This window comes from Gossypium hirsutum, chromosome A01 (assembly GCF_007990345.1).
Source record: "Gossypium hirsutum isolate 1008001.06 chromosome A01, Gossypium_hirsutum_v2.1, whole genome shotgun sequence".
Lineage (NCBI taxonomy): Eukaryota > Viridiplantae > Streptophyta > Magnoliopsida > Malvales > Malvaceae > Gossypium > Gossypium hirsutum.
The window spans coordinates 18,509,735-18,581,823 of NC_053424.1; the positions used below are offsets into that span (position 1 = coordinate 18,509,735).

Consider the following 72,089-nt stretch of genomic DNA (forward strand, 5'->3'; position numbering starts at 1 on the left):
ATCGCCACACTCCGGATATAGATGAGAAGGGGAGTGATAAGATTTAAAGGGTTGAACGCCATAAGATGAAGTCTTGATAAGTTCGTGGTGTTCGTGAGATCTTAGAGAATAAACTCTCAAAATATATTTTTGATTAAAATCAAAATTCTAACCTTTCAAAGTTACGAAATGCAAAATATTTTAATGCAAAATATTTATAGACTATCCTAGGTAGACAAATGGTCGAATTCGGCCTTAAATGTTGTACATGAATCAAGTCGTACATGAATGTAAATTCCTAGGTTCCATGTATGACCGAATTCATCTTCTCTTGCAATTCATTCCCCCTTGACAACTTCTTGGTGTTCATGAATGAATGAATGGTCAAACATCTCCCTTCGACGTGCATTGTAACACCCAATACCCGGCCTGAACACCAGGCTGAATATTGAGATGCCACACTATCGTCTCATGTCGACTTCATTGTAATTATCATAATTGAAATACATGCAGTTTCATTTTACTTTAATTATTCTAGCATTTATAAGAATATCAAGTCATGCAAACTTAGTTTAGCAATTAATCATACTAACATACGACAAACAAACATAAAATGTACATATCTTGAGCATTGGAACTACTTAGCAAATTTTCCCAAAAAATTTTACATAGGTATCAATACCACCACTATGGTACCGTTATTTCCTTTAAGTGGTATTGATACCATTGGGAAAATCGATACCAAATTAGTATTCTATTTCTTGCCAAATTTCAAAACATCAGAAAATATCGGTACCTTTCGCAAGGTATCGATAATTACAACCCGAGTACCGATACTCAGACCAAGATATCGATACCAAATTGATATTCTAACTCCCTACACTTTCAAAAATAAAGAGGTATCATTCTAAAAGCCTTAATATCGATACATCTGCTTCAAATTACAAAAATTCTGCATATAAGAGCATTTGAATCATTCAAACCTAGTCCCTAAACATCATGCTTCTTTCCTTTAGTCACATATGCATCAAAATGACTAAACAATAAACCAAACACCAAGTCCAAGTTCACAAGCTTCCCAACATATGCAATATACAAATAATCCCCAAAACATCTTAATAAACCGATATAATGTCTACCACATCGCCTTTTTATTCCCTAGAACTAGAATAAGCAAAACTCCTACTATAATGAGTAAAGAATGGCTTGGATCAATCCCTCGACAGCCACACTTCTCACACCGAGAACACATTTACTCTACAAAGGATAAAATGGAGTGGGTGAGCTTAACAAGCTCAGTGAATACCTAGAATAACCACTACGGAAACAAGTCATCACGCATCAACCAAACAACATACAGCATATTCCCAAAACATCATTAACTAAGTGCCATGATTCACATATTTAGTCATATTCCATGCATTCTTTTGCGCATTATTTATACAAACATTTAGGCATACATATATCAATTTCTGACACACATCAATCAAATATAAGCACATATAATTACATTTAGTTACAGTATATGATAATTTGGCTCTTGAGATTATGAAACATAAAGTGGACTCTATCACCACTCATCGGGTACATGGATCTCTACACACCACACATAAACTCATAGAGTCAAACATATCCCATAAGCGAAGCATATAGCTAATGTTCTGCAACACACCACACATACATATCCCAGTGAATGGAGCTCGGCTCACATTCCTTTATCTCTCCTAAACTGTCACTAGGCCTCAACGCCCCATATATCACAACACAAATAAGTGAGTACTCACAATCCTATGACATGTCAACTATATCCAACGGTTTCATCAAGTCACAAGGCCAAAATATTCATAATGTCATCAAATATTACTTACCGATTATCCGAACGTATTCACCGCATAATCATATCATTAGCACATTATACATACTGTCACATGACATGAATAACATACCATCATATTTATCGTCACAATAGTCATCCCAACATGTTTATATTTCATCATATCACAATCCTCTTCACAATTCACAACCATATTTATCACATATTTAGCATAGGTAAAAGAACACTTACACTCGAAATTTAAAGAAGGGGTTTAGGCTATCTCTAAATTCCCAAATACACAACAGATTGCTTGCGAGCAGCTATTCCAAAACACTCACCAATTAGGCTTTCGTCGAAAAGCCGAAAGCTTAAAGTAGCTTTTCCTTGTCTTTCACCTTGATCGTAGAAGGTTCCAATGATTCCGATACTCCACACATATTACCACACAATATACACAATCAAAATTTAGCCAAAGACTCACTTAAACCAACAAAAAACGCAAGCCTAAACTATATTCCTCAAGAAACTGAAATTTCGACTAACAAACTTGAAACTCAAATATTTCGGTCTATACTTAATCTTTTTGCCTAAAACGAATTCCATTCATCTAATTATTCACCTATGATTGATTCTCATTTAAACTGCTCAATTCGTGGTATCAAAATTTTTGACATGTTTATTGTAATTTTCACGAAAATTCATCAAGTCCTTAGAAATCCTTAACGAAACTTTAAAGCAAGTTTAGAAACCTTCTAATCATATTAAAATAATTGAAAAACACTTTGCAATCACGTTTTTATCCACAAACCCGAAATTCACCATTAATGACCCGATTTTTGGCTTTTATCAAGAACATGCATTTTAACAGCTAAAAACTTAGTTTTAAATACTAGATAACATTAAAAACTATAAGGAATTGAATCATTACCTTAGATGAAGAAAATCTATGCGTTTGATCGAAAATTCGAAAAATCTAAAAACTATAAGGAATTGAATCATTACCTTAGATGAAGAAAATCTATGCGTTTGATCGAAAATTCGAAAAATCCAAAAACTTGACAATGGAGGAACTATGGTATTTTTTTTGTGTTTTTCTTGGCCTTTTATAGAGGTTTAAGGTTTAAAGGTGATAAAAATAAAAAAAGATTAGGAATTTGAGTTCAAAATTGATTGAAATAGCAAGAGAGAATCAAGGGACGGCAACACTGATTTTGGGGAAGAGTTAACGTGAAAAACTGTAAGTGGGAAGAAGAAATAGGTTGGTTTTTTTTAAAATTTTGGTCTAATTCTTCTTAAAAACTCACAAATTTAACTCTTTTACAAATCACTCCTTTTTTTAAAATTAAAGGTATTTAAAACTCATTTTTAAAAATTGATTAAATTTATAAAAACCATAATTACAAACATTACCGATATGTCATGTCACAAAATTCTGAACACACGAAAGCTAAAATTCCTAAAATACCCCTAAAACTCTTAGGCCCTATTTTAGCGTGTGACATACATGCACTTGGGAAATACATGAACCAACAAATTGTATTCCCCTTACCATACATGAACTTGCATATTCAATGTTTGTTTCAAAAGTCACATTATTTCCCCTTGAAGGAACATCCATTTAAGAGCCTTGGTACATGAATTCAGCCATTCATGAATTTGGCAAGAACAATGCACTTGTGTGCAGAACTCAAATGGTCACTTAATGTTTAAAAAAATACATGAATTCTTATTGGCTAAGAAAATGAACGTGCATAAATTTGCATGGGAATACTAACAGTCATAAGCACCTCTTTGTGACTGGTCATATACCTACATACACTAAAAATAGAAACCATTAGCTCATTTGCTAAAATCACAAACAACAAATATCACTAAAACATACAATAGTTAAAACTCAAACACAATATAAATAAAAATATGCATGCTGTGAAATTAAAACATAATAAACATGACACATTAAAGACAACAATCATGTGACATGATATAAATATGATATGGACACACAAAAGTTGTGGAAACTAAATATAATGCAAAGCATAAATTGAAGACACACTTGACACCTCAAGATACAATACATTACTACATGAAGATCATAAATTAAACCAACGAAGTTTTAAACCCAAAAACTAATTGGCTAAGTGATAGGGCGCAAATATTTAATCCAAAGTAACATTTCATCTTAGTATTGGGCTTCACGCAATAGGCCCAATTATTCTTCCATAATAGTCCAAAACGAATCATGTTTGCAAATGAAAATATATCATTGGTCCACTCGTGAGCTCTTTTATTTGAATCTTCACAAGATGTGACGGAGCACATATCATCAAGCAAGCACTATAAAGATATATAAATACCAATGTTTTGACATTAACGAAGTAGCCTGCACCATTTTATATTTACTGACTTTAAGAGTACTAGTAGGTGTCCCAAAGTATAATCTCTCTACCTTGCAGACCACTTAAGACAGTAATCTAGCTCATTCCAGATCATCCTTTACAAATAGACATCAACAATTGACGCCATTAATGGGAATTCTTTGAACAAAAGCCGGACTCTCCCACCAAACAACCCAACTTAACTATCACAAATACCCAAAATCACAAGCCTAGGTCATAAATGTAGACAACTGTCTTTCAACCGCCCATGGTAACTTTCAGCACTAGCCATCCACCCAAACCAGTTAGCACTGGAACGAGTAGTCCAACCCAAACCACTAACCTCCCGATGTAGTACATTTATTACGAGATCCCTTTAGCCTATTTTACTAATTAGGTATAGTCAAGCCACGACAATAGTACTATGAAATGCAATTGCAACCAACCGAGTAATTCTTAGAATGAGCACTTTATTGGTCACATCTAGACCAGCAAATATTAAAATTCTCCATTGATGTTGCCAGTGTCATTAATTGCAAATGCCATGTCATCCATTCCACAACAACTTGATTCTCACTCTAAATGTACCTCGTAATTTAACTCCTTCCCAACACCTTTGATGCAAAACAAAAGATATTGAAGAAGACACAGAAGGAATTGGAGCAAATCCACCGACAAAAATCGTCGCACAACCTTCTAGACAGATCTTATCAGATAGAAGTTCAAACTCCTCTAGAGGGAACAACACACAACCTCTGCTAAGACAACGGACACTCTCCAACCACCATCTAAATGAAGGATAAAGTTTTGTCAACCAAATCCGGTCGATAGCGCAAAATAAGTAGCTGCATTAAAACAAAAGCTATAAAACTCAAGGCAATCCAACGATTGAGTGTTCAAATGTTGCACAGATCGCCCTGCCATTGGTCATAAGACAAATCCATGTATCAACCAAAGTGAAATTATTCCCAAAAATCTACGATGGCTCCACACACGCGACCGACAATCTAAATCATTTCAGGGCTTTCCATAACCTCAAGAATGTTCCCAATTTGATAAGTTTTCCCAACCACGCTCTATGGTCCAACCAAAACATAGTGGCATTCTCTTACCCTTGGGTAAATCGCAAATTCGATCGGTTGAATCAAGACTTTATGACCTGCTTTGGAAATTGCATGGTGACATCCAGAACTTCTGCAAGCTTAATGTCCATCGCTCAAAGTTAAAGACGGTACTTTATACGAGTACATTAGATGATTCCACATCGCAACAATGAGTCATTCAGGCATTTATATTTGGATTTAGGCATGCGATATGCATTAACAGATGCACAATTGTCTAGGCTCCATCAATTTTATAAGGACTGGAGTAGAAGTAGAACTGGCCAAGAAAAAGATTGAGCAAGCCGACAAAATCCAGTGAAAATACGAACAATCTCATCCAAAGAACGTCGAAGAAAAGAAACGGGGATGGAACTCATCAAACTCAAAAATTTGAACAGTACACTCAACATAATGTGAATCGATATAATATACGCAATAAAGGAAAAAATATTAGTTGTGGAACCACCACCTAAGAAAGAGATTGGAGTCAAAGAAATCCTAAAAAGCGTTATGAGTTCATGACAGGTACAATCAACGTTATAATCGGAGTTTATGAGTAGCGAACACAGCAGATCCAAAAGGAAAAATTGCCTGCAAACTGTGATGAAACTGGATACTTAAAACCCTAAGGAGAAAAGAGATGTAGTCTGTTAGTTCCGACCAAGACGACGAACTATTGATTGATAATGGTTGTGATCCGAATGTTGTTTCTTCAGTCTAATAAACAATGGAAGTGCATTGCTGAAGATGGGTTTTACAAAGTCCGAGCTAATCAACCAATCCTTGTGAAAAGATCGATCGTTGCATACTACTGCTGCTATTATTATTATTAAATGAAATAAAAACAAACTAGTAGAGACAAAATTCTTGACTGAGAAAAATAAGTTATCCACAATGTATTTCTTCTGCGTTTTGGAAGCTTTCGTCTTGTGTATTCTTGAAATTCAATTTATTAGCATAAGAGCTATAGACAAAAGATATTTGCCAGCCCAAGCTTGTCATTCATTCATTCCTTCATTTAGCACCCACTGCTCAATATTATGTCCGTTAAAATATATTACGTTAAAAACTTCTCATCTCCTAACTTCTTTCCCAAAAATATTTTTAATAAGATTCATAGAGAAAAAAAAAAGTACATCCTCTCATCTCATTTCATCTTCTCTATTCTTACCTCTCCAGTCTCCAGCATAACAAATATAGGTCACTGTTGATCAGAATTTTGCGGTCCCCCACCTGCTCGTCCACCACGCGCACTGCGCCCCCTAGCACCTCGAGCACGCACTGCAACCCTTCCACGACCTCTACCTGAAGTAGTAGAACCCAGTACTCCTGCCTGTCTTAACATTGCTCTTTCCCTGGCTCTCTCTTGAAGATTTACCAACGTTGAGGTTGCACTACCTCCACTCCCGCTCCCAGTCCCACTTATGGGAGACATCTGCTTCACATCCTCTGCTTCTGCTGCTGCTGCACCGCTTGAACTACCTACGTTTTTTGAGACCTCACCCTCAGGTGTACCACTTGTTGTGCCACTCTCATTAGTGCCAGCGGCAGCGGCAGCGGCAGCGGCAGCGGCTTCAGGCATTGGATCCGTCTCCACTACACTCTGCTCATTACCATCATTCGACTTTTCAGATCCTTCGGCAACAGTCTCTTCACCTATATAACCTTCCTCATTCTTCTCATCATTTACAGCATCAGGAGAGTTATCACCTTCTGCTGTGGTAACTAGAGCTTCATCATCAACCCCTGAAGGTGAAGCCAGAGGAGATGAAACTAGCTCTGCCTGACCATCGCCAAACTCAGAGGATCCCACCACATTGTGCGCATCATTACCTCCTTCAGTATCTGCTGCTACCTCAGGGACCAGCTCTCCTTCTTCTCTCTCACTCTCAGTTTCTAGCACGGGCTGTAGATTATCTTGCTCTGCTGGATTCTTTGAATCTTCATCAGCTACCACCTCGTTTCCACTTGGTTTATCCAAGATCTCATCCGATATATTGTTCTTATTTTCCTGCAATCCAACCTCATTCATGCCATCTACCTGGGGTTCTTTTGACTCTTCAAGATTTTCCTCCATTGTGTAAGCCTCTTCCTTCTCAACATCAACAAGCTCCTCATTTGAACCTTGAGTTACATCACCAACATTATCATAAGCTTCGTCTGTTACTTGTGGACAACCAACATTTTCTGAGAGTGCAGCAAATTGACCTTCAGCAGCCTCTTGTCCAGAATCTGGACCCTTTGATTTCTTAAGAGCAGGTACAACCACATCCGTGCTGGTCTCCCCGGGAACTGGCAAATTCTCACTCAACTCAGATGTAGCAGAAGCCAGACGTTTGCGAACTGATTGTTGGTTTTGTGAAGTGAGAGTTCCTTCAGCATCAACATCGTGTGATGTAGCTTCTGACATCTCCACATCACCCTGTGGCTCTTCAGGTTTGACAAAACGTGGGCGAACAAGCCTCCTCCCTGTTTTACGAGTGTCAGTATTGGTTTTAGGTAAAATAGATCTCCTCTCTTCAGATGTTTTGGCCAGTTGCTGGTGACTTGTTACAGGAACTGTTGAGGATGCAATAACGGGACCCTGATCCGAAACTACTGTGCCTGAAACTGAAATAAGGTTATCACACCAAGGGAAGAAAAAGAAAGAAGAAAAGAAGCCACAATTCTCAGAAAAGTCACCTGTTAAGACTGGTGTAGAATTGTCAACTGCAGGAACATCTCCAGATATGGAGCCAGTTCCAAGCTCATTTAGAATTGAACGTGCTACTTTCTCAAAATCTTCTGCAGCAGATAGATATGATGAAGCATGATCATCAGAGATGGTGCCAGAAAGAAGATGAAACACTGAGGTACCCTGGAAAAGTTAAATCCAGCAAGATATCAGTTACTATTTACAATATCAATGCTCAAAAGTACTTAATACAAGCAGGCCTGAAAAAGATAGTATTTGTCCCCCTTTCTTGTTCAAAACTAACTTCAATATATGTAAACACTAATCATACATAACTGCTAAAATCATAGGAAAGGCTGCTTTTGCCTTTTCATTCAAAGCAAGACTGAAGCCCCAAGTCCCTCTCAAGAATCAATTAGTGTTTCCAGTCAAGAACCTCTATCTTCTTTTAAAAGCGATTAACAAACTGACAGTCAGGAGCATATAATAATAAACAATAAATAAATCTCTAATTTGGCATTAATAAAAAAGGGAGAAAAGGGGGAAGAAGTTATCGTTCTGACAAAAGGTTTTTCACTTTGTGTTCCCTTTTATTTTTTTCAAGTGTTACGAAATAAAAGAAGTTAGTGTGATTTTGAAAGCAATTTATTTGATCCTTCGCTATACACGGAGTATGACTGATAGAAGGAACCAGACCCTTTGCTCACCAAAACACATTAAGAAAACTAATAAATTGATAAACCTCACAACTTCTTTTACCTGAGGAAGATTTCCCTCAGCATGTTTGAGCTTTTCTAGTTCTTCTGAGATTCGCTTCACCGAGAGTTGATACTTCTCAAGCTCACCTAAAACGGTTGTCTTTCCCTGTAAAATATTAAGAGAGAAACAAACATAAACAAGACCGAAGTTAAGGGTGAAATTCACAGCACAATACTGTGTTCTGCTTGGGGGTATAATTGAGCAGAAACGGTACATATCTCAGCTTGAACTTTAAAGAGATTTTCTAGCAAGAAAGAAGCCACATTTTCTGATCTCATTCAATTAGGCTCGTAAACAAGATAAAGTAATTTGATTAAGCTCAAACTTGATACTTTGTACTGAGGTCGACACGTTTCATATACAAATATCTTTTTAATAAATTAAAAATACTTACAAAATATAATAAAATATTATTATTAGGTACACCGACAGTAAGCATTTTTAACTCCAGAGGCAGACCATATTTACAGCATGTACCATATTATTTGTTTACTAAATAAAATCCAAGGAATGTGTCAGTTTTCTTCAACTCCAATTGTGGAGTTAAAAAACTCTATTGGCAGTTTACATGATAATTGTCCAACATAATATGACAAAAACATATATTAAAAAATAATAAAACTAGGGCCAGGGATTAATATGATTGAACTCAATCCGCTCAATAATTCAAGCTCAAGCTTAGCATGACGCTGTCCAAGTTGACTTCAGGTAGCTAACATGTACATTAACCATTGACAACCCTTCCAGTTCATGAGGCAAAATATGCTCGAAGAACAAATAGACAAACCTTTTCAGTTTTCCTGACTGCTTCCATAATAGTCCGTTCACACTTGATACGTTTTGCTTTCTCATTCTGATGTTCATCCTTCTCTTTCTTCAACTCTTCTCTTTGTCTCTCAACAGTTTTCTCCAGAATCTGTGCAAATAGTGTGGAAGAAAAAATTGTGGACAAATAAAGAAAAGAAGAAAAAGGGAAAAGAAGAAAATCAGCTTAAGCACCTGTATTCTAGTGTCTTTCTCCTCTTTTTCCTTCATGACCTGGTCACCAGTAATATCACTACCGGACCTTCTACCTGCTTTGAGAATTCAAATGTTTACAACAAGATGCTTAGATAATAAAAGATAATTCTAAGAAAAATTCTACCTTGTTTCAATTCCTCCACCAGTTTCAAATGACCTTGATTTTCTCTGCTCAATTGCTCCTTTTCCTTTGCGAAACTCTCAGCTCTCCTCTGGCAGAATTTTTTTTTTTTTTAAGTTAGGTAAAAATAAGAACCAGAACACAAAATGCGAAATTCACAACTCCATTTCTTAAAGCACTGTAGTCAAAATGAGCAAGAAAATGCATCTAAGTAACAGTTTCCATTTCATAACCACCTTAAATTGAACAACAAGCTTCTTCTGCTTCTCAATGTCTGACTTTAAATTTGCCTACACAAAAAATAATACAGTGAAATACTTTTTTACACCTAAAGTGAAGCCTAAAAGTTTATAGCTTAAATTACAGAGAATTGGAGAGTTTTACCTCTTGCTGCAAAATATCGTTTAACTTCTTATCCTTCTCATTGAGTTCCAACTTGCTGTTTGCAAGATCTTGTTCCAGTTTTGATATAATATCCTGCTTCTTAGACAGAAGGTTTGTGATCTCTTCAATCTGAGCGTCCTTCTCTTTCAAGTTTTCCTGGATTGATATATTCACATCAGAAATCAAATAAAAAAGTAATACAAGCTAATATAAAATTATAACCGCTGTCAATAAGACTATAACAAAATGATAGATTAGCTGATCAGCCTACTAAAGAAACCTTAAAATCGGCATGCCAGTTCCGATTTGGTTTCTCCCTTTTCAGCATAGAAGTAAATTCTTAAAGCATGTCATTTCCACATAAATTTCCAGTGCCATCAAAGGCACAAGAAACTTTCTGAGTACTATCGCCTGTTGTGGAAGACACCAAAAGAGTGCTTCCCTAAGTGAAGGTGCAATATGTATGTGTATTTTGTATGTAGTTGTCTATATATACAAAATAAGCTTAAGATATATAATTCTGATAATAAACCCTAGGGTTGTCCAATTATATTTCCTACAAAACATGCAAAATTATGTTTCTCAATTGTTGGTAAACATGCACTGTCTCCTTATGTTCTAGCTGTTACAGTTGAATAGTCAAATATTAAGCTATAAAAAATTTAATATGGTTCCCTTTGTTTGCTATTAAAGTTACAATTAATAAAGAAATTTATAAAGAACTTCAATCATGCTAACTTTTTTTGCACTACCGCTTTACAAAACCCATGCCTAGGCAAACCAGGAATTTGTTTAATCAATGTGCCTTGCCTGAAAGGGATTGACGTGCTTTTGTTGTCTGGCACATGGTGCAAGATGCACGCCTTGAAAAACACACTAAATTTCTAGAGTCTAAACACAAATTAAATGAAAACAGTCTGTTCTTGGTTAAAAATGTAAAACCAAGGCTTACAATAAAATGTAACAATAAAGTATTAGTATTTGTAGGACTTCATCGCTGACACATGAAGGCCTCCAAAGATGTTTAAATGGTAAAATATTGAACTCACAAAAGTTCAGTTTCCAGAAAAAAATGTTGTAACATTTTTTAACAAGCAGGTCCAATCATGTTGTTCAATTTGCCCTTAAGAAAATGGGCAATCTATCTAAAAACAAATAGCATATAGCAAAATCTTAACCACACAAAAGACTCAAGGGATAAAAAAAGAATAATTATTAATAGAAATAAACCAAAGATGAAAAAAGGAATAACTCGAATGTTTAACTAGGAACTAAAAGAATGTGTTAGTACCCCTTTAGTTTACCAACATTTAACACCAGAAATTTAAATTTAATAAGTCAAAAAGTATTAATGAATTCATCTTCTGTTATCATCTCCTACTTTCCATGTCTGTTAGTTAGGATGACATCCCTCCACTTTCAAATTCCAGTAGCATTAGGAGGTTATGCCTACATTTTTTCCTTTCATTCCTTAAACCCTAAAACCACCAAGCAGTCTTTAAGGTTTGAATTCAATAGTAGTTACGCAGAAAATTATTCTGGCGTTAGGATGCTTTAGCTTGAGATTTTAGGCTATCTCTTAACAAACCAGCACCATAGGTAAGCAAAAGAAAACATCTTCCCGAAGTCCTAATTTTCGCCGCATTAAGTCTGATTCTGTCTTGCATTCCCCCACAACTATATCTATTGCAGGTGGCAGTATCAACGTGATTCTAGAAGTTCCCATTCACAAATTGCATTTCAAATACTTATAACAAGGTGACATGTTCATAAAAGGACATCCTACCTCCTTCTGTAGAACATCATTTTTCAGACGGTTATAGTCTTCCACATCAATGTTTCTACATCTCTCAAGTAACTACAACAGAAGAAATATATGTTAAAATGTCACAATAAAGAAAAAAACAGTAGTACTCTTTAACCTGTGTTCATACCTCAGAGACCCTCTTTTCCAAGATCTCTCTCTCTCTCAGATGCTTTTCAATTTCCTTTTTAGAAGCTTCAACCTCAAATTGCCTCTCCATCAGCTGGCTCTCTAGAGCTTCAGATTCAATCTTATGTTTATGAACCACCTCGCGTAATTTCTATAAGCAAAACAGGTAAGTTTGTAAAAAGACAAATTTAATAAATAAATTTAAATAAATACAGCTTATTATGAAAAGTAACTATATTGATATTTTTTTCCCAAAATGATCTTAGGCCAAGAGTGCCAGGATTCTACCTGGCATTCCTCAAAATTGTGCTTGTTCTCCTCTCTAAGCTGCATGTTGCTTTCACGGAGTAAATTCATTTCCCTGATCTGCATAAAAAAACAAAAACAAAAAAAAAGAATTACATGATCTAACTATCAGGTTTTTGGAACAAAAATATTAACAAGGGCAACATTAAAAGAAATAGGGATAAACTAATAAATGCCAGGTCTCTGAAAGGGTACTGGAATTGACAAGGTGTCAACATATTTTGGAAGAAAAGAAAACTATATAAGGGGACAAAAACATAGGGGGAAAAAAAAAAGCCAAATGAACTAACATAATTTTGGCAGGAAGTAAAGACTAACCTGGTGCTGTAAAGACTTGATCTCATCCTCTGTCATCAACACTGCTCTTGAATTGGCACGCTCAGCATTAAGTGTGGCTTTGGCACTTTCTTCTGCCTTAAGAGCATTCTCAAGCTACAAAACAAATGCAAGGAAACTTATGGCATTAAACAATTCCATGAAACAGGAGAACTGCTGTTCCATTTTGAAGCCAACACTATAATATATACAAACTTTTACCACAAAATTAAACAAGGAAAAGAGGACACACCACATTTGATGACATATTAATCTCAAAACCATATTTTCTACATATTCTTTGATTTCACAAAGCTCTTTTGAGCAAACAAAAGATTTGAACCAACCACTTTCATTAAAGTACCTTTAGCCTCCTTAATATATATAGAATCCATCTACAATGTAGTTGTGATCATAGGCAATTCAAATAGAGTTTTCAAGTAAGAAAAATAAAATAAATTCATTATATCATCAGAGTGAGGGGTATCTTATAAAAAGTTCGGAAAATAACCTGAAAAGTTCATCATTTTTTTAATAAGGATAAAACCACAATAGGTAGATAGGAAACCGAACTTGACTATGACAAATATGACTCAGAACATCAAATATGCAATTCAGTTAATATTACGTAAAGGAATTACTAACTTGTGATTGCAACCGTAGCTTCTCCTGCTTCAATAAAGATATCTCTGTTTCCGCCTATAGAAAATCACAAAACATCAGAAAGTACAGGCAGCATTAGAAAGACAAAAGGAGAAATAATCTACCCAAAAAAAAAACAAATGGAACATACTATTTGTTTTGTCCGTCGGAGGTAATTAATGACATTCTGCAAACCAGAATCACCATGTGAATCTGGAACAGAACTTTCAGCAAGTGCAGAACCACGATCTTTCTCAGCATACTGAATATGCATAGCTTCAATCCGGCTGTGCAATATCTTGTTCTGAAGAACATGTGACAAAGGATCATATTAATAATCATAGAAAACTGCATTTTTCTACTCTTGCATTAAAATAAAACTACAACATATATTCTAGAGTAGAAAAACAAACAAAAAAAGGATAGCATCAAATACATTATTTCAATCTGAACAAATAATAGTAGAAGGAAGACATGCTTCAACCCTTTCAAAGTTCGCTCACAGGTGTCTTGTCTAAGAAACAAGTTGTAAATCAAAATGTACATCCAATGGTTCAAATCTTCACTAGAATGGCCTATACTTAAGGGAAATAAATTCTAAGTGCAAAACACTGCAACCCATCAATTCAATTATCCAACAGATAATGCTAGCCAGGACACCACAGCATTGGAAATGCTGATTATAGTCCGAATTAACACCTGAGTAGCCTAATATGCAATTGTTGTGACTGTATCTACCCTATTATTTAAATTAGCATTGAAGCTATCAAGTTTCTGAAAGGGAAAAATGTTGGTTTGAAAGTAAAATTGCCTTCTTTCCTATTCTCATCAAATAAGCTAGTTGCTCAATGTTAATGTTCCTTGAACACATCATACTCTTGCATATAAAGTTGGGAATAATGAGGAAAAGTACATGTTTCATGAGTTTGAATTATACAACCTGAAACTCCATCTACAAGAGGAGAACCGATATTACTGCACCAGTGAGAATGAATGCAGAGAGGAGAGGAGAGGAGACGACTAAGGTGCAAGAACAAAAAGAAATAAACAAGCGGAACTCACACCAACACTGACCTGTTCATTAAGTTCATCATATTTTTTCTCAGCTTCTTTCCTTGATTCCTCGAGAACTGATTTCTCCATCTCCCACCTAGCCTTAAGTTCAGCCTGGAAAGAACATATTCAGGTAACCAGGTCATATCAATGCATTTAGCAATATACAAATTCCAACATAAAAATAACTAAATAAATAAAACAGAAAGAGTAACTCATAGAATAAACCACTTGACGAATTGCAGTGAACAGTGACATAACATGAAAATGTCTACTGAAGCAGAGTAATTTCAAATCCCCCAATTTAAAAGGCTATAGACAATCATAAAAATATGCATCATATTTAACAGCATGCAAACAACTTCAATGTTAAGCAGGGATCTATTATATAAGTTCTACTTGTTTATCAACCATTTTCCTTTTGCTCTTGAAACAAAATTTTAAAAAGGAAAAAATGTTGTAGATGAAAAATTTACACAACCATGAAGAATTTATAAATTTAAATTTGATTTCCCTGACTAACAAGGAAGCATAATTTTTAATTTTTATGCAATTATTACGCTCAAATCATTGTTGCTCTTTAACCACTTACTTAAACTTAGGTTTCATAAAAACTCCCAAAAAGTAAGAATGCAAAGACCTGACCTTTTATTTTGTATGAATTTGAAGCTTTTTACAATTATTTAATAAATAAATAATTTGTTGGATGTCACCTAGTGTTGTAAAAACAGGACCAGACCGGGCCAGTTCAACCAGGAATAGTGGATGTACCAAATCAACTATAATGTTAAAACCAGAAAATGAGTGAACCAGCAAGAGCCGATAATAAACTGGAACCAGAAAGTGATTAATCTAGGAAAACATGGAGAAAAATTGGCCGAAACCATTAACAGAGAAAACAGTGGTCTCATCCATATTTTTTAAACTGAAGAGGTTGGAAAAAATGGGTAACTAATGCAACTCTTAGCTCGAAGTTGACTGGTAAAAATAATGGTAGAAAGGGGCAACTGAAAGAGAAGAAAAGCTAATAAGAAAGCCAGAACTAAGAACAAAAGAGAATGAGAGGCTTAGGGTTCAATGGAGAAAGGGCGCGACAGAAACTGAAAGAAAGGAAGCATGGGAAAAGAGAAGGTTCGATAGAAAAGAAAGGGAATTGTTTATTTGCTAATGGGTTTTGGATAGTATTTCTGGATTTATGTAATGTTTCGGCCTTATTTAATGGGTTACTAATGAACCGGCCGGTAAATGTTAAAGCTCCTGTTCCAGATTATCATAGTTGCCCCTACTTATATAATAACCCATTAAAGCTCCGGTAAATGTTTTTGGTATCAGCCATTGCAGGTAATTGGGTTTCATTAGCCACATTGCGACACAAGCTCGAATTAAATTCCCCTAAACTCTGGGGTTCTTGCAGCTCAACAGTTTCACCTCTTAACTGTTTCTTTCTTGCCCTACTATTACAGCACTTCACCACCCCCTATCATCTCATATCCGACCACTGAGCTGCCTCAGAACATTGAACCACAAGTGCTTTCCATCACAATAACATGCCATCTCATCACTCAAATCAGGCCACTATAATTACCAAACATAAACTATGCCGAAAATAGGTTTCGACTATAGTAGGCTTGCCTAAATATGGTTAGTAAATAATAAACACCTAACATTTTAAGTTTTATTAGTATTGTGGGTTTTGGGATAGTATTCCTGGATTTCCTGAGTCTCCCTTGAATCTCTGAATATCCAAAACAATTAATTGAATTTATTTATATGAGTAGGAGCAACTATGATAATCTAGAATTATCAACAAATAAATATAAACAAAATGTTAAAGCTCCTGAAAAATAAAATACAAAAAAAGGTGTTTTTACACTGACAGGCCCTGCTGACATAAGCTCCAGATTGGACATCACTTGTACCAAGTCTTGATTAGAGAAGCTTGCACCCATTGTTTAATATTATTTTCCTTTTATTTTAAGGATACTCTTTTCCATTGTTCATGACTTACAGAACCATCTCATCTCACCACTTTTTTACAACAATCAGTAATAAGAGCCCTTTATTTCTCTCCCAACTAGACTTCTCTTTCTCTTCATTCTACTCAGTTTGAACCCCACATAGTTCCTCAAAATTATTCTTCCTACCTGTGATCCTATGTAATTTCACATCTTAAAGACATTTCACTAACTTCAAAATTGCTCGAGATTATTTGAGTCTCTGCAATCAATTGGATTAAATCAATGTTGGTCTCAATTTAAAAGTGGCATTCTTAGTGAAGACGGGTTTAAGATGTAAAGGAAGAGATGGACATTTCTTGATATATTTTGCATCTGATCCGTGGTTTTCCTGTTTGAGCTGAGCTTGAACTAAACATTAAAATCACTAAAGCCCAAACAAGTTCAAACTCCATACTAGTAAGATAACATTAGCCTCAACACAACCAAGCTCAACAATGGGGCACTCATTCCCAGCCCAAAAAAGCAGGCAAAAAATTCAACATACAAAACAAACAAACAAAAATAAAATAGAAAGTGTAAAAATAACATACATTTTCACTTTTATGTGCATCAGCCAGTTTACGCAACTCAGATGCTTCCTCTTGCAGTAAAGCCAACTCTTGTGAAGTTTTAGTCAACTCCTGAATTGTCTCTGATTGTAGAATAACCTGTTCAAAGAGGATGTCACTAAAGCAATCAAGACTATTACGCAGCCCCGAACAGTTTTCATTAAATAGAATGCATAAAAGCTGTAAAAACTCAAAAAAAACCCGTATAGACAAACTCGAAACAAAGATCTTTCTTTACAAGCATATGATTTGATTCCCTTCAAATGAATAACCAACACACAAGCATTTCACATTATTTAATTGGGTGTCTTGAGATCATAACCAAGAAATTTCAAATTCAGGGATGGTAATAAATGGAAGATGACAACCCAAGGCAATACGAGTTTAATAGGGTATCATGAATATGCAAATACATAAGAACATATTCACATATTTCCACTGTGGTCAAAGTTGAAAAGCACCATCAACAGACTAGAAACCCCTGTATTAATCCAGAGGTAAATTGCCAAAAATGTACTCATGCAACAAAAGCAAGGTGCAAATAAATGCACATAAAAGAACATTTATTTGTATATAACACACTCAAAAACATAGAGCTTAAAAGTTGACTCCACTACTCCACTCCACAGCCTGATGTTTGAACAATAAACTTACAGGTGAGAAACTGTCGAGTGTCAAGTATAATAGATACTCTGATTCATATTTCCAAAAATAAATGGTACCCTGCTTCTTAAGATGAACATAAAAGCACCTTGACCATGCTACATAAACCATATCAGATCAATATTAAAGGAAACGATACTTCATATTTAATTAAGAACAATGCCCTAGCACCACCAAAACAATTATAGCTGTAAATGAATTAAGCATTTGGTGAACTATTCAAGAGCAAGCTCAGCTCAAGTTCTGTTTACAGTGGTTTAGTAGGTCAAACAAATGACTTCAAACAAGATTTCAAGTTTCATTTAATAAACAAGCTGTATAACATAGGTGCATTCAGCTCTTTCTTTTTCATGAGCAAGATCATTTAATATTTGTGAACAAGTCTAATGAACTAAATTATAGTTTGTTCTCACTCTCTTTATGTTGACTACCATAAATATCTTTTAACAAGACTTGCTCGCTAGTTAATATTACATCATTTAGAAATACACTTAAAGATATGTCAAAACTTTGATGATGTTTAAAATATTATTACTGTTGATAGCTTTAATGTGCCTAAAAGTGGAAAACATAAACATGTTAAAGAGTTGGGGAAGAAAAATTTGCTGTTTTAGTTTTGTACTAAAAACCAAAATTATTACAAGACGAGGAGAAATAGTTCTCATAAATGCTTTTTGGGCTATCTCCTAATGCTATCAGTTATAGATATCAGCAAGATTAGGACAATGCCATTGAACTTCAAGATGGCCATTTTTATAGGTCTTAGTGGATTTTTTATCTTGAAGTTATCAATTTAGCCAAGTGGAGCCTAAGCCAATCTTTATGGCTTGGAGTGAAGCTCGATAATAGCTGGTGTTCAGCTTGGAGCTCAATTAAGTTAGCCTAGAACTGGCAAAATGGCAGTACAGCCGACACAACACAGATCGTATTGCTATATAGTAGCAGATCATGCTCAGGATGGTACTTAATATAGTGCCAGGCTGAGTCAAAAACGTTTGGCTCATAGCTGGAACAGCAGAGCCCATGATGAGCACAGGCTAGCACGTGGCACAGTCCAGCACAACCCAACCCTTACATCTTTTTATTAGATCAACACCCATCACATCTTCAATATTTTTTTGGTTGACTAATGGGAAATAGCTCCATCTGTTTTTCCTTTCCCTCTTTTCATATGATATACTCATAATTCCTTTTTTCATATCTTCTATGTCAGTAAACTTCACTTCTCAAAATTCAGAATTTCCTCTTCCTATGAATGTGGGAATTTTAGGCTGAGACACGTAACATGCGACTATTTTTTTTTTCTTTAAAAAATTTAACTCTTTTTTAATAATTATGAAACTAAAAAGTAGATGCATTAGAGAAAATAATATTTTTTTTAAAAAAAGAATATTCAGCCCTAAGTACAAGGCCAGGCTTGGCACATCCCACAATATAGTGTGCCATCAGCAATATTGGGCTTAAGGTCTATAAACATCTGGGCCTTGCCAATCACATTCCTATTATTGGAGTGACAAAATTGACCAATAACAAGCTTTGGTACTAAGACGGCCTGGCCCATCTATGCTACCACCTCTAACTTAGCCAACTCAACCAAGAGAACAACTATTAGACTTCAATATGAGGCCACTTATTACTTGGCTCATTAATAATTAGATGTGGCAAAGCTAGAGCAAAGGAAAACTGGGCATGGCTCAATACTTACATATTCATTGATTAACAAAGTAGATATTGATTATCTAGCCAACTTTGTGTGCAGTGAGCAAACCTGTCTTTCATAATTGGCTTGAGCTGCACGCCACTTTTCATGTTCATTCTCTAGGTTTTCTTTCATAGAAGAAATTTGAATCTCCAATGCCATAATTTGAGAACTATATGCAAAGCACAGAATGTCAGAAATCAATCATAGATGGTTAAAATAAGTCCCCATGTAACATAGAGCAGAAAAATTCGACCTTTTGACTGCAGTTTCCTCTTTTAAACTTGTAATTTCTGCTAATACAGACGAGAGAGCCTCTTCCTTTCCTGCAGTTGCAGAGGCTACTTCCTCTGATTTCAAAGAAGATTCATTCTCAAGTTCAGAAACCCTCTCTCTAAGTGAAACAAGCTCCGCTTCTAAAGATTTCTTCAACTTTTCCGCCTGACAAATTAATTGAAAAGAAAGATTTAACATATAGAGCAGATCAGACAACCAATTACAACAAGTTCACCAGCCAAAAGTTAAAACACAGCAAATACCTCAATCTTGAAATTTTCATGTGCCAGTTCCATTTGCTTCAATGCATCTTCATTTGCCTGTGCTATGTTCTTATACTGCAAAGCAACATGGCATATTATGACATAATTTCTACCACAAATTAAAATCTAATTTACTCAAATTTAGAAAACCTGTAGCATGTGATCCCTGTTAACTTTTGCTTCCTCCTTTAGTTTCTCTATCTCTTCCTTTGTCATTGGCAGTTCTGTCTCCTGCAGACGTTTAGCCAAACCAGGGAAACAAATTATAGAACCAAAATCAACACAATATTCAATTAATCAGTAGAAAATTCAGGAAAACATCCAGAAATACAAATCAGAAAAGACTTTCATATGAAAAAAAAAGGAATTTCAACAGAGAACCCAGAGAGGCAATTTAAGTTGTTTCTTCTTAGCAACCAATAAAAAATATTTACCATGAAACAGTAACTGATGTAGTCTAGCAAATAAACATGATGCGCTGTTCCAGATTTATCAATGAAGTCTAGATTCCATGAATATAGTGAATTTAGAGAGGTAATTTCAGATGTTTCTCAGCAACCAAAAAATATATTCTATAGAACTGTGAAACAATAATTGACTAAGTCAAGCAAATAAACAAGATGCAACGTTCCAGATTTTGTCAATGAAGTCTAAATTCCATGAATTAATTCACCCCAACTTTCAATTGCCGTTGCTTGGTATTAGTTCTTCAAGTTTCAGGCTGCATCAGATATGACTCGCCTTCAGTGTTTTCCATCTCAAGTTTTGTTCAACATACTTGGTCTTACAACACAGGATAAACATGGCAAAACCGGAAGTATGCAGTTCCATATAAAGAACTTCGTCTCTACAATACGGAAGCTCAAACTAAATGAGCCAGATTTTAAACCCAAAATGACTATGCTACTTCTAATAAATATTTTAAAAGTTATATTGGACATGAGTAGGCACGGGCATATTTGTCAGAAATGGAAAGTCCTCCATATTGTTTTGATTTAAGACAATCTTGATAAGAAACTGTAAACACCACTTGACTCTCGCTTTACCAAGAAAAAGGATCTGCATTCGTGTTGGCTCCTAGGAGCTATCCAAAGTAGCATGCACAAAGAGACCCAAACTATTCTTTCCTTTCCTTTCCTTTCCTTTTCTTGTTCTTTTTTTTTTTTTTTTTTGAGTAAAAAAGCCTTCATGAAAGTAATAACATTAACCATTCTGTTCTGTCCTTTAAATGGTACACAGGATGTTAGTTTCAAGGGTTGCCCTACAATAGCTGTACTTCCTTTCCGTTTGTTCTCAGTTCTTTTTCCCAGACAACCAAGAGTCAGACTATCATTTCCTCTTTTTCCTTTCTTTTTTTTTTATTTTTTTTTTATTTTGAGGAAAATGACGCCTTCATGGAAGTGTTAATATAACCATTCTGTCCTTTAAATGGTACACTGGATGTTAGTTTGAAGGGCTGTCCTAAAATAGCTCTACATCCTTTCCATTTGTTGTCAATTTCTTTTTTTACTGGACAACCAAAACTTGTTACTTCTAACAATTCAAATGCCAGAGTATCCATCCAAAATGTAACAAGCAGTAAGCAGTGGAAATGGAACATAACACATACTTCAGCAAGAGCATCATTAAAGACAACCAAACCAATAAATGAAAAAAGCTAACCTCGTTTGTTGAAAAAGCGGATGGTGTACCACCATCTAGTGCCAAAATCTGCATCAGAGTACCAACAAATAGTCAGCAAGAAATCCAAATCAGACCTGAAGTAAAATACTAAACAAACAAAATTATAAAAATGTAGCGGGGAAAGGAAAAGTAGACAGCAGGAGGATGGAGCAAAAGCAGTCAAAAACAAAAGTAACCATTTAGACCAATATCCAAATCTTGTATATTAACAAATCAAATTAACAATATGATGAGAGATCAAGATTATATTGCACATGAGATGGAAGAAATGGTGATCTTATATATTTCCTAATTCATAAAATGATTCCAAAAAGAGTTCCACCCACATACAGATGCAGTGCCAAAGTAGACAACTCAACGGTTACACCGACAAGCTATAAACAACTTTCCCTAAATTAATTTCCTAATTACACTCATAAAAGCAAAGCATTTTTTGCAATTTTTCAAAGCCCTGCAGAAACCCAATGTTGATATTGAGTTTACATCCATTTAATTCCTCACGAGCAACAAATAATACTTTTCTTTCAATTATTTAAAAGACATATTGGCAAAGAAAATGATGATTTTAATAGCAGTCCGCATATATCTTAGAATAAAAACCAAAAGCGCTTCAAGACCCAAGTTTGATCTCAAACATAAAATTGAAATCCAGCTTAGCAGGCGATAATGATATGAACAGAAAGATTCTACCCAACATTTTAAACAGGTGGAATAGCAATTTCAGGAATTAGTAATAGCAAAGTGTTTGGAGGCCAAAAACAACACTATTGATGGAGAAACCTCTAAATACACAGTAGAAAGAACATAAAAGATATAGTGCACTTCAATGAGATAGAGATTAGCATCTAAAGTGGAAATAGTGCTTCGTAAACAGAGGAGTATAGTCAACACTACCTTAGCATCAGAAGATTTAAGATTTTTCTCCAGATCAGCGAGTCTGGCCTGATAAAATATTGTAATAGAAAAATCAGACCAGAAACTCAACTAAAGGGGAGGGGGGGGAATGACTGTAAAGCACATATAACTCCAAGAGTGAAGAAGAACAAGCAGAGCTAAGAGTTAGACAAATGATATTACCTCAGAAGTGGTAGCCCTCGCCTCAGCAGCAGCATGAGCATGCAAAGCATTAGCCAGTTCTTTTCCCATTTCTTCAACTTGTTTCATAGCATTTTTCAGAGTCTGCTCACGGTCAGATATGAGAGTACGAACATTATCCCTCTCTTCTTGCACCTGCTTCTTAGCTTCAGCCCATTCTTTCTGCAAAATTTGGTCAGGCCAAGAAGTTGGTCATGAAAACAAACATGTCAGCATTTCTTGAGAAAGTACAAAATTTTTCAATAATCAGCTAAAGATATATGACCAATCATCAGGTGATACATCTGCGACCTAACTTCTACAAGGTATATTCAATAATGCAAAATAAATCACCTCTATTTTTTTAACATACTCCTCTTGCTTTCTTCTCTCCAAAGCTCTTGTTTCCTAAAACACAATTAGAAAGGTGATCAAACCAACATACATGTCAAATACGTACAGATGAGGGAACAGATGTATTCTCGTAACAAAATAATTAAACCTTGTTACCTCACGAACTTCCTCTGCACTCTGTATGGTATCCAAACTAGCCTGCATATAATAACATTAGAATTTTTACTGGTACCAACCAAATGTGAAAGAAAAGAAAGTTTGGGTTGTTTCTTCTGTTTCTTGACTTTCACTTTTGGAAACAAAAAAAAAACTGTGTTTCAATAGAAAAGGCAAACAATCAAGGGGAAAATTTTTTATCTGACTTCTGCATAGAACAATTATGTCAAAATTAGTATTTCACTTGTCATTTGTTCATTCTTAATCAATTATGTTGTTTTTCATCATTTGCTTTAGCTTTATAGCAATTTTTAAAGAAGTGAAATCCATTTTAAAAGCAACAAGGAAACAAATCCCAAATCAATCACACTATAAACCTGCAGACGATAAACTCTCTCTGACAAGCTGCGAACTTCATCACATGCTCTCTTTTCAGCATTTGCTAACATCTCTTTTTCTTGCTTCAATATAGACACCTATTTGAGAACAGAAAGTATAAATAGCAACATTTACAACAGTCAGAACAACAAAGTTTGCCAAACACAAAATATAAACAGCAACATCAGCAAGTCATATAATGACAAGGTTGCCAACAAAATAGTTACCTCCATTGTCAATTTCCGAGAACACTCCTCAGCAGCATTTAAAGATTCAGAACTTTCACGTAGCTTCTTTTGGTAGTCAATAATCAACTGCGAGAACTCCACATTTCTTGCCAGAACACCATTGATTTTATCCCTCTATGATGTTCCAAATGCAATAAAGAAACAGAACATCACACTAACATGTAAATGACCATAAACTAAAGATGTAATAAAACAGAATCACAAACAGTAGATAACATGCTTCATAAAATGAGAAAATAAAGAGTATGCTAAAACTAATCACCTCATGCTCAGCTTCTTTCATGACACTCTCAAGTTTCTCTCTAGCAAAATTAGATTCAAGAGCCAACTTGTCACGCTCTGACCGTAAAGATATGATCTCGCCCCTGTTAATCAAAGACAAGACAAAAGTTAACAATAAGATGTTTCAACACGTAAGAACAAAAAGAAAATAGAAAAGGTGACTTTTAGGATTATATTCACATCAAAGGTATGCAATGACCCAAATAATCCAACACTGAATTCTGCTGCAAGAATTCACAGCAATTTTGTAACACTAAAATAATGCAAAAGTATGGAAGTTGCCATAGACTAGAAGCTACTAAGCTTAAATGGAAGTTGCCATAGACTAGAAGCTACTAAGCTTAAATCAAAAGAATGTATTTAGTTGATACACTTAAACAAGATAAATAGCTTTAAACTGGTGAATTTAAACTGGTCATTGTATGACGAATAATCTTCAGAAACTGCAAGGATTTTAAATAAATTTTATGTAGGTTCTTTGTATTTTAAATAGCTTCTAAAGGAGGCTTCAGCTGCTGGTTAGTTGCCATAAAAGCTGTTGATTTAGTACAGTAAAGCATTTCACTGCTCTAATAAAGTAGCAAACAAAAACTGTCTGTAACAATAAGGAAATGAATATCAACAGACTATTAAAATTAAAAGAAAATGAATTGTTCACTTCTTTGAACTAGTACACACAAGTTTCGTAACGCAAGTGAAACAATTATGCAAAGACTACATGGCTATAGAACATACATACTGATCCCCTGCTTAAAGAGAGCAACAAATAACAAAGAAATAAAGAGACCAATTGACATATGATGGCCAGGATGTCAGGATTTGTGGCTATTCCTATCAGGATATGTGAGGAAGCAGGAAAATTTAGATACAACAAATAGAAAAGACAAATAAAAGTAAGATACGGCAGGAAAATTTTGATACACCTAGGGTTATCTAGAAATCAAGTCTAAGGTTGATTGCATCAGACAATCACAAAATAATAATGCTGGAAATTCTCTGCTATATAGTAAACTATATCTCAATAGGAAGAGTATATTAATTCAAATAGTCTTAGGATCCTAATCCTAAACGAAATAGGAACTCCTACCAACACTAGTTTGACCGTATGATATATGGATCTAGTTTATAGATAAACTCCACAAAAGATTCTATTTTAAAGTTCAGAACAAAAACCATAAATTAGTCTTGAAAAATATAACAAGAACATACCTGGCCTTAGCTAGATCCTCTTCAAGACACCTTAAACGTTCAGTGGCTTTTTCTTGTGCTTTCTTACTAGCTTCCTGTTTTATAAATTATGATACAAAATGTCAGCTCAAATATAACAGAAACTAAATGAACAAGGCATATTCACCCCCCAAGGAAGCATGGACAGAGACACCAGTATGACACAACAAATGTAATGACACATTTGTTACAAATTGGGATACAACATTACAAGGATATGCAGATTAAAAAACGGAAAAGACAAAATTAAAAATCCCCATGTTCGTATTTAGAATTTTATTATTCAAAAATAAAAATAATCAGATCTATTTTAAAATGTACATGAAATTTACTTTTAGCAGTATTTTGTCATGTATCAAGGCAATTTTATAGTTGTATTGGATTATGAATTAATTTCACCCAATGATCTTACACTCAAAAGTTGTTACCTAATAAATGGTAAGACCAGCCAATCAAAAACCCATTTCACCAAACCCATGAAAATTACCAAATTCCATCCACTTTATAAGCATTGTCTTCATAGGCTGAAATTTCTAGTCACCCACCCAACCACCCATCCTCTCTCTTTGTGAATCCTCAGCCTATCCTTTTTCTCATCTATTTCCTCTCCCAAAAATATCACCCTGGATTCCCCCCACCCAAAACAATTTCTGTCCCCTTAATCCTCAGCTTTGATTTGTCTGAAAGCCCAAATTTCCTTTTGTTAGTTTGTATTTCCTGGTTAGATCTCTGGTCGGACCAGATTAGGGCCAGGTCAGATTCAGGCGTGACCTGTGTATCGCATCAGCACAGTATATGGTTGCCCAAGCCGGCCCAACTTGCAATATGGGCCTCAAACTATTCCCAAACCCACCCATGTTTATAAATGACTAATCCAACTAGTTTAGGCACACCCATATTGTTTTAAAACTTTAAAAGTGTATATAATATTTAATAATTCTATATATTTTTATTAACATTTTAAACATGGACAACTTAAAATATTTTTTAATGTTCACATTATGGTATTATGTATTTCATGTTCATGTAATATAAATTACAAAAATATAAAAACAAATACAATGGTATAAGATTGATACCTGGGAACCTTCAAGAAGAAGCAAGAGATCCCTCCTTCCAGTATCTGAAATAATTGATTTAATTCTAAATATTAATTTATAAAAAAAATGAAAAAGGGAAGCATTTGCCTAAAGAAAAGTAGTGCAAATCAAAAAGAACGCAAAACAGAAATAAAACAAAAACTGAAAATTATATCATTAGGGATTTGCTTGGTACGAAAGATGGAAAAGAGTGAGGATAGAAAATTTGTCAACCTAATGGTTAAGCTACAAAGTTAGAAAGTCATTATGAATCTTGACCGTTTGATTAACAAATTTTCTAACTGCCCTCTATTCCATCCTCCATACCAAGCAAAGCTTAAGATCATCATGCAAACAGAAATTTCAAAAAGAAGGAAACCAAGAGAAAAAGAAATTCTAATATGTATATAAATATACAAAATATGATAAAAACTAAGAAACCGCAAATGCTAAATAATAGACAAGTCAGGCTACTAAAAATGCAAGCAATCTGACACATTAGGTTATAATATAAGCAATCAAGTTTGCCCACAAAAAAGCACGTGCTTCCTTCAATTTTATTATTTCCCCACTGCTACAAGCCTAGCAATCAATTTAGGATAGTTACATGTTTAATCTATGGAATAGAAAAATAAATAAAACCACTGATGACCTGGCATTATTGGAGGTTATATTCTAGATTTAAATAAATGTAAATGTACCTTGTACAGATAGTCCTATAATATAACCCTAAAATGGCAGAAGATGAAAATTTTACAGCAGATTGCCATGTTAACTACCACAATGAGTTATACCCACAGAAGTTACCACAAACAAGTTCAAAGTCCCAAGTGTATAAATTGCCACACACCCCTTCTACAAGAGAATGCATTACCAAGGTTTTTTTATAACTTTTGGTGAAGAAAAGATGAAAACTAACTACAATGGTTACCGAAACATGCCACTTATGTCTAATTACAGCAACACCCAAATTCAATTACTTAGTGGCTTTCCAAACACACCCCTAAAATGCGAGCTCCTGATCAAATGGTTGCCCGGCTATAGAAAAGAAAATATTACAAGATGGACAGAAACAAAACCTGGAGTGGCTTCTGCTGCAGGGGAATAAGACAGATGAAGCTTATGTTCCTCCTCATATAACTTTTTGTACATTGCAACCTATACATTACAGAAAAGATGGGAAAACAAGGATTAACTAAGGAAAAACTGGATGCAAACTCAAGAAAAAAAGGATCAGAAAATAATAGGCCATAAAACACTCACAGAGGTATGCAGTGATTCAATCATCCGCCCTTGCTCTTCAGCTCTTTGTAACACTACAGCAACTTTCGATGCCGCTTCATCAGTTTGTTTTTTCAGCTCCAACTCCAGTTTTTCCTGCAGTACCATATATTCAACCACACCTACTTGTCAAATAGTGCTTTTTATGTCTGTGAACCAAAGATGGAGAATCACTTTGGCTTTTCAGGGTTTTGGTATTCATGTAATTTTGGGTTCTAAATATGGCTTGTAAGTACAAAGATATTCAAGGTTTTGCTTAGGTTCTGGGTGATGGATATTTTTACTTTGAAACATTTGAGTATAGTTATTTTTCTATATCAATTCCTTCTTTCTCATTTCTCCCTAAATACTCTCTTTCTATACCTGTTTCCTTGCTTCACTCTAATTTCTTTTGTCTGTTTCTGATGTTCCCTATAAATTTCCATATTATCACTCTTTTCCCTACTTGTGTATTTCCACTAAACAAATCGATATTTCTACAGAATGATATGAAATTCTAGTTACCTTGAACTCCATCTCTTTACTTTCGATCTGATCAGAAAGATCATGCACAAGGCTCCTAAGTTGGACATTCTGCTCGACTAAGCCAGTTATATCCTTGAATGTCAACTATTAAACAAACGAACATATGTGAGATAAAGATCATTATATTGGAGGGTAAGAAAAGAGAGAAAGATATTCTAAAAAAAGGAGAAGTGAAATTCTAGCTAGAGTTTCAAGTTAATATTCACTTCTGATATAACTTTGTCAGCATTAGGCTCCAGACTCATATCAGCAGCAGCAACAGTTGCATCACCACCTGCAAAATCTTGCCCAAGAGACCCACAACGTAGTTGTATGTCACGGCACTCCTTAAGAAGAACCGTCACCTACAGCATTGTGATCCAGTTAGAATAGGTTAAGCGGATCGATGTTGGCATCCCTAGACCCTTCTCGACACAACTAAATGTCACATAAAATATATCGCATCTTTCATCATAGACATAATCCCAAACCAACTTCGTGCTTTGATTAGATAACAAAGTAGCACCCAATTTTAGACCCAAAGAATTCTGTCTACATCAGAGACATCCAAGACTGAATACATACATCAAGAATGTATAAAAGTTTACAACACATCAAGTACATTATCATCCTGAAAATATATGGCCATTGTTTCAATCACTGGAACATAGTTTTTTTTATTAAAAAAAAAAAGATTAGAAGTAAAGATTGGGAACAAAAGATCAAGAAAGAAAAGAACAGAAAACAGAGGAAAACTAGAAGTAGTGGAAGGGCAGAGAAAAAAGTCAGGAGATAAAAGAGAGTAAAAAAAAACAGGGAGAAACCTATTATGTGCCTAACGGCAATGGAATAAGAGACTTGAATCCCCTATTTGAAAGTACAAGATATGGTCCTCCAAAGGACCATACCAGATAGGGGAAAATAAAAAGAGAGAATTAAAAAAAGGATGATTAGTTGTCAACTAAGCATAAAAAAAGGCCACTTTTCCCTTAAAGGGGAGGGAAAAAGAATATGAAAATGAGAGAATAAATCCTCATAGTTTATAATGTATATAATTTCCATCTCAAATGCTAAAAACAAATTTAACTGCGGCTTAAGCATCAAAATAAGGGCATCAGTTACCTGCTTTTGAAGATCAGCAATCTCCTTTTGAGCCAAGGAATTGTCTCGTTCATGCCTCCTCAAATCAACCTGAACAAATCCGCACACCATCCATAAAAAGACGAAAACAGCAACAAATTAAGGCATGTATTTCCTTTGAAGGGAAAATTTTCACATACCTTCAATTCCTGTATTGCTTTCTCTAGATTTGTGCGATCTGATGTGAAATTCTGCAATTTTTGGTTGATCACAGTGTATGCCTCAAGCAATCTCTCATGCTCAGCTGCACAAAAATCAAGCGTCAAGATCTAGAACCTGATGGACATCATCCAATAATATCCAAGCTTTGATCAAGTAACTCAATTCCTCTATGAAAAAGAGACTTTAAAACTTTTATCATAGATAGGATGTTGCCAATACTTTCAGTCATTTGAAGACATACCAGATGCCCCCTTCAAATAGCACCAGACATTACAAGCAAGAAGTCCATTGAAGGACCAAGAAAAGTTCATCTATGAACTCACAAGTACTAATCATCAACCAAGAATAGCACTGTACCTCTTTCATCCATAATGACTACTGCTTTCTCTTCTATTTCGCGTAGCACCTGTAAAAACACCACAAAAAAAGTTCATAGATTTCTATTCAAAAGAAATTTGAAGCAAAATGAAAAAGAGAACACCCAAAAGTAAAAGCTTATCCATCTCCAAAAAATTTCCAAACAAATAAATAAACATCTCACATCCTTAAAAAAGTGGAAGAGCAACTGTGTGGGAGGATAACTCAAGCCTAGCTAACATAACTGACTAAGACGAGGCATCTTTTTGAAGATTGATTTATCACAATAAAGCCACACCAAGACCACCATCACAATCAATAGAGAACCTTGCATGACCTTTTAGATTTACTAATGGCTAGGCTTAAGAATGAAACTAAATAAGGAGAAAATTAAAGTCCTTTCTTGATGCAGTACTAAGAAATTTGCTATCGGTGGTGGATTTGACGAACAACCGCCACACACCACAAACTTGAATGCAAGTTAAGCCGAAAGAAATGGCTAAAAAACTAAAGCAAGAAAGTTACTGTTTGTAAAGCTCATATCGAAGGTGACTGCAATATAATGAAAATAAAGCAAGCTAAAAGTTTGAATTTCAAAATATGGGAAAGAAAAGATTAGGAAGAAACTTAAGTTGGCTGATCAAACAGTGGAATCAAAATTTTCATTCACTAAAACCAAAATAACAGGTCACTTAGGAGAAGACATCGAACTTAAACAACCTTCATACATACTACTGTCGGCTCAAAAAGTCACTTCTGTTAGAGATCAATGGGAGTGAACTAGACATTAACCTTTAAGATGATCAACAGTAAGAATGACCTAACAGTTAGGATGGGTGGTCAAGGAGCCACCATACCTGCCAAGCCAAGCGGAGGGAGTCGTGACAAGGGAAAGAAGGCAACAAATTATGCAGAACAACAAGTTCTGGTTCCAATATTTTTCAAGCCAGGAGAAAGTGAAAATCAGTGGTTTAACTATGGTAGAATAGAAGATGACTCATGCTTGACCACAAAAACAAGTGGAACTTGCCTGATTTGTAGAAGTCATAGGTTAACAAAAAACTTATTATGATTATGATAAAAATAAGGGCTCTCAAATTTATACATGAAATTTGACTCAACGTGCAATGTAATACACAAACTTTAATTTGATACAATAATACACATGAAACTTTGATTTGGATTCAATCATACACACGAAAATTTGATTTTGATTTTGATTCAATAAATTTTTATTTGAATTCAATTATACACATAAAAATTTGATTTTGGGGTCTGTCTATTTGGTGAAAAAAATTTTACAGAAAACGATTTCTGAAAGATGTATTGATTTTCTGAAAAACTGATATTTTTCAATGTTTGGATGTAAAATATTTTCTGTTGTTTGGTAAATTTTCCTAAAATCATTTTCCAAAAGTTATTTTGAGTGAAACATATACAATATTAACAAGAATTTTTTTTTATATAATTGATCTATAGAAAAGTTCGATTATTAATTAATAAAATTAATAAACATTGATTTGATATGATATTTTCTATAATAATATAAAAAAATATTTAATTAGTAGGTATAAATTTTGTAGCATAACTAAAATAATCAAATGCATAAATTGAACAAAATTACTATAATCATACAGTTCACAGAAATATAATCCAACAACAATGTCCAAGTGCATACTACAGCTATATCGAAATTGTCCACAAGCACAATTTGTTCAATATACGAACAACATTAAAACAACAAAGTTAATCTTGGGTAAAACTTTGAAGCCAAATTTTATATATAAATTACATAATAAGGTAAATATTATATAATTAAAAGAAAATTGAATTTACCTTTAAAATTTGGATTCACAGCAAATCTCAATCCAATTTATAAATTAAAATTTTGATTTATTTTGCAAGTTCTTTTTTTCAAATTCGATTAGCAAATTTAATAGAAAGGTTATTTGTTTGATTTGTTATCATAAATTTAATTCAAGGTCAACTCATCAAAACTCAACACTGAGAAAATCTGCAATCATTTTTATTTTTTGTTCAATAAATAAAAAGGAAATATGATGAATTAATTGTAAAAAGGCAAGGAAAAGACTTAACAAAAAAAAAAACCAGGCTGTCTAAAAGCACGAGGAGCTTTTGTAAAATGTTTTACCCTTACGTAAAGGGTAAAACATTTTACCAAGAAACAAGGCGAATTTGGGTTGACCTGTAAAACTTTTTACATTGACTAAATTTATTATCCGGAAACAAACAAAGACCCTTGATTCAATTGTACACAGAGAAAAGGTAAATGCATCCATTTATTTTCAAGTTGAATAAATATAACTATTTCTAAATGCATTACATAAATGTAAAATGGTTCCACACAATATTGGGGTTAGTCATGTATAGAATTGCACAAAAATCGAAATTCATGTATCACATTTCACATTGGTCCAATGTTCATGCATAGTTTTGAGACTTAACCCTAAAAATAATGAGGGGAACGCTGTTTACCAGCTCTAAGAGAGTCAAAAGTTTATCTAAGAGTATTGAAAAGTATAGAATGGGAAATTGGAGATGATGACTCTTTAACAACTCATTTAGCAAAGTGCATGACCAAGTTAATACTGGTGGCAGAGTAAAATGTCACTTGAAAATCACAATGCACTCAAAAGCTGCCTGCAGGCCTTCTGTTCTTTCTTGTCATCAAAGAATCAAGGTGGATACTGTTTCTAAACAAGTTCATCAACTTCAACCATGCAGCAAGATGCCAATGAAAATCTATTTACAAAGGAAGTTTAGAGCATACATCAGTATAGGAGATTTTTAGGTCAAGTGGGGCTAAAGCCACAAGTATTGGATTGTTGAGGAGTTAAAACCCTTCTAAAAATAGTAGAGATGGCAAAACCCTTTTAAAGGAATATCATTGTATACCAAAGCATCACCACGCAAAAAAGGATACAGCAAAAAAAGCAGAGTATCTTCAAAAAAACCCATAAAAGGTAAGGTACACAATACCCGTTGCAATATTGATTCAGATTCCTTCCTTCCCAATTGCTCATGTCGAAGAGCATCAACAGCCTCTTGATATTTTGCATACATTTTAGCCAGCTAGAGACCCAAAGAAAGACAAAATAAATAAAAATCAAAATAAAAGAAATAAAAGAGTGAAAAATTAAATATACAAGAAGCTCACGCTCCAGCCATCACGGAGAAGAGAAGCAGCAAGTGCCGTTCCAGAAACCCCAACTGGGATCTTTGGGACAAGCGCATGATTATCCTCAACCATGTTATTAGCATCATATGAACTAATCCATCTGAAGTTTAAGAGTACATTTGAATCAAGTAAACAACTGATATCAAATAAATTAAGAACAAGAATCATTAATTTAAGCCAAAAAGGCAACCATAAATTGAAGTGAATTCCAGCATCAGGTTGTATGTTCAAACAAATTACCATTTAGGCTAACAAACATCACAACAGTCTTCAGTAGTTCATTTACAAACCCTGATAAAGAATAATATTTTATTCTGATTTAATTATTTATATTTGTCCATAATTGCACTCAGAAACCATAATCTCAAGCAAATTCCAGCAACTGGCTGTATGGTTCAAACAAAATTACCATTGAGGCTAACAAACTTAGCAGCAGTCTTCCTTAGTTCATTCTTAAAACCCTGATAAATAGCTAATATTTATTCTGTTATATTAAATATATTTCTCTCCATTATTGCAGTCAAAAACCACGATTTACCCAATATTCATAACTTGAAGTAAATTCCTACCTTGCTCTCAAAAAAAATCCAACCATCTATGACCTCAATTTCCATACTCATGCAGTAGTAACTAGGAGTATTCACTGATTTAATGAAGTACACATGCATTGATACATCAATGCTCCTTAAAGTCTTCTTTTCACTGAAAAATAATAACAATAAAAAAAAAACATACGCTTCTGATGTAAAATTGCCAAGTGGAAGTAGATTCATCTCATTCGCTTTCCTACCAGCTTCGATTTCAGCTTTGCACTTCTCAAGATCGTCTTTCAGATCCGCCATCTCCTATAAGTGTCAATACAGAAAAGGAATTTAGAACCAAGTGGGACAAAAAGTTTGATTTCCAAAGAAACCAAGTATTTCCTCTCAGACGAAAGGAAAACATTGATGGCTAAATACCGGTTCATGAGCAAAAAGCCATAAATATGCATCGGAAATAGCGAAGAGAAGATATTTTTATGGATCAAGAAAAAGATTGTTGCTTAAGACAGATATATAAATCACCAGAATACAACAAAAAAGTACCATACCTTTTCAACCTGTTTCTTGGCAGATGCTTCCTTCTCAAGCCTATCTTTGTAATCATCTTGAACTTGACCAAGGTGCATCTGTTTTGCAATAACAATAAACAATAAACTAACAAAAAGAACAACACAATCCTATATATGAAAATTTATATACTAAATTCACTAAAATCTTCAATCCTATATATGAAAATTTATATACTAAATTCACTAAAATCTTACTTCTAAAGCTTTTATAGCTCCCTCAAGCTCCCCAGCCTTTTTGGACCATTCCTCTGAACTTTCCTTATATAACTCAACAAGCTTATTTGCCTACAGAGCATTGTAACATAAGAATAAGCAAATTAGTGCCAATAGAGACTACAAAAGAGAAAACGTTATAGACATATCCTTATAATATTTATAAAGCAAAATACATAGTGAGCAATCATCCTGTCCTTTACAAAAATCAAAGAATAAGAGAGCAAAAAGAAATAAAACTCTAAAGAAAGATTAACCAGCTGAAGTCATTTAATTGACTTGACTATAGTTAAAATAGAACTTGACTTATTAAAAACCTCATAATAACATATGAATTGCACCAAAGGTTGAACTCATAATTAAACAGCTGAAAGGATAGGTAAGCATTATCTCATATGGGAGTCATCCCCATGAATTGCTAACAGCTGATTACCCAAAACAGCTTTAACTTCCCTTCTAGACCAATTACATACAATAAAACTGGAATCCAGTAGCAGCTACTGGTACCTTGGCCATAGGGCCACACTCTAAACAGAATGAAACTAGAAAAGTTTATGCACTAGTAAATAACTATCTTACCAAAATCTAAGTTCATAACCACACTAGCAAAGACAAGTTGTCCATATCATGATAAAATATCACATTAGAGAATAAACTAATTAAATACCCTTGGAAAAACAAAATTGCTAATCCTCAACAGTTTGTCAAGTTCATTTAGAGAAAGGACTCATGCAATTACCCACGGGAAAAACAATGTGGCACATTCTTCCACAGTGTGTCAAGTCCATTCACAAAGTAATCCTATTTAGGTATCAATTTTAACATAACGAAGAATGGAGACATAAGACACTGCATCTCCAAAAATTGCAAGTAACTAAAACCAAACAGAAATGTAGAGATGGAATTGTAGCTATTTTCAAGGGTCTCTCCATTTTCAATAATAATTTGTTCCAGGCGGTTTAAATACAAGAAATATAAATCTTGTGGCACTCACAATTGATAGTTCATCAGAGAACCTCTCCTCATTGGATGTAGCAACCTCTTTCGATGAGCACAATTCCTTCAAAATTAAAAGAAAACAATGACTTAGGATTGTTGTCAGCTGATACTAGAATATAACAGTAATAACAATTTTAGAAGGCAAATAAAGAAAATTTAGTATAAAAAACCTCCTGTAGAGATGTCAGCTTAGTTTCTAGTTCCTTTGTTCTTTCCTTGTGCCAATTTAAGGAGCTGGAGCATTCATTGTATTGCTTCTCGACCTGAAAGAATTAAAAGAACAACTAAGTAGAAAGATGAAGGGCATAATTTTTTTTGCGAACCATGTTTCATAGAAAAAATTACATCAGCAAGCCTAGTAGACATATCAGCTTCAAGTTCAGCATGTGTTCTACGAATCTGAGTAAGATTGTCAACTTTGGCAGTCAACTCCTCGTTAAGCCAAGCATTGTGCCTCTCGATAAGCTCCTTTTCCTGTTCACATCCAAATTTTATTTTTCTTTTCCCCTCAAATCAAAGAGAAAGGAAAAAGACACCCTTGAATGCATATAACTTGAAAAAGAAAAGCCTAATGGAAATTTTCTTGGAAAAACCTGAGAAAGACGTGTGCAAGTAGCCTGTACTCGAACCAACTCAGCCTCGGTTTCACTTAATCGAGCCTCTTTGTGGGCAGAGTTGTCGGTCAAGTTAACCTTTGATATTGTTATCGAAATCATAAAAGCCAGCCATTAGTTTTCTAGCAAAAGTTAATTGATGTACAGATGCAAAAGTTTCAAATAAAAATAGAAATTTACAATCTTATCAAGATAGGCCTTAATAGTAGCGTTCTTATCAGCAATCTCCGAATCTTTCTGTTCAATCATCTCAAGCAACTGCCTCTTCGACTTATGTAGCTCCGACACCTCCGTCGTTAACCTCTCAATCTCTCCATCTTTTCCAATCTAATAAAATTTACAGTTTATTTGCTTCATCAAATATATTTGTAGAGAAGTAAAAGGAGGGAAAATCCATTTATAACTGATAAAAAAATATAACACTTGTAACTAGCAACTAAATTCTTACGGTTTGGATTTGGAGTTGATGCTTCTGAGCCTGAGCCTGGGCGAGGTCGGCGTGTCTCTCATCCAGAGAAGATTGAAGCTGTGCGTTTTGAGACTGGAGGTCCGACAACTCCCCAGAGATGGAGAGGAACTTCTGCTCTAGAAGTGAGCAGGTTTGCTCAGCAGTGATGGCGGCGGCATCGGCCTTGGCCTTCGCCGTCTCCAGCTCTCCGTATAGCTCCCTTATGAAGGCATCGGCCCTCTCCGCCACCGCTGCGGCATCATTGGAGAGCCGCGACAGCTCATCGTCGGAGATGAAGAGGGGCATGTAGGGGGATTTTGAGGTGATTACTGGTGCGAATGGGTGACGAGAGAAATCTTGTTGTGATGTTTTAATAGAAAGAAAAAGAAATTGAGAGTCTATTGTGAATTAAGGGAACCCTATATCTGTCTCCTCATTCCCGTCTTTTCTGTTTATATAGTACACTGGTTCCTAATATATGAAAGAAAACATCTTTTGAAATTTTAGAAATGTCGTATAAATTTTTAATTCATATTTTATTTATTTTGTTATAAATTATAAGAATCTCATTTATACGACTTCTAATTAGTGGTTAGCATGGCACGGGTCACCCGGCCCGGCCCAACCCAAAAGTCCGCCCAAAATGTGAGATATTTAATTTTTTAAATATTATTTTCTTATTATTTTTCATATTTTACTACTATTTTACTATTATGTTGCTACTATTTTATTGGTATTATTTGAATATTGTATAAAACTTTAATTTTGCTATTATTTTATTGATATTTTGATGTTTTTAATATTTTTGATGTATTATATATATTTTACAATTATATAAAAATAATATAAAAATTAATATGGGCAGACTGGGTCAGACCCGGGTTTTAGTATTTTTACCCAGGTCGAGCTTAAGCAAAATTTTAGACTCATTTTTTGGGTCAGGCCCAAGCCCAACAATTGTGCCTGGATTTTTAGCCGAGCCCATCCTGACCCTGACCCATGCTCACCTCTACTTCTAATTCATTCTTTTTATAAATAAACTAGTATCAAATTAAAAGTAAAATATACTTCAAATTGATAAATCCATCAAGTGATTGGTTTGTTGGTCCAATCAATTTATATAAATTTATTAAAAAAATTATAAAAATATTTAAAAAATAGCTCAATAGATTTGTATAGTTCAAAGATCAATCGTTCTAATGTCACTTTTTAAACTAGTACATTAATATTGTCGATCCAACTGGTCCAATCAATTAATTTGATATTATTCAAACAACCATGACTCTAAATCTCAATATATTTAAAAAAATGGTTCAACCGGTTCGTACCTGTTTGAAGCTCAACCGCTCTAATGCCTCTTTCCAGACTAGTACATAGCATTGCTAATACAATTGGTCCAACCAATTAGTCCGATCCGATTCAAAAATCCATGACTCTAAACCTCTATACATTTCGTACATTTAGAATTTAGTCTCCCTACTTTAATTTTTAAGAATTCAATCCATCTACTTTTCATGTTTAAAAATCCACTTTTTAATCATATATAACCACCTAACATTTTAATCGAAAAGTTAACGATATTAACTATATAAAGTAATTAATAAGACTATAAAAATATAGAGACCAAATTTTGAAATAAATTAAAATCTAGAAAAATCAAAATTGAAATTTAATCATTTTTATATAATTATAATAAATAAATAAATAAATAAACAACTTAGTGCATATATGCTCTTTTTAATATAATGCCTAGAACTATTAATAGCCCCTCCCTAACCCTTAAATAAAAAGATAATACGTTTTAGCACACTCAAACCTGCATTCTCCTATACTGATAAAAATATTAATACCAATCGAGCTAACTCAATCCAAAATAAATGTAATTTTAAGGGACTTAAAATGTAAGGCGCAAATTCTATAATTAAATAGTAGATGAAAGTGACTTTTCTTACTAAATTTGAGGATAAACATTTGACCTATAAACATGAAACAATTATAATTTTAAAATAATAATTAATAACAAGGTGAAAGAGAAAACAAATCCATGTGGTTTTTTTTCTTTTTTTTACCATGAATCTAGTGCAAATGACAACATGATTGGTGAAATGGCTGGAGACATGTTTTTTTTTATTGCTTTTGTTAAGTCATTATAGAGAATTGTTGGGATCTAGTGTCTATACGTATTGGTGTTTTTTGAATAAATTAGTTTAATAAAATATCCATTAGTTTTATTATTATCTTTGTATATTGTCTTCAACAATTTTTGCAAGCAAAGCAAAATGAAAGTAAATATTGACTCATTGATTATCTAACATTTAACTAATATAAAGTGGTACTACGTGATCATATCATAGTATGGAAAGACAACTTATATTAGTAAATAATCTAAACACGTCCTTAGTCTAATAAGATTTGAGCAAATCAACTGAATAACTAATATGTCATTTATGAAGTCCAATTGAGGAGATACTATAACACCACAAAATTCTCAAAGCAAAAAAAAAATGTTATTTGAGGAAAAAATATAACGCCTCATACCCGACTCGATCATAGGGTCCGAGTTATGTAATGTCACATCCGTTGTCAGAGCAACTACGATCAACTATATTCACATTCCATCAATAAACTTTCAAATACAAGCACTATATGCATAAAACACGTTATATAAACATTTCTAGGTTTAATATGAGCTTACAAAAGCTTAATACCATCCTGAGGGCGAATAAGAACTAAACTATAAAGTTTTCAAAATATCTCAAGTAGGTGTCGCGACTTTTAGAGCTTAGTGTCGCGACTTTGAAGATACTGATAAACCGTAATTTATACATATTTTTATCCCATGCTTAGCACATTTATGGATGATTTCTCCTTAGATTTGGTGAATTCGATGCTCCTAATCCTTTAATTTCATGTTTTATACTTAGGTGAACATAGGAGAATAAAAAGAGCGAGAAACGGGCCGAAAACGGAGAAAATGGACCAACATGAGAAATCAACACAGCCTAGACTTCCTCACACGGGTAGTCCACACGGCCGTGTCTATTTGGCAAAATCGAAGCACGACTTACACAAGTAGGCCACATGCCGGTGCCTATTTAACAACCTTGACCACGGTCTGAAGCAATTGCACACGGGCGTGTCCCTGACGAGCCCAAGTATAGTCCTATTCGGAAAAGACCACTTTTGAGGGCTTTTAGGCATTCTAAAGCCTATTTAAACACATGAGTAGGCACTAGAAAAGACACACAGAGTAGGAGGCAAGGAATTACTCAAAGAAAGCCGATTGATCCATCTGAGGAGTCGGATTCATCGTCAAGACTAAAGATCTCCCTTCAATTTCCTTCAGGAGTTTTGGGTTTTCTTTATGTTTTGTTATCTTCATTCTTTTGAGATGTTTTTTTTTCATAGTTATGAACTAAAACCCCTAAATACCTAAGGGGAATGAAACCTAAGACGGATCTTGTTATTATTATTTGAATTGTATGATAAATATTTGACTTGTTCTTAATTATGTATTCTTAATTCTTGTTTTAAAATTTGAGGATATTGATTCAAGTTTATGCGCTTACTCAGAATAGCAAAAGTCTCTGTCTAAAAGTAAATTTGTCATAATTAAGCGAAGTTGATTGCACGCCTAGAGATAGGGTGACAAGAATTTTCCAGATTAGGGTGAAACCTAATAAGGGAGTCCATAGATCGAGTTAATGCAACACTAGGGTGTTAATTAGAAAGAGATTTCAATTAATCAACCTAGGGTTAGACATTATTAGTCTCAAGAGAGATAATAATATAACTTAGGGATTTCTACGGATCAAGTCAAATGAATAAATTGTCTGATTCAGAGTCAAATAACAAGTGAAATCTAGGTGGATTTTTCCTTGGGTATTGTCTTCATCAATCGAGTTTTCCCAAAAGCTTTTCCCCAATTTTTTCTCTGTGCACACTTAGTTTAATTAATTAATTTAGATAAACAAATCCCTTAATTTTTAGGCTAGATAATAAAAAGAAAGTAATTACTAGTACTCTTGGTTCCTTTGGGTTCAACAATCCGGTCTTGCTAAAGCTATACTATTGTTCGGTAGGTACACTTGCCTTCATCGTGAAAATAGTTAGTTTCAAGAGCGATTAATTATAAATTTTTAAAACCTGTCATGAATATTACGTATCAAGTTTTTGGCGCAGTTGCCAGGGAACTAAGATATTAGGAACATTCGATTTTTATTACTTTAGCCATATTTACTTTTAGTGTAATCTATTTTTAGTTTAATTTCACTTTTCTAACTTTTATTTTATTTTCTTCTAATGGGTTTTTCTAGTTTATGACCAGAAGAAACCCGTCAGGACCATTACTTTTCGATAGTGAGATTGATCGCACAGTTCGCAAAAACCAAAGAGAAATAAGGCGAACCTTAAGATACACAGAGGAAGAGCAAGAGGACGATACTCACACCACAACCGAGGAGATAGCTGAAAACCAGGAAAATCCACTACCTCCTGCGATTGCTGCTAATCAGAATCCTGCTCTATGTATTATGTATAATTATGCTAAACCTTCTTTAACAAGAACTGAATCAAGCATAGTTAGGCCTGCTGTTGCTGAAAATAATTTTGAACTGAAACCTAACACAAATCAAATGATACAGCAATTTGTTCAGTTTGATGGTTTGAGGACGAGGATCCCAGCGTTCACTTGGCGAACTTTTTGGAGTTTTGCGATACATTTAAAATCAATGATGTTTCTGATGATGCCATTCGTCTTCGGGTATTTCCCTTTTCATTAAGGAACAAAGCTAAACAGTGGTTGAACTCGTTACCACGAGGGTCAATCACTACTTGGGAACAAATGACCGAAAAGTTTTTGTTAAAATATTTTCCTCTGGCTAAAACAGTTAAATTACGTAATGATATTTCTTCTTTTGTGCAGATAGATTTAGAAACACTCTACGATGCATGGGAGAGATACAAGGACCTTTTGAGAAGATGCCCTCACCATGGGTTACCACTCTGGCTACAGGTTCAAACATTTCACAATAACCTGAATCCTTCGACTAGACAAATGATTGACGCAGCTGCTGTATAACTATCAATAATAAGACACCTGAGAATGCTTATGAATTTATAGAAGAAATGTCACTGAATAATTATCAGTGGAAAGTCATGAGGACAAAGCCAACGAAAATAGCCGGCGTTTTTAACGTCGATTCGGTCACCATGCTCTCTAATCAGGTAGAACTTTTGAATAGAAAAATTGATGATTTTTTTGGTTATTCACAGGTTCACCCAGTAATGCAGTGCGAAGCAAGTGGAGGTGGATCAAGTAATTCAGAATACCCACCCTATGGCCACAACATGGAGAACGAGCAGTTAAATTACATGGGTAATAATCCTCGATCTCAAAATAATCCTGATAGAAACACTTACAATGCAGGTTGCAGGAACCACCCAAATTTTTCATGGGGAGGCCAAGGAAATCAGAGACCACCACCACCTCCAGGCTTCCAGCAAACACCTTACCAATAAGAGAAAAAGTCGAACCTTGAGGAGATACTAACAAAATTCATCTCGGTGTCAGAAACTCATTTTTAGAATACCGAGACAACACTTAAGAATCAACAAGCGTCGATCAAAGGGCTCAAAACTCAGATAGGACAACTCGCCAAATTAATATCTGAACGTCCACAAGGTAGCCTGCCGAGTAATACTTAATCTAACCCAAGGGAATAACTCAATGCAATTACCATCCAAGACAAGGAAGGGTTAGTAGAACCTGAACCAGAATCGAGGCAAGAAATTGTGGTAAGTAAAAGCAGAGGTAAGGAAGACCACAGTGAACAAACACCGATAAGTAAAGAGTACAAACCTCCTGTACCATACCCCAATGCGACAAGGAAAGACCGCACAGACGAACAATTCGGTAAATTCTTTCAATTATTAAAGAAGTTACATATTAACTTACCATTTATTGAAGCTCTTTCGCAGATGCCAAACGCAGTCAAATTCTTAAAGGAGCTTTTAACAAATAAGAGGAAGTTGGATGAGGCGTCGCATGTGGAGCTAAATGCGGTTTGCTCAGTCATACTATAGAATAAGCTGGCCAACAAATTAAAAGATCTAAGAAGTTTTACGCTTTCTTGTTTAATTGGTAATTTAGATGTTAATAATGCTTTGACTAATTTAGAAGTTAGTATCAATGACATGCCTTACAAAATGTTTAAGCAACTAGGCCTTGGGAAACCAAAACAAACTAGGATGAGTATTCAATTAGCCGATAAAACAACCAGATTTCCTAGGGGTATTATTGAATATGTACTCGTTAAAATTGACAAATTTATATTCTTAGTTAATTTCATTGTTCTAGACATAAGGAGGATAATAACGTTCCTTTAATTTTCGGGAGGCCCTTTTTAGCAACTGCTAGAACAATAATTGATGTTGACATAGGTGAACTCACACTTCGTGTGGGAGACGAAACAATCACCCTTCAAGCTCGTAATTTGAGTAACACCTTAAAAATCGAAGGTGATTGCATAAATCATACTACTAGTACTGATCATGTGGTGAAACCCTTTGTACAAAAAATAGGTTCGAAGAACATACATGAGCCATGTTCAAGCAACAACAAAGGACCTATCTATGAAAAAAAAGGCTACGAGTTGAGGAACTAGATGAATGGCGGACACATAAACCAAAACCACGCCTTGACGAGCTCAAAATAAACTTAAGGTTTGAGGCAAAATACTACTGGATGCAGTAGATCCTCGTATTGCCACTTCTGAATCTAATGGAGAAATTCCTCTCACGGTACTCAATATTTTTCCATACGGTACAGCCGAGGTAATTCATCTTAAATTTCGCACTTTCAAGGTAAATAATACTCGTCTAAACCTTTTTTTGATAAAATTGATAGCAGGGATGAAGAGTGTAAACTACTCGAACCACCATGACTATTGAAGATCGAAGTAAGTCGAGCTTAGATTATAAATAAGCGCTTCTTGGGAGGCAACTCGAGCACTAACAGTATTGATTTCTTTAAAATTTTAGTTTTTAACATCTAATCACTAACTGAGTCCTTGAAACACATGTTTTCTAATCCACACGACCAGGCACACGGGCGTGCCTTAGGCCGTGCTCACACCACGAGCGGAGACACGGCCGTGCGATACGACCGTATGAAAATAGGGTAAAATTTTTCCCAACACAAGATGCGATAAGTTGCCACGGCCGTGCGACGTGGCTGTGGAAGAGCCTGTCAAAATAACAAGGGCGTGAGACACGCCCTTGTCTCGAAACCATGGTTGAAACTGAGAATTTAGCACGGGCGTGTGACACGTCCGTGCCTACCACCCGTGCTCAAGACTGATAAAACAATACGGGCGTGCAACTATATACACAAGCGTGAGAGAAGCGAACAAAGTAGAACACGGTCGTGTGACACGACCGTATGCATCGACACCCCCAAATGACACGGGAGTGGGACGAATTTCAGATGCGCCTAATTTTTAAAATCACGATAAACACGGGCTAAGATAAAGGCACACGGGCGTGCCCCACGACCGTGTCCCATAACCGTGTGCCCTAAAATCTATATAAACCCCTCACATTCATCATCCCTTTCCCCAAAATCCCTAACCCTAGCCGCCGCAACTCTTGCCCACGCCCTCCTTACCACGCTCGTACGCCGACCCAAGCTCTTTCATCTTGCGTTTGTCTACTCTTTTCTCTCTATTCTGTTCAAATCTTTTACTTATTTCATGATTTTTTTATTGTTTTATTTGACTATTTTGGGTAAATATTTATGGTTATAATGATAGTAATACTTATGCTCTTTGTTAGATTTGCCATTTTAATCAATGAATTATGCTACATTTATCCATTTTTCTTGTTTACATGGATTTCATGCTTACCCACACCATATTTCATATTATCAAACCTACATGCATTCATTAACTAGATATTCCATTTAGCACTATTCCCATGTTCCTATTGTTAATAATGATTTCCATTAGGATTTAGTTACTTTTCATCATACCTGTTACCTGTGATGCCCATGAAGTATTCTTCTTTAATGATAACATATTTGCATTCCTCTCCATGCCATTCTTGGGTAGTATTGTTTTAACTTCGACTTTTCATTGCAGGTATACCATGTCAACCTCGCGTAGCAAAAAGACCGCCGTCCCCGCTTCAAAGGAGAGGAAATGAGCAACGTCATCCTCGGGTCCTACTGTTGAGATTCTCCACCATTTTCTTCAGTTCCCCTTAGGGCCCCAGGAAGAACTCTTTCAGATACTTCAGGCCTGACCCTTAGGTGTGGGTCGCTGCATTGACTAGGCCGCACTTGAATAAGTCCAACTGGCTGACGCGGTCCAAGCTCTTCTAATGACTGACCCGTAGGAGCTCTTCTTTGGGATCATCGAGTTGACGTACCTCGAGCTCGCCCCGGAACTCTGTTCAACCTTTCACTTCCAAACCATTATGATGGAGTTTGATGATCCAAGAATGGTCCAATTCTGCCTCGGTGGTTTGGTTCGCCAGTTGAGCATACCCGAGTTCAAAATTGCACTAGGGCTGTATACAGAAGAGTTCGTGGACGATAACGAGCTCGACACCCTTCATCGCCATATCCACTATTCTCTTTCGAAGTGTTGGAGAGCTTTAGTCCCTGACTCAGCCACCTATGACCCCAGCCACTCTAAGGCATCAGCTCTCGCCCCGTCCTTGAGATACCTGCATGCTATCATTGCGCACACCTTGACAAGACGGTGGGAGAGCACCGACGTCGTCAACACTCATGACGCCTACTTTTTCTGGAGTTGACGAACGGACACGTCTTTGACCTTGCCTATTTCATTGCCCTCGCCATTTGCCATCAGACGGAGCGGCATAGGAGAGGAGTTATCTCCATTGGCCCCTATGTGACTAGATTGGCACGGTACTTCGGGCTCCTCAACACAGCGGCACAATCATCCTCCCTCACTCTCATCGGCCAGATGACCCCACAGGATATCTCGAGCATGTTACATATGAAGATGATCAAAAAACGACGTGGAACCTACCCACCTCAGTACCACCTCATCCAGTCCACCGAGGAGGAGGACCTAGAGAACATTATTGATGATGTCCCTCCACGTCATAAGGACCCACCTTCTCAGCCACCACCTATCCATCGTCCAGTTCATGCTGCGGCTTCATACTCTGACATCTCTGAGCGTGTTACTCGATTTGAGCAACAGTGTTTTCAGCGCTTTGATCACATTGATGCTACTCTTCATCAGATTTGTCAACACCTTCACATCTCATTGCCACCACCACCTCGCGAACCATCCGGCAATGACGATGTTTAAGAACCTTTTTTATTTATCATTTTTATTTTTAATTTTATCTTTATTTATCTTCTTTAAGTACTTTTTATTTTATTTTCCTTAATATTATTTCATTTTTAGGTTTTATAATTTTTATTAAACAATTTATAGTTTCGACTATTCCTTGAGTAATTATGCCTCTTTATATTTCCTAAAGAGTTCTTGATGTTATCACAGTTATAAAGAGCGCCAAAGCTCATCATTACCTAGAAACACGAACCTCTACTTGCGAAGGTTCTCCACGACTACCATGTCCTGCTCGACCATGACCATAGCTACTACCAGATATAATATTCTTTTGGCGCAGGACTTATGGCCTAATGAACCTCTACCACCACCGGAGTATCCTCCTTCACTCTTATTAGGGCATTGGCCGATTATTCTCCATAACTCCGATTCAAGGAATCCATTCATCATTCAGGAAGTTTCACTTCTCTCCCTATCTTATGATCTTATATCTATACCATCGTAAATTTAACTTTATAAATTGAGGGCAATGTACATCTTAAGTGTGGGGGGTCTTTTATATCATTATCAAAAAAATCCCTGAATTTTGTCTTATTCTCATTTGATCTTCTCATATCATTATTAGAATGAATTTTGATTGATTTATGATTTTTTATTAATATGTCTTCAATTAAAACATGGGTATTTATGCATTAACTATTCAAACTTTAAGGAATTAGAGAATCAAGCATGATAAAGTTGATTTTTGAGAATTAAAAATTTTTAGGTGGTTTCCCCAAGTTTAGGTATTATCTTGAGTTGAAATTCACAGGTTTAAACATCAAAAAGCCATAATTTTTATGAGATCTTGAGCCTGTAGAGCATGTATTATTTCTTTCATGCTCACTTTTATTGTTGCTTTGAGTGCGTCAATATTGAATTGTCATTCTAGAACTTGCTTGATTATGCATATCAAGAGCACACCATTTGATTTGATATGTCAAGATGATAAAGGCACTTAGGTTTAACCCACTCACTCCATAAAAGCCTACCTTCACAATTAACCCTTAGTGAACCCCTCGAGCCTAACAACCCAATCATTGATTTACCCTCAACATTAACCCTTAACCTATTATTGTTGAAATCCCCTAAATTAATTTGATCCCTATTTTTGTTAAGATTTGATTTGAATAAATTTCTTAGCTATGTTTTATTTTTATAGATTGCCTATGTTATTTGACTTTTTAAAAAAAATACAATACATACATATATATTAGTAGTTATTCATCATTTTTTGAGTTTAAGTGTTAATTGAAGCTCACTTGTATTCAAATTAATGATTAATTGTTTTTCTAATTAGGTAAATTTTTAATTCAATCTCGATTCTAACCTTTTCTTTCAGCTTGTGACCACACCCCCTAACCAAAGCCACGTTACAACCCTCTAAAGACTTTTTGATTAACATATCATCTCAATATATAGTGGTGGAGATTTGATTTTCATGCAAGCCTATGGTAATAACGTTTCATATTGACTAATGAGTGCTTCATTTGTTGTCCTTAAACACCTCGAGTGATTTGAGTGAATCTTTAGTGAGGATGTTAAACTTTGTGATATTTTGAATCAAAGGTAATGTCTTAAATGAGGGGAGACACATATGCTTTCGTGATAAAATGCTCAACTTGGAATGTTTGAAACTTTGATGTTCTTCTAGTTGAACTCTCAATGTATGACTACTTATGTTTATTTTGAGATATTATCGATAGGGATTATAAGTTGAGAAGAGTTTATTTTGATTGTGAGTTGAGGATTTTGCTTGAGGACGAGTAAACACTTAAGTGTGGGGGTATTTGATAAACCGTAATTTATACATATTTTTATCCCATACTTAGCATATTTATGGATGATTTCTCCTTAGATTTGGTAAATTTGATGCTCCTAATCCTTTCATTTCATGTTTTATACTTAGGTGAACATAGGAGAATAAAAAGAGCGAGAAACGGGCCGAAAACGGAGAAAATGGACCAACATGAGAAATCAACACAGCCTAGACTTCCTCACACGGGTAGTCCACACGGCCGTGTCTATTTGGCAAAATCGAAGCACGACTTACACGGGCAGACCACACGCCGGTGCCTATTTAACAGCCTTAACCACTGAAGCAATCGCACACGGGCATGTCCCTGTCGAGCCCAAGTATAGTCTTATTCAGAAAAGGCCACTTTTGAGGGCTCTTAGGCATTCTAAAGCCTGTTTAAACACATGAGGAGGCACTAGAAAAGACACACGGAATAGGAGGCAAGGAATTTCTCAAGGAAAGCCGATTGATCCATCTCAGAAGCCGGATTCATCGTCAAGACTGAATATCTCCCTTCAATTTCCTTCAAGAATTTTGGGTTTTCTTTATGTTTTGTTATCTTTATTCTTTTGAGATGTTTTTTTTCATAGTTATGAACTAAAACCCCTAAATACCTAAGGGGAATGAAACCTAAGACGGATCTTGTTATTATTATATGAATTGTAGGATAAATATTTGACTTGTTCTTAATTATGTGTTCTTAATTCTTGTTTTAATATTCCAGGATATTGATTCAAGTTTATGCGCTTATTTAGAGGAGCAAAAGTCCCTGTCTAAGAGTAAATTTTTCATAATTAATCGGAGTTGATTGCATGCCTAGAGATAGGGTGACAAGATTTTGCTGGATTAGGGTGAAACCTAATAAGGGAGTCTATAGATCGAGTTAATGCAACACCAAGGTGTTAATTAGAAAGAGATTTCAATTAATCAACCTAGGGTTAGACGTTATTAGTCTCGAGAAAGATAATAATATAACTTAGGGATTTCTACGGATCAAGTCAAATGAATAAATCGTCTGATTCAGAGTCAAATAACAAATGAAGTCTAGGTGGATTTTTCCTTAGGTATTGTATTCATCAATCGAGTTTTCCCAAAAGCTTTTCCCTAATTTTCTCTCTGTGCACCCTTAGTTTAATTAATTAGTTTAGATAAACAAATCCCTTAATTTTTAGGCTAGTTAATAAAAAGAAAGTAATTACTAGTACTCTTGGTTCATTTGGGTTCGACAATCCGATCTTGCTAAAGCTATACTACTGTTCAGTAAGTACACTTGCCTTTATCGTGAAAATAGTTAGTTTCAAGAGCGATTAATTATAAATTTTTAAAACCTGTCACGAATATCACGTATCAGATACTAATCAAGCTTCCCAACCTGAGGACCAAATTGAAGAGTTTTCAAAATGAAATAAAGTCAACATTGCAACCTCAAATAGGGGACGTCGCAACGAGATAGCGTGATGTCGACATTCAATGTGTGAAGTTGCAACTTCCACGGTAGTCCACTATTTCCAAAATTTCCATTTCATACAACCTAACATAAGATAACATATTTTGGCCTCAAGGCCTAATCAACCATTCAACATAATTTGACATGCTCAACATAATATTTTCAAACCATTACCACATTTACCATCACAACAACATTACCAAAACTTGACCATTTACAATTCCAACTAGCAAATCCTGGGTACATGCCATTTGACAAAATGAAAGGAACTATAAAAACTTCGTTGTGTCGGAGGCTTCGACCGGATGTTGGATTCACTTCCCAGGCTTTCAGAGTTACCCATACCTGCGCACAAAACAACCAAACCGTACATTGAGTGATAAAGCTTAGATGTACTTTCATGATTCAAGATAATATAACATAAACATTAACAATTTTCAAAAAGTATAAAATCTTAATAACTATCCAAGTCATGTCCTATAATGCGAAGCAATTCCATTAATATGTACGTATGTGAGCATACAATTAGAAAATAGTAGCACTTGCCAAATACCTATCTTTAAGCCATTCAATCATTCATTGCCATTCATGAATGACAAGTTTATATCCTTGACATTATGACATTCAATTTCAAATTCGTTCAGCATCTATAAACCATTTAACTTATCATTCAAATCTCTTTTTAGCGTCTATCAACTCATTCATATTCGTTTCAACCCCCAAAGCTCGTTTTCAACTTATTCACATAGTAGTTTACACACCTTATCTATCATGAACTACACATAGAGACACAATATACCAATTTGATCAACACTCTATAACTTTTTATACTAGTCTTGTCATCTTGGGTTGCCCGACAATGATGACTTTTAGTATATACTGATTATACCATTCTAGGTGGCCTGATGCTTCACACTATTCAATATATTACCATCTCGGATGGCCTGACAACGATGACTTTCATTATTCTTATTTTTTACCACCTTAAAGGACTCAGCAACGATGGTTCTCACAATTTATATATCCCACCATCCCAGATAGCTCGACAATGATATCATTCAATATATGAACATTCTACCATGTCGGATAGCCTGACAATGATGGTTTTTGCTATATACACATTTTACAAACTTGTACGGCTCAGCAATGATAGTTTTCAACCTAAGTCATGCCAACTAATTTGGCAGTACTCAAGTTCATTAATAGGGTGACGATGAATCAATAAACATCATAACCACCTATCATATTTCAATCTCAACACTAATTCAATTCATACATCTCATATCGTATAGCAATTCATATTGAACTCATTTTACTATACTCGGACTAATTCATAGTTCCGACATTCAACACCATCACACTATTCAATTCAGTTCACAATTTCAATACTCAATATCAATCACTCCAATTTAATTCATATGATTGTTGTATACTCAGACCGGTATTCAATCATGCAATTAATGTGTATATCCAAGCAATTAAATTGATCTCAAGTCATAAAAGTACAAACTGGAATATTGCGTCACTCGTCGACAACTCTAGCTTTTCCTTTCCCTCTCGAGGGCTCAACATCGACGTTAGCTACGTAAAGTCACAAAACATATAACACTATAAATTTCCATTCAATTCATAATAAAATACTAAATTATTCATTTTTTATAATTTATTCAATTTAGTCCTTAAACCTAGGATAAGCATAACTTTTGATCTAAAGCTTCAAATTAAAATCTGATTTCACATTTATTCATTAGGGACCTTATACTTTCTATTACTACCACAATCTCATAATAGATTTTAATTTTATTCAATTTGATCCCTAATGTACAAAGTTAACAATCAAGCTTTACAGTTTAGTCATTTTTATAATCTATGCTTAATTTCTATCAATTTTACACCTAATTCATCAAATTCTTAACAATGGAAACTTATCAAAATTTCACTAATTGAACAAATTGATACATGGGCTAGCTAAATCAAGCTTTCATGATTAAAAAATCTATAGAAATCAAAAGGAAATTGCTAGGGACTTACATGAATTATTAGTTGAATGTCAAGCTAGTTTTAAAGCTTTCTACTTTTCTTCTTGGCTATGGTAGATGGTAGAGTTTGGAGAAGATGATAACATTTCTCCACTCAATTTCACTTATATAGCTAGATTAGATTATAATTAAGCTTAATTAATTATTTTAGTCATGTTTAATTAAACATTAATCCTTAATTAATTTAATCTAATGACATTTTATAACACCCTATACATGACTCGTTGTCGAAGCAACTACAATTTAATTTACCTTTTTATAAATGTTATTAACAATATTATTAAATTTCAATATAAATTTTCATTATTTATGGGTCTTATACGAGCTTATGAAAGCTCTTTTGTAAGCTCGAGGTCTAATAGGACCAAATTGTAAAGTTTACAAAATATTGTGTTGACGTTATGACTTCGAGTGTTCCTCGTCGCGATGTAACTTAGTTACTTGGCCTCGTTGCGATGTTAAGGGGCCCGATTTTGTAATGTGGCTACCTGATTCTAAATGGTTCAAATGAAACCAGTTCACAATGGCCTAATAAGCTAGCCAAATACACATTTAATATGTTTTAACATAAGCTATATATATATCCTATACCTCAAATATTTCATTGAAAGTTCATAACTAACCAATTCATCATTTAACCATTCAATTCAAGGACAAACTTATCATACAAGACCATTCTATCATTTGAACCATTCAAACTTTAGGTATCATATATATACATAGGCAAACTTAGCTTTTCAAATAATATACCAATTTCATTTACTCAACTCACCATATAACCACATCATAACTAACCATTTCTAATATAAACTATCCACATAGCCATATATTATACAAAACTAACTCACAACCTAGGTATATGCCATATATCAAAATGAAAGGAACTATACAAATATTGTTAAGTCGAAGGTCACTGCCTGAATGCTGGAATTAATTCTTGTAACCTTGAAATGTACTTGTACTTGCACACAGATAAACAAACCGTATGCTGAGCATTAAAGCCTAGTAGTACTTTCATGATTCAAGTCAATAAAATCCAAACATTAATCAAATTCATACAATCAATTCAATTTAAAACTTTAGCTATTTCACATACTTGTTCATTCCAAAAACTTCTACTATCGAGTGAAGTATACAAATAACCCTTTTTGCAATTCAACTTAGTTCATATTAGGATTTAAACTTACCATGTCATGCTATTCTACATAAAGATACCAATACTTTCATTTCATAGCACCTCAAATGAAAATATGGTTTTTTTCAACCAATACATATGATTGTTACGTATTATAATTTCTAATACTTACCTAGCCATTTGCCATTAAATTCACCACCTGCCTATGCAATTCATTCCATTATCATATATATATATGTCTCTGTATGTATGTGAGCATACATATTACAAATGGAAAAATCAAATCATTCAACATTTGCAAAAGAAATGACCAATTCATGCTATTTGTCAAGTGCCACACTTTATGCCATTTAAAAACACTCAATACCACTCGTAAATAACATATATATGCCATAAACATTAAGCCATTCAATTCCATGATTAACTTGCATCATTTATCTTTTAACTTACCATTCAATACCTATCTGGAGTTTATTGATCTGTTCGTACTCATTTCAGCCTTCAGGGCTCATTTCCAACCATTTTCATGATCTCTTTTATTTACTATCTTTAACATGAATCACATATATCACAAGTCATATAAAAGCACACATATAGTTCCTATACATTTTTCAGTTTACAACTCATAATAATTTCATACAATTCAATTCATTTCCATATCCCATTATCAACCTATTTCGTTATATGTTCAATTTTCCAATTTCACTTATAATGTTTTGCTTGATAAAACCTTAGTAAAACATACTGGGATACGGGTGAATTAAATTGCTCACACAAGCTGACATTTCATCAAGTTACTCGTTCGAACCTAAACCTATGTTACATATAACCTGAGAATCTACAATAAATTCTAGATCTCGTTATAAACTGTACAAGCGCGAATATGTCCTTATTGGCATGCCAATCGTACCCTAACATTTTATAAGTTCACATGGGCATAAATTTCACCTATTTCAATATCGTCATCGTAATTACTTACATATACATATCACACCTTGTAAAAAGGCACATCTTTGATTTTCATATCATGAAATCCATCTGTATTTTTACAATTGTATTCTATAATTATTTATACTTACCTGACATTCCTTGTACATTGTATAATCGCATAGGAATCGCTATTTACATTTCATTTCAATTCAAACCAATTCTTATTTATATATATTTATATTCAATTTAAGAATCATATCTCAAAACATCATCAATCCACAATTAATTCATATCATATAACATCATTCAGTCCATTCAAATATTACAACCATGTTTCATAAAATCATACTTCCTTTCTATGTTATTCAATTTAGTCCATTATCATAATATTAAATAACAATCAAAGCAAATCAATTCATACAAAAATTATATTTTCACCTTAATATTCAATCATGCAATTAATATGTATATGTAAGCAATTATATCCATCTCAAATCATAAAAGTATAAATTGATATCTTGCATCGTTTATTGACATCTCTCGCTTTTCTTTCCCTCTCGATGGCCTGACGTCGTCAATAACTATGTATAATAATATGGTAGATAAACCATTATCAATTTTCATCCAATTCACACTTAAATACAAAGTTAAACATATTTTGCATTTTATTCAATTTTGTACCTAAACTCGAGACAACCATATCTTTCAATTCCTAGCTTCAAATAAAAAATTGATTTCACATATTCTCATTAGGAATGTAATACTCCAAAATTGGACCTAAGAGTTTTAGGGGTATTTTAGTGATTTTAGCTCTAGTGAGCTGAAGAATTTTGTTAGCATGGTGTTCGAGAATATTTTTGTCTATGGCATTTTAAAAATTAAATCAATTTTTGAAAATGATGTTCAAAAGACTTTAAATTTTGAAATAGAGACTGATTTGTAAAATGGGAGAAATTTTGTGCATTTATGAAGTAATTAAACCAAAATTCTAAAATTAACCTAATATCCCCCACCTATAGTTTTATTTTCACGATAGCCATCTCCCAAACCCCTTATTGCCGTCCCTTTCTCTTTCAAGTTCTCTCTTTCAATTTTATTTATTAAATCTTCATCCTTTTTATTCCTATTATCACCTAAGCCAAAAACCTCCATAGTATTTCAAGAAAAATATCCAAAAACACCATAGATTTCTCATCTGTTTTTTGTTTAACTTTCGGGTTTCTTGAGTTTTTGATCAGAAACTCAGTTTTTCGTCATTGAAGGTAACAAATCGTTTTCATTTTTGTTTTTAAATGTTATCCAAATTTTTAAACTGATTTTTTAGCCGTTAAATTGCATGTTTTAAATAAAATCCAAAAATTGGGTCGTTAATAGTGAATTTCAGGATTTAGAGTTAAAATATGGTTTCAAGGTATTTTTCAATTAGTTTTGATTAGATTATAAGGTTTCCAAATCTAATTTGAAGATTTTGTTAAGTATTTCTTGGGTTTTAAATGAATTTCGGGAAAATTATCATAAACATGTCAAAAATTTTGATAACATGAATTACGTAGTTTTGCATAGTTTAAAGGTTGAGAATCTATCATAAGTGAATAATTAGATGAACAAAATAAGGTTTTGGCAAAAATATTAAGTATAGACCGAGATATTTGGAATTTAAGTTTGCTATGTCGAAGGTTGTGGTTACTTGAGAACTTAGCTTAGGCTTGTTTTTAATTGCTTAAGGTAAGTCCTTAACTGATTGTTGATTGTATTACTGTGTGATTTATTGTGTTGAAGCGTCAGATTCATTAGGACCTTCTACGAGCTAAGGAAAGGATAGTTGAACCTTTTGTTATCTAGGGGAAAGTAGCTGGTGAGTGTTTGGAATCACTGCTTGTAGACGCGATTCATTGTGTTAATTGAGAATTTAGAAGTAGCCCAAACTCTTACTCTAAATTTTGAGTGTAACATTTCTCATGGTCATGATTTTATATGTGAAAATGTGTTGTGAAATTGTGGATTAAAATGTGATATTATGATATGTGCAATAATCTTATGATAACTATTGCGAGAGAGTTGTTTGTGGGCATGTTATACATGCCATGTCACAGTGAATATGTTGTGATTATAATGTGATTATACAGAGAAAAGTGTAGAAAATAGTAAGTAATATGTATGCTTAATAACATATATTTTGGCCTTGTGAACGTTGAGACGTGAGTACTCACCTATATGTATTGTGATTTTGGGCACTGAGGCCCTGTGACATGTTGGAAAGAGAAAGGAATGGGAGCTAAGCTCCATTCAACGGGATATGTTTGGTATGCTGGAGAGTGTTAGCTTTATGCTTCACTTTTTGGGATATGTTCGACTCTATAAGTCTTTTAGTGTATTAGAGATCTGTGTATCCGATGAGTGGTAGTAGAGCCCACTTTTACGTTTCATAGCTCAAGTGCCAAATTATCCATAAATATGTTTATGAGTATTGTGATGTATGCTTAAATGTTATGTGATTATTATGTAACGAAATCAATAGATAATGCATAAAAAATAACACGACACTAGGGTTGAAATGTTGTAATTGTGCTATATGGTTACTTGATATTGCATGATGATACATTTGCATGATAGTTTTTCTGAACATTCACTGAGCTTGTTAAGCTTACCCACTCCATTTTAAACTATTGCAGACTAGTTGAATTTCGGTGTGATTCCGAAGGGTGATCCAAGTGAGACTTTTACATTATCCGTAGGTGTTTATTTATTTGTTTATGTTTTGGGGGAATAAAGGCAATGTGGTAGAAATGTTGCATGATATTTCCATGATGTTTTGGATATTTTGTGGTTTAATTGTTCTTAGGAATTATAGGCTTGGACCTTGGTGTGTTGGTTCTTGCTAGGACATGTTTTTGATGTTTTAAACTGTTATATTGGTCGTTTTGACATTAGTTTACAAAGGTAAATGATGCATGTTGATTAGATATTTGTTGAAATGGATTAAATGCTTAGATGTGTTGTATTTTTATGGTTTGGAATAGAAGTATTGATACTCGGGTTATAAAAATGATACCTCTGTGATATTTCAAAGTGCAGGAAGTCAATTTTACAATTTGGTATCGATACCATATCACGAGTATCGATACTCGAGGTAAAATAATCAATACTTTAATAAGGGTACCAATAATTTTCGAGACTTTAATTTTTATACGAGAAACAAAATGCTGATTTAGTATTGATTTTCTAATCGGTATCGATACCCTTTAAGAGAAATATCGATACCTTTGTTACAGTATCGATACCTACGTGCTTATTTAGGAATTTTTGCTAAGTTGTTCAAAAACCTGTATATTTGTTAATATTAGTTCCATTGAAGTATGCTGAGCATATTTTAATATTGATTGATGTATGTTGGACTTAAAATTCGTGCGAATGCTTTATAAAAAGAGTGATTTATTAATAACGTGACAAACTACTATGAGATTGATGTGTGGCGGTGGTGTAGCATCCTGTTACTCGGGCTCGACGATCGGGTTGGGTATAGGGTGTTATAAGGGACCTTATGTTTTCTACTTCTAACATAATTTCATGATAGATTTTACATTTATTCAATTTGTTCCCTAATGTATCAAAGTTAACAACCAAGCTAAATTAACTTTACAATCTAGTCCTTTTCATAATCTACGCTTAAAATCTATCAATTTCAAGCCTAATTTTTCAAGTACTCAACAATGGAAACTTTTTAAAATTTTACCAGTTTCACAAATTGGTACATGGGCTAGCTAAATCAAGCTCAAATGATCACAAATCTACAAAAATTACAAGAAAATGGCTTGAAACTCATACCTAATTTATTGGTCGAATATTGAAACAATTTGAAGATTTTTTCTTCTTTCTTTCAAAAGTTAGAAGGGGAAGAAATGGGAAAGATGATAATATCTCATCTTTTCCCACTTAGTTTGCTATATATATATTATAATTAAGATAAAACTAATTGCTAATTAATCATGTCTATAACTTAATTAAACCTATTTTTTTCTTTAAACTTAATTAACTTAATTTAAATGGCCAACATCATCATTGTCCACTAACATTAAAGAAATAATGGTTTAATAACCAATTTGTTCATTTGAATGATTTTTATCTAGGTTCTCAAGCCTTTTCTTAATTAAAATTCTATAGTGATTAGATTTTTACAATTTAGTCCCTAAATTTAATTAACTACTTTTTCGGCTAAAATACTTAACCGAACTTCAATTTATTTCCATAATAAATACATATTTTTATTTAATATTTATAGACTCAATTTATGGAAATAGGGTTCTGAAACTGTATTTTTTAACACCACTAAATTTCAGATTGTTATACATTTAACATCACATCTCACTATCATCTATTTAAAATTATTTTATTTGCTATTCTAGTTCTTTTGATAATTGCTATTTATGCCCCAAAGCCTTTTTCTAATTTAAAATCTATAAAGATTAAGCCTTATAATTTAGTCCTTATGCTTTAATTAACCACATATCCAACTAAATTGCTTAACTAAATTCCAGTACATTTATATATTAATTCCGTAAATATCTCTATTTAATATTTATAGACTCGATTTATGGAAATGAGGTTCCAAAACTACATTTTTTGACACCGCTAAAAATTGGGTCGTTACCATTCTCCCCTTAAGAAATTTCATCCTAGAAATTTTACCTGAAATATGATGGGGATGAAGTACTGCTGAATCAGTTCCTCTACACTGTCTACCCCTAGTGGCTGAGCCATCAAAGGTGATCCCCTGATCTCTAGTTGTAGGAGCTGAGCTTTAGGTAGTAGTAGGAACATTCTTAACATTTTCCAAACAATCATAAGCTAAGTGCTCAAAGGATCCGCATTGGAGACATGCTCCCATTTTCTTCCAACATTCATTATTATGCCTCATTCCACAATACTCACAATTTAGGATGCGTGCATTCCTCTCCGAGTCCTCAGTACCGCTAATACATGCTAATGGCTTATTAACCCGACCTTTCTCTGATCCAAAATTCAATTGATTTGATCTCCAAGGTCTTCGAGACTCTCTAGCTCGCTTAGACAGATGTTGCGAACTAGTGGTCCCGACTTTTTTTCGAATACTTGGGAATGCTCTACTTTTTTATTTAAGCTCATGGCTTGTTAAACTTGTTTCACTCGTTCAGGTGGATCGACAAACTCTTTTATTTTATGAGATATCAACTGTGTAACACCTCACACTCAGCCCAATCATTGAACCCGAGAAATAGGATGCCACATCAACCACCATAATTTATACATACACACATAACATTTAAACAAGGTCAACTTTTAATAACTTAATCAATTACAGAGAAACTCACAGCCTAACAATTATTAATTGACATTAGAAACAATTTAAAAACATGCTTAAGGACCATTTAATAAATTTCCCAAGAAAACCACGTAGGTAGCTATACACAATAATAGGTATCGATATTTTATTATGATAGGTATCGAAACTAATAAGAAAATCGATACCATTCTAGCATTCTATTTTTCCAACTCATTTTTGGACCAAAAACATTTCATTGATCCATAATCAAAGGTATCGATATTTTTACCTTGAATACCGATACTCATGAAAGTGTATCGATACCAAATAAAGCTATTTTTCTCCTGCTCACTCTTTTTAACACTGAGGTATTAATACTTATGCCCTGAATATCGTTACCCCTGTATAATTCGACAAAAATATAGCAAAACAATGTATATTTCATGCTTAACATATTCCCTTTCCAACATGCAATATCCACCACATCATTAAACATCAAATTTGCCCAAAACATAGTCCAACATAACATTGATACCTTATTGGTCCAAATCCATATTAAAACAATTAAGATTAATAACAAAAACTATAGTAATAATAACCAATTGAAATTTCTAAACCCACATTGTCTTTATTTAAAAAGTTCAAAAATTATTATAAAACCACCTACTCAAAAGTTTATTGCCTTTCACGGATCACTTCCTTGGTCGCACTGCTCACATCGAAAACACTACTTATTTGCAAGATGTTAATGTGGAGTGTAAGCTTAAATAGACTTAGTGAATGTTGGGAATTACAACAAATATACACAATATCACATGTTAAGCAAGAGCATACTACGACTCACTCATAATTATATTTTCAATAAGTCAAAATAAAATATTCATGCTTCATTAAATCATAAAACTATTACATACTCTCAAATGCTATTACACTCAACTCATATATATATAATTTATTTAACGATAGTTGATCAAGATAAAACAATGTATTCATGCTTTAATGACTCACAAGTCTAGCTCATATACTCAAATGCATTTACACACAACATATTCATGTTTTAATCAATTTATGATAATTTGGTAACCTAGAAACATGAAACATAAAAGTGGACTCTATCACCACACATTGGATACACGGATCTCCATCACACTAATGACTCAAAGAGCCTTACATATCCCATAAGTGTACCATAAAGCTAAACATTCCCCAACATATCAACATATCCCGGTGAATGGAGCTTAGCTCAACATTCCCTTATCCTACCAATCTGTCTCGGGGCCTTAATGCCTAAATCACAAAACATTAGGGTGAATACTCACAATCCTATAACATTCCAACTATATCTAATGGTTTCACGACATCACAATGCCAAAGTATCCATAAATACACACATTTAATTATTGTTCTTAAGCAATTAATCTCTATTCATGAACATCAATTCACATCACAATTTGTACATAATTCATACTTATTGTTCTGCCATAATTCTATGTAGTAGATTAAACTAGATTTCACATTTAAAGAGCTTGAATACAAACATTTTCCTTATGTTTTAAGTAGGTTTCTTTAGTTTTACTTACATTAAATAAAATGTGCACATTGAGTGTTTTATTGATCTTAAGGGCCAATGAGGCCTAAAGGAGAACTAATGTACTTTGTGAATGTACAAGAAACTATTAGAAGGCATTTTGGACCAATATTGGATGCTATGTCGCGACATGGGAGATCCGATGTTGCAACATAGAGAATAGAATGGAGAAAGTAAGAAACTGCCTTCAATGTCGCGACACAGGCTGAGGGTGTCACAACATACCCCTAAAGATGGCTGCAAAAGCGCATAATGGTTGCTGTGTCGTGACACAAGTCTTAGTGTGTCATGACATCGACCCTGTGACAAGAATAAAACATAAAGTACGGGCACTTCGGTCTACACAATCAAACTTAAAGCTCGGGAACATTAGCTAACCGGAGGTTAATAACGACGGCTACCTGAAGGCTATAAATAGGCTCCTTTGGCACACATTATGAACATCATTCCATTAGCTTAGATTTTCTCTTTAGATTTAAGTTTTGTTTTCTTGCTTTCTTTAGGTTTTCATAGTTTTAGTTTATTTTTTCTTTGTCTCTTTCAAGAGTTTTGATTTATAAAGGATGTCAACTGTTGTGGATTCGTGCTTATTATTAATGTCAATCAGGCTTTTATTAAACCTTCTATTTCAGTCTATTCCCTATAATTAATTCTTCCATCTTTTCTATGTTATTTATGAAAATCATGAGGAACTAATCCTTCTATAGCGAATTAGTGAGTGGAAGCATGATCTCTTAACTATTTTGTAGGGTTACTTAACGGATAATTTGTTTGGGAAAGGAAGAACGTGAAACAAACCCTAGGGCTGACAACCCCAAGAAGTCATCAAGGTGGGAATTAACCCAAAATTGGTATTGCCCATTCGTGAACACCTTTACCCCAAGCCAGTTTAGACTGTGAGGTCAAAAGATAGGTAGTCAATACTGACTCATTATATTAGTTAAATATCAGAAGATCTTGCTAAGGTAATGACTAGTTGGTTGACAAAGAACTCGAGACAATAGTTTATTGGGATTGTTGAAGTGAGCTAATCACCCATCTTTAGATTCGATTCACTTTATTCTTTATATCTTTTGAAATTCAATTCTTTTATGTTATTTTATTTAAGAAACCCTAAAATTATCTCTTATTTTACTTTCATACTATAATTGGTTTAAAGTATTAATTAGATTTTTAGTTGTTTAGGTTAAGATTGATTTAGTACTCACTTCCCTTGGGTATGATCCTCGGAGTACTCACCTAATTCGTTGTAAAATCTATATTACAACTCGACCCGTATACTTGTAGATAACGCCTCATAACTCTCTATTTTTATTGCAGCATTCACACTCTGGATGTTAGTATGTCCGAAGGCCACTTATCAGATTCACATTTAATTGCACTTTAAGTGCTACAACTATGCTCATTGAGTCATCACATATCCGTTCATATATGAATGTATTATAAATCAAATTATCACATACCACATGCCAATATTCATTTATTTTACCTGTCACATCAGCATCACATTCCATAATTTGACATACATTATGCATATTTTCATAACAAGACAAAAAGTATAAGAAAAGCTTACAAATGGAACTTAGGATAAGGGTTTAGGCTATTCTTAAGCTCTTAATTAATGCTATGAATCATGTCTACAAGTTGCGATTCTACAACACTCATTGTTCACGCTTTGGCCAATTTTTCGAAAGCTTAAACTAGCTTTTTCTTGCCTTTTGCCTTACTTAAAGAAGGTCCCAATGATGCCGAGGCTTCACACATATTAAACACACAATATAAAAAATTAATTAGCAGCCATAAGACACCTTAAACAAACAACAACGCATGTCTAATACTAGTTCTTCTTGGAACTGAAAATTTTGACTAGCATAGCCAAAACCCAAATATCTTGATCCACATTCATTCATATCACTTATAAATGATTCTAAACATCTAATTACTCATCTAAGAACAAATTTCAACCTTTAAAACACCTAAAACTGTTTATATTCACTGTTTTGAAAATTTCGATATCCATGGCCTTTCTTAACAAAAACTCAATAAAACCTTCAAATCTATTAACGAAACTTTAAAGCAAGTTTAAAAACTTTCTAATCATATAAAAACAAGTTTTAAATTACATAGAAGCAATATTTTCATTTATAAATATAAAATTTACCATTAACAGCCCCAATTTCGGCTAACATGGAAAATCTTTGATTTAATGGCTAGACTATATTAAAAACTATTAAAAATACAAAATCTTACACCGATTGAAGAAAATGACGAATGATTGATTGAAATTTGAGAAAACCCACTTAGAGAATATCAATGCAATTGATGGTATTTTTGGTTTATTCTTGTATTTAAAAAAGATTTGATGTTTGGAGGATGATAGAAAACAAGGGTTTGGAGTGGTGAAGGCCAAATATTGAAGAATGGCGTTTAAGGATTTTTTTCTCTAATGGACGGCACAAAGAAAATGGTGAAAACGTGTTTCTCTTTTTTTTCTTCCACGTCAAAAATAGAGTGAAAATGGGGAAAATATGGGCTGATTTTAAAACATGGTATAATTTTTTTTACAGCTACTCCTAATTTAACAATTGTCTTTTCAAAATTGAAAGCCTATTTTCCACGATTTTCATAAATTAGTTTAAATTTTCTAAAACCATAGACAAAGTTATTTTCGAGTTACCATATTCTAAATTTTCGAACTCATTTCGTGCCATAATTCCAAAATTACTCTTGAAACTTCTAGACCTAATTTCGGGATGTGACAAACTAAACTTGGAGCTCATCTTACAGTCCCTAAAGGAATCGCCTGCAACTCTCTTCTTCTATTGGCACTAACTTGAGAGTGTACTTGTTGAGTCATAAGAATTCTTGTTCGTAGGTTACTAAAATGTCTCATTGCCTCAACATTATAAATTCTTACTTTCTAACCTCCAAATACAACTCACCAATATAAATTTTTGCTTTTTAACTTTAACACGAAAAGTAACAGTTAGCCACTACTAATAAGCTTCTTCTTTTAGAAGAGACACCACACAAGTGACACACTCAATTGACATACATTCTAACTATTGGAAAACTCATTCAGTTGAATCTAACCAGTTCTTAGTTGTAAAAGGGTCGACACCTATCACTCCTTTAAATTCAATTTTTCTATACCTTCACAACTTTTTTATCAGGGCTTATTGGGCTGCGGCTACTAATGCAGCTCGTGGAGCAGCTACCGCTATTCTCTAAAGCACCTCAACTATTATGCGGAGAAAATCTTCATCACTTTTACCTTCTCAGTGAGGTCTATTAGCTATATTTTGTTGAGCACTAGCTTGATCAACACCGTATGCGTCAATCCCAACCTGATTTTCACCCTCAACAAAGTGATCATTGTTTGTTGATTCCTTATTCAACAACATTTCTTGATTCTTCAGACATTTCAACTATAAAATAAATTAATTTCATAATCAACATCCAAGTATTGACCCAAAATCGACTTTGGCCTGTACCTCTAGACTTAATCCGGAGTTAGACTTAGCCTGAGAATCGGTTAAATCTATAACTCTGATGCCATTAAATGTAATACCCTATACCTAACCCGATAGTTGAGTCCAAGTTATGGAATGCCATATCCGTTGCTGGAGCAAATACGATAAACTATATTCACATTCCATCAATAAACTTTCAAATACAAGTATTATATTTATAAAACATGTTATATAAATGTTTTTGAGTTAAATACGAGATTACGAAAGCTTAATACCATCCCGATGGTGAATAAGGACTAAACTACAAAGTTTTAAAAATATCTCACGTAGGTGTCACAACTTCTAGGGCTTCGTGTCTCGAATTTGAAATGATATGTCTATGTACAAATTGTATTATGATTTTGGTGTAATGAGGGGCCGAGAGTTTGGTTGGGAACAAGGTTGGTGAAAGGGGGATAATGGTGGGTTGAAAGAGTTCTATAGTTATATTTATGTTCTGTTTATCTTATGTTATAACGCCCCATTCTCAACTTGAACGCCAAGTTCGAGCTACAAGGTGCCACATTCGTTGCTGAAGCAACTATGATCAAATTACACTCAATTTAAAATCATTAAACATTCAAATATAAGTAAAACAAGAATATAAAATGATAGGTATTCATTTTCTGGCATTATACGAGTTTACAAAAGCTCTATTACTAACTCGAGGTCAATTTAAGATCAAGTTGTAATAAAATCAAAACATCGAGTTGATGTCACGACCTCAAGAGCTCCTCGTCGCGACGCGACACACTGACTAGATCTTATCGTGATGACCAATACTCGACGTTACCACATGATTGTCTATTAGAGAAACCAAATAGTCACCAACCAATAATTTCCAAATGAACCGAGACATGTTTTTATACTACATTGTTACTGAATACTTATTTTTAATAATCCTCAACAATTCATTGTGGAAAATTAAGCTATTTCTACCACTTCATGAACTTTTATGACGGAATGGATCAATTTCGTTTTGAAGGGAATGCGTCATTTGCCGATAACCTTTATTGTGAGTGAGACATACTTCCATTTGGTGAAACTTTTCCTAAAGTGAACGGCAAATTATGTTGGACAACTGCAAAGAGGCCATATATGGAGCCCGAATGTACTTAAAGAAATTAGAAAGGCTATGGCACAAGCGAACTATATGCATCCAGTATGTCACTAGTGCAAAGAACTATGGTTTTGGGTAATGGAGTTTGATAGACCGGACCAAGGTATTTCTAAGGGAGTGTACCGTATACACCTCAGACAAAGGACTTGTGACTATGAGAGATTTGACGCACTTTGTTTTCCATGTACTTATGCAATTACAGATGTAGCAATCAACGCTTGGATCCCATAAGCTTTGTAGATGAAGTGTACAAATTAGAAAACTTGTACAATGTGTGGAGACACATTTTTCCACCAGTCCTAAATGAACATATGTGGCTGCCTGTATTGAGCGCTCCATTTAAGTTGTTACCCGATAGGTCATTGCATCGCAAACCAAAAGGTCGACAGATGTCAACTCGAACACGTAACAACATGGATATTTAAGAGAGGACAAACTAACTGAAGTTATGAGGGTGATATAAGAACCCGAGCCATATAATGCTGTCATATCCAAAGTGAAAGGACGATGCTAACTAGAAAACATCAATTTTATTGTAAATTGTAAATGTGTGCCTTTGTGAAATGATAACAAATATCAACTTTAATTTTTTGAAATAAACAAATACCAACTTTAATTATGTAAAATGGTAAAACATACCAACTTGGATGAAAAAATTATGCTCTTTTAAAAACATAATAATAAAAATAGTACCTATACAGAAAAAAAAGTTTGCTAAAATTATAAAACAAATTAGTTGAAATGTCGGTCAGAATTTATGCCACGTCGGGGTGGTCGATAGTTGCATACCAAATTCCTTCTTGGTTCAACCTCCAGTTGGGGTTATGGTCTCAGTAGTTCATCATCTTTGCCTTTGGTTGATTGCGATTCGTCCATCTTCAGCTACTACCGTGCATCCTCCGGTCTAGGAATAGGTGGTTGGGAAGATGATCCACCTTGGTAGAACAATGATCTTAGAGGTGTTTGCATCACAAACATCGAATGAGTATAACTATGTTGTGTCTCATACACCGATGACATAATGAGTGGACTCCCGATTTGAGCTTGAAACATAGACGGGCTATACGTTGTCATTGGAAATGTAGAAGGTATGTGCATATATTACATCAGGGACGGAGCTCCAAAAACAAAACCTAGCATAGAAGTAGAAGTAAAAAAATGTGGTGGAATATATGGTGCTTGTGTGAAGATGATAGAGTTAGTATAGGTACCAGAATAAGATAGTACATATTGATTAGTAGGTGGTGCTGTTAGATTTGTAAAATAAATCTGAAATAAAACTTAATAAACCAGGATCTATCATGTCAAATCATTAAGAATAAATTAAGAGCAAATTAAGAATAAAACTAGATGCGGAAGCGTACCTGAATCCATGAATTTCTTGAAGTTTTACCGGATCTTAGGGATTTGATCTTCCAAATTAGCACACAAGAAATTCAGAGAATATCTGCTCTCTCTTTCCTAATGATGGGATATTAGAAAAGATATATTGTGTATAATTTGGGGACCATAACCCTAATATTTATAACCTTGGTACATTGGTTCTAATCAAATTCTAATTAGCCCATCATTAATCAGAATTTGATAAGAATTCAAGTACTAGAGTATCTACACATATTTGACCCATACTTTATTTAATAATTAAAGCCCAATAAAATTTTAAAATTTTAACCAAATGAGATCACTTTTAATTTGGGCTAACCTATTATGATAATAAATAATAACATGTAATTACCCTTATTATATATGTGATGTCTATATTTTCCAATAATTTCCCACTTGGACCACATATATATATACACTAATTACTCTATAATTACATGTCATTATATAACTTTATGAGCTCAAAATTTTACTGTCATATCTAAAAGGTATTCCGAACAATCTCGTCCATTAATTATGTTAACATAGAACCAATGAGACTTTCATTACATATATTGTAACTAAATCCATCCATGATCACGTATATTAATACAACCGAGTGACATAGATCAAGTATGAATGTGTAGCATGGAAATTACATGCAATATGATCTAAATATGTCTATTTCCAACTGGTCCTCTTTAAACTTAAGTGAAGTCAGTACCAAAATAATAAACATAATGAATAAACTGAATACTTTATTTCTGATCAGAAAATAACCAAATACATAAATGTCTGAAAACAAACATAAAACAAATAAAATATAAACTCCCATTAAATCATGATATCCTCAAACAATGTAACACCCATATGAGCAGTGTGCTTATGAAAGACCTTGGGTGGTAAACTTTTTATGAGCGGATCCGTTATCATGGAGTTTGTCCCAATGTGCTTTATGGATATTTGACCATTTTACACTCTTTCTTTTACAACTAGGAAATTTATGTCAATATTCTTTGACTTAGATGAACTCCTAGATGGACAACTGTTGTTATTGGAATATAGCACTGCTGACTTATTGTTACAAAATAATTTGAGTGGTCTTTCTACATTCTCCAAAATGCGCAGCCCTGTGGCAAAGTTTCGCAACCATATTCTATAGTTTGATGCCTCATAGCATGCTACAAACTCTGCTACTATAGTGGACGAAGCTACAAGTGTCTGTTTGACACTTTTCCAAGATATAGCTCCTCCAGCTAACAGGTAAATATAGCCTGATGTATATTTCCTGCTATCTTGGCATTCAGCGAAATCAGAATCAGAATATCCTATGACCTCTAAATGATCTGGTCTCTTATAAGTAAGCATGTAATCTTTTGTTCTCTAAAGATATCTCATAACCCTTTTGGTTCCTATCCAATGGTCTATACCAGAGTTGCTTAAATATCTGCCTAACATCCTAACAATGTACACAATGTCCAGATGCGTACAAACTTGAGCATACATTAAACTCCCAACAGCTGATGCATAGGGAATCTTTTGCATTTCCTGAATTTCAAAGTTACTTTTAGAGCATTGAGTAAGACTAAATTTGTCTCCTTTAGCGTCAGGGGTGTCACCTGGTCTACAACTCTGCATGCCAAACCTTTTGAGTACTTTATTGGTATAGCTTTTTTATGATAATCAAAGAATACCTCGAGATCAATCTCAAAGTATCTGAATTCCTAAAACAAAAAAGGCATCCCCAAGATCTTTCATCTCAAAATACTTAGATAAAAATCTCTTGGTTTCATGTAATAAGCCTATATCATTAGCTGCAAGCAAAATGTCATCAACATATACAATCAGAAATATGTATTTACTCCCATTGAATTTGTGATACACACAATTATCAACAATATTCATCTCAAAACTGAATGAAACAATTATTTGATGAAACTTATGACACCATTGACTGAAAGCTTGTTTGAGTCCATAGATGAATTTTGTCAATTTGCAAACCATATTCTTTGAGCCTTCCGACTCAAAATTTTCTAGTTGCACCATATAAATTGTTTCTTTAATATCACCATTAAGAAACACAGTCTTAACATCCATCTGATGTAACTCAAGATTAAAAAGAGCAACAAGCGTCATGATTATCCTGAAGGAGTCTTTCGATGAAACTGGAGAGAAAGTCTCTGTAAAATCAATACATTCTTTTTAAGTATATCCTTGAGCTACAAGACACGTCTTATATGTCTCTACATTACCATTTTTATCCCTCTTGGTTTTAAATATCCATTTACAATAAATTGGTTTTGCACCTTCAGGTAATGGGACAAGTTCCCAAACTTTATTGTCTTGTATAGATTTATACTCATCTTTCATGGCATCAATCCACTTTTGAGAATTAGAACTTTTCATGGCTTGATGAAAGTTGATTGGATCATCTTCTATCATTCCATTATCATCCTCATGTTCTTGGAGAAATACAATATAATTATCTAGAATAGCATTTCTCCTTTCTCTTATGGACCTCCTTGATGGCACTTATTCTTGAGGTTGTTGAGTTTGTTCTTCTGGAATAATTACCTCATTTTGAATTGGGAGTTGTTCAACATTGTCTTGTAGAGGTTCTGGATTCACTTCTTGATTAATGATAGGTATAAAAACCTGAACATCATCAAAAGTGATAGTAGGAATTGAGTTAGAATCCAATTCCTCCTCAAAAGCAATGTCTCTAACCTTATTTCTCCCCCTAAACTCAACATCCTCAAAAAATGTTGCAGTTTTCTTATTATGGGATCATAAAATTTATAGCCTCTAGATCGCTCAGAATAACCAATAAAGTAGATGCTTACTGTTTTGGAGTTCAATTTCTTTTCATGTGGCCTATAAGGCCTTACCTTAGCTGGACATCCCCAAATGTGAAAGTGCTTTAGACTAGGCTTTTGACTTGTCCAAAGCTCATAATGTGTTTTTGTAACTGTTTTATTGGGTACTCTATTCAAACTGTAAGTTGCTGTCTTTAATGCTTCTCACTAGAAGGACTCAGGTAAGGTAGAATGAGCAATCATGCTCCTTACCATATTCTTAAGAGTTTTGTTTCGTCTTTCAGCTACACAATTCATACTAGGTGATCCTGGCATAGTGTACTGTGGGACAATACTGCATTCCTCTAGGAATTTTGCAAATGGTCCTGGATATTGTTCACCTGAGCCATCATATCTACTGTAGTACTCACCATCACAATCGGATTTGACTTTTTTAATCCTTTTATTGTGTTGATTCTCAACTTCAGCTTTATAAGCTTTGAACATGTCCAAAGACTGAGATTTCTCATAAATGAGATATAGGTACCCATAACACGAGTAATCATCTATGAATGTTATGAAATATTGTTGACCATTCCACGATACCGTAGGGACTGGCCCACAAATATCTGATCAACTCTAACTTTTAAGATATGACCTAAGTGTCTATGCCATAATGATGCTGAATTTTCCTTATTTAATTTGCGTTTAATACCACGTGGTTCCACATGCAAGGTTTCGTTATAGGATGCAACTATTTCTAACAAATAAATGTTGTTATAAGTATTTAAATAACCAGTTCCAATAACATTTGAATTTAAAGACAAATTAAATTGATTGTTTCTGAATGAACAATAATATCCAAATTTGTCCAACGAAGAAACAGAAACTAAATTTCGTCTAAATGACGGTACAATAAAAGTGTCTTTTAAATCCAAATAAACACCAGTTTCTAATAACAACCTAAAATGCCCAATCACTTCCACTTCTACCGATTTTCCATCGCTCACAAAGATGTGTCTTTCACCATCACTTGGCTTTCAGTAACTTAGGCAACCCTGCATAGAAACACTTATATAAGTGTTTCTAGGTACTTAAACTAAATTAATCTCAGAACAGACCAAATTAAGAATTATACTTTTCTTTGCATGCCAAGCATGATATTTGGTACAATATTTCTTTACGTGTCCAAACTTGTTACAAAAGAAACAACTCTCTGTAGCTTGTTGTTGTTTCTTTTGAGCTGGACCCTTAGCAGTTTCATTTTGATATTTTCTTTTCTTGCCATTGTCTTTAAGGGCATTGGCCAAATAAGCACTTTCACACTTATCACGCTTCAACCTATTTTCCTGTAATACCCCTACCCGTATTCATTGCCGAAATAGGGTACGAGGCATTACCGGATTTTACGAATTAATTTTTTTTATATTCAATATAGCCCTTTTATAAATATCTAACCTTCCCTGTAATATTAAATCGACACCAATCCACATCAACCAAATCAATTCAATATATTTTCATGATAGATTCATGCATTTATATAAGATAACGTCATCACATATCTATAACCAAGTTTGTTAACCATACTAATGGCTAACTTTACATTCATTTCACGTTAACATTTACTTTGTTAGCTTATACATGCCATTGATTTCCAAAATAAAGTTTCTTTATATACCGAAATCCTGAGGTTGACAGTGTGATGTGTCTCCGACCAAATCCGACCTCCGAACTCTTAACACTACAAAACATGGAAAAAGGAAACGGGGTAAGCACTTTGTGCTTAGTAAGCTCATGTAACAAGAATTATACTTACCTAATATTTTCAATACAATATAATAAACATTCATATATCCATTCAATGCATTATTACCCTAACATGCACAAACTCAACATTCAAGTTAGTACAATAATTTCCATGTATCAATAATATATATACCATGATTGATGTACTCATCAATACCATGATTTTCACTCTCTTATTATTTTTCATATTTATCCCGTTGAATTTATCGGAATTTCGATGGATTTTCAGAGGTACACTATTAGTGTACAATTCTGGGTCCGTCAATTCATATTCATGTGCGCACATTTCCATTTCAGAGAGCACACTCCCGCGAACCTCAACCTTGCAGCGGGATTACCAGTCCAAGCTAAATCCCCTGCAATATAAACTCATAGAGTATTGTCGGGATTACCAGTCCAGGCTAAATCCCTGCAACGACAATTACTCTAATGAGCTTGGATCTGAATTACCAGTCCAGGCTAAATTCAGACCCTAATTCAGATTACCCGTCCGGGCTAAATCCATTTTACACATATTCTTCGGGAGGGCTATATCAGGATAGGATCACCCGTCCGGGCTAGATCCTTTTTACCGTCGATTCCTTTTTAGAGATCCATCGAATTTTCCTTTCATTCAAACGGGATTTCTTCCCATTTTATCAAATATAACAATGTTCCATTAATTTTCTTACAATGAACATTCAAATCATATTCACATCAATAACATACAATCTCAAGCAATTTATGATTATAATTCAAGTTACACGAACTTACCTTGATACTTGTTTGTAAATAGTAAAAATCTATTAATCCCGAACTTTTTCCTTTTCTCGATCTAGCTTCGTATTTGAATCTTCTGGATCTAAATAAATAAATTTAATTATCAATTTAATACATTTCATGTTCATATGCAACATTCTCTATAATTCAACTATTATTTATAGTTCATTCAAAGCTGTCTACTTGAGTCATAGTCACTAAATTATTTATAACTTGAGCTACGGAACTCCAAATTAAAATCCGTTAATTTTCCCTGAAACTATACTCATATATATTTTTACCATAAAATTGTCAGAATTTTTGGTTTAGCCAATCAGTACAGTTTATTCTTCAAAGTCACCCCTGTTCTGTTGTCTAACAGTTCTGACCCTTCTTCACTGAAAATAAATTATCTCTTTATACAGAATTCAAATGATGTTCTTGTTTGTTTTTATTAAAAATAGACTCATTCAGAATTCTAGACGTATAAATTTAAGTCCCTAATTATTTTTATTTAATTTTTTATAATTTTTCAAAGTCAGAACAGGGGAACCAGAATTCATTCTTACCTTGTCTTACAAAATTCATTATGTCTCAAAATTTACAAATCCATTGCTTACAATATTTCTTCTATGAGAAACTAGACTCAATAATCTTTAATTCCATATTTTTTTCATCTTCTAATTCGATTCCTAC

General features: G+C 34.2%; 1 protein-coding gene and 1 non-coding gene across 3 annotated transcripts; both read right to left on the reverse strand.

Moving 5' to 3' along the window:
• Positions 1 to 6,253: 6,253 nt before the first annotated feature.
• LOC107917884 (nuclear-pore anchor) lies at positions 6,254 to 36,901 on the reverse strand. 2 transcript variants are annotated; one of them, XM_016847268.2, is made up of 48 exons: positions 36,457 to 36,901; positions 36,189 to 36,335; positions 35,988 to 36,086; positions 35,740 to 35,868; positions 35,565 to 35,657; positions 35,390 to 35,455; positions 34,378 to 34,467; positions 34,162 to 34,239; positions 33,807 to 33,916; positions 33,051 to 33,171; positions 32,873 to 32,965; positions 29,873 to 29,921; positions 29,494 to 29,597; positions 29,336 to 29,404; positions 28,441 to 28,578; positions 28,214 to 28,318; positions 27,692 to 27,805; positions 27,508 to 27,586; positions 26,429 to 26,472; positions 25,332 to 25,405; positions 24,103 to 24,205; positions 23,820 to 23,954; positions 23,592 to 23,690; positions 23,215 to 23,256; positions 23,059 to 23,112; positions 22,708 to 22,887; positions 22,525 to 22,572; positions 21,610 to 21,657; positions 20,098 to 20,178; positions 19,948 to 20,022; positions 19,665 to 19,849; positions 19,478 to 19,580; positions 17,029 to 17,145; positions 14,502 to 14,594; positions 13,579 to 13,731; positions 13,431 to 13,484; positions 12,789 to 12,902; positions 12,453 to 12,530; positions 12,166 to 12,315; positions 12,018 to 12,089; positions 10,232 to 10,387; positions 10,084 to 10,137; positions 9,851 to 9,938; positions 9,706 to 9,779; positions 9,494 to 9,622; positions 8,707 to 8,811; positions 7,956 to 8,130; positions 6,254 to 7,877 (listed from the first exon to the last, which is right to left on the reverse strand). In XM_016847268.2, the coding sequence occupies exons 1-48, from the start codon at positions 36,760 to 36,762 to the stop codon at positions 6,475 to 6,477; spliced, it is 6,276 nt and encodes a 2,091-aa protein (XP_016702757.2). In that variant the 5' UTR covers positions 36,763 to 36,901; the 3' UTR covers positions 6,254 to 6,474. The 2 variants fall into 2 exon arrangements, with proteins under 2 accessions (XP_016702757.2, XP_016702756.2); XM_016847267.2 differs by having other exon boundaries at positions 6,254 to 7,883.
• Positions 36,902 to 41,347: 4,446 nt separating this feature from the next.
• LOC121207842 (small nucleolar RNA R71) lies at positions 41,348 to 41,454 on the reverse strand. The gene has a single exon (XR_005902957.1). It is a non-coding gene; the product is annotated as a small nucleolar RNA R71 (small nucleolar RNA).
• Positions 41,455 to 72,089: the final 30,635 nt, after the last annotated feature.

What these genes read in the sequence shown, in the direction of transcription:
- LOC107917884 (XM_016847267.2), bottom strand. Translation starts at nt 36,762, where the DNA reads ATGCCCCTCTTCATCTCCGACGATGAGCTGTCGCGGCTCTCCAATGAT. An exon ending in CCAAGAAACAGGTTGAAAAG is followed by an intron (nt 33,917 to 34,161) that starts GTATGGTACTTT and finishes TGACACTTATAG; the next exon opens with GAGATGGCGGATCTGAAAGA. An exon ending in ATGATGAACTTAATGAACAG is followed by an intron (nt 13,732 to 14,501) that starts GTCAGTGTTGGT and finishes CATGTTCTTCAG; the next exon opens with AACAAGATATTGCACAGCCG.